Source organism: Stegastes partitus, unplaced genomic scaffold (assembly GCF_000690725.1).
Source record: "Stegastes partitus isolate 25-593 unplaced genomic scaffold, Stegastes_partitus-1.0.2 Scaffold1, whole genome shotgun sequence".
Lineage (NCBI taxonomy): Eukaryota > Metazoa > Chordata > Actinopteri > Pomacentridae > Stegastes > Stegastes partitus.
Window position 1 is genome coordinate 885,790 of NW_007577732.1, and position 72,089 is coordinate 957,878.

Genomic DNA, 72,089 nt, shown 5'->3' on the forward strand with positions numbered 1-72,089 from the left:
GCTTTCTATTAAGCTGTCTTAGAAAGTGTAGACCTGGATCAAAGATAAGGCCGCGTTATCAACCGCTTTTATCTGTCTAAAGGACTTCTGACAGGAACTCCACAGGAATTCAAGTATAACGCTCAGACTGTCTTTCCTTTCCATCCATAAAGAAAACAAGCTGCACATTTGCTGTTTGTTTTGCAAATGTTGACATCTTTCCTGCTTTAAAGATGCTTCAGTCATTTGTCAGACTCTGCCACTGCTTTAACTGTGCTATTATCACGGCCTGCATCACAATGAACCTTCATCTCAGTCTGTATAAAATGTGGTTTATGACTATTTTTGCCAATCTTTTTTAGAAGCACACATTCAAAAAATATTATTTTCATACAAGTGCGTGTGATTTGATGTCTGGAATCCCTTGCACCACTATTTCCTGTCAGTCACAAGCACATCTATCATGTTTATTTCGACAAATGCATTCTGATGTTTCAAGCGTATTGGAAAAAATAATAAAACACATAAAGTGTTAAAAATTAAAGAACTAAAGTCATAGAATCTGGTAAATAACAGCAAGGATTATGCAATTATCATTTATGACTTGTCACGTTTCCATGTTGACTTGTGACCACAACAATCTGAATGTTCCATTTCCCCTGATTGCTGATGACATCAATTCAAAACCAAAATAGTGTGACAAGAAATGATTTTGAGGGCTTTATATTACAGGTGCTTAAATTGCTTCTGCCTGTGGCTATTTCCTGGTAATGAGTATAAATGAATTGAAAAATGTAGATAGACCTGGACCGCCAGTGGAGAAATTGATTCCACAGTGGCTGACATCTCCATGGTAAAAACAGGGGTGGAGTAAAAGAGGCTGAGACGGCTGAGATTCTGGGGGAAGGGCACCTGTTCCACCCTCCATCACCCCGCTGGATATGATCCTCTTTGGATTATAGAATGACTGAGCACCCTTGTTATGGTTTTGTCACTTCTTTAAAACACGCCATTCTTGCATTAGAATTATCCATATACTGTTCATTCAGGAAAGCCGATGACTGAATGACTGCATGATTAATTGCCCCTTTACTTAGACGTATTGCTGATGTTTGTGTTTTTCGTTTCCATCTAATTGCTTATGCGTGATTCGGACATGTGCTGTAAATTGTTTCCATATTTCTTAAGTGCAGATCTGAGCCAGTGGGCCACAATGGACAATAATCTATGCCGCGCTAATCAAAATAAGTAAGGCGCCAGTATTTGTCGCCGGAGTGGAGAGAACCCGCGATGCACGCCTGCTGCAATACCCCACAAGTTAGGCCAAATTGGATGTACTCCCATGAACTACTTACCTCTTTACATTTATTGTCAGTGTACAGTCAATTTTCACCCCCATCTGTGGAGATTTGTCTGGCCTTAATCTGACTCTGCATTTATAGCCTTGTAAGAGCGAGGATTAATTCTGGCAGGCCGCGCACATAAATGCTGCATAATTATTGTCATTCAAATGCTTCATGTTGTACTTCTAAAGGGGAACCAGTGCTCCAACCAGATTGCCCGGCCTTCCAGATACTGAAGGAGAAATTTAAATTAAACAAAAGTGATTAGAATTAACCACAGCATTAGAATAATATTAGTAGTAAACATGTTTTTTTAATTGAAAATTGATGCTGCAGATCCTCAATAGGCCTCAGGGTTTTGTTTTTGTTTTTTTACAGTAATGGTAGAACAGATCCTCATCAGAAACAAATGCCACCTTTGATAACTTTGAATACACTTTTATAAAACATCTTTTGGAGATTTGTGAAAATGCAGCAGAGCGCCTGCTTCACACATATTTAACAAGTGACACAGTCGTCTTGTAACTAGAATGAAATGTGGGATCAGGTGAGCAGCTGATCGATCGATTGATCCCACTGTACATTCACTTTGAAGACATATATTGCCGCTGGAGGCCACAGTAAGAAGAAGAAAATAAAAAGAACCACTGAGTCAGACACCAGGCTGAAACCAAATAACCACCAGCTGCTGGAATCGCATTATAGTAGTCAGTAGTGTGCTGGACAATGTAACCTGCACCCAAATGCAGCACAGCGGACACAGTCAGCAACGTTTAAACGTTTTGTGAGAGTCTCAGAAGAAATGAGGTAGGTTTGGAGGGACCCTTGTTGGTAGGAGCGCGGTGTCAGTCGTGACAAACTCAATCTGGCTAGATTTCCTGGTAGGTCGGAGTGCTGAGTGACGGAGGCTGACTGGCTGAGGGAGCTCCGAGGTCAGTAGGTGGATTACGCGGAGGTCTGGTGACTTGGAGGCTGGAACCTGAGGCACAGGAGGAGGCAACAGTACTAATCTCAAGCAAACTTGCAGAACGGAGGAACACAAACTGGAAGCAGATATAACCACACAAGTTAGCTGAACAAGCTGGCAGAGAATTGAGAGTTGGGTTTATATACTGCGTGTGGCTGAATGGCTGATGAGGCTTTGGTGTGTCCGATGATTGTCAGCGGAGGAGAAGTAGGTCGCCATGCCCAGTCACACAGATATACACACTATGGACGACAGGGGGGAGAGAGGAAGGAGAAGAAACACTGAAGAATGGGACAAAACAAGGGGAACAAAAGGAAAAGGAGTGAGATACTGTCAGGACCATGACATTGTGTTTGCATTGCGTTAAAGATGGTTTTAATTTTATGTTGGGCTTGCAACTCCACGAAACAAATTCCTGATGGTGTGGTATTTTTCAATGACTACAAAGGTCGGAGTGGAATATCCAGTCTTTGTCCAATGTTAAGACTACATGTGACCCATCTGCACGAAATCAGTATTTGGCAGCTCTGTAATATTATGTTACCTACTTGTAGAAAACAACTAAATGGACTGATACAAGTAATTAACCCAAAATCAATATTTTATCATGTGTTAACATAGATATAGCCCCCATTCACAATGCAACTTATTTTGTGCCAATGGGTCACATATGTTGATATTTATTGACAATAATCTTCAATATTCTTCATAATGGGAACAAGTGATAGAAGTTGTTGTCTTTGAAAATAATAAAATTATGCTACAAGATGTAAATATTTTCTTTCGACTGCATATGCACATGTGTAGACTTGTTAGACATAACAAAATAATGTTCCCTTCGGTCTGATTCCACGTCATAAACTGTCCCGATACAGAGAACTAAAGAAATAAAGCATCGCAGTGCATTTTCAACTGCACATCTACTGTCATTGCTGATAAAATTTGAACATAACAATTTCTGCTAATTTTCATCTCGCAGCATCCCTTCAAAACAGTAACACCACATCCAATTATGTAAATACGATACCCTGATTGTGGGCCACGGTTGGCAACCTGATAAAGGTAACATATAATTTCCTCTGATGGCGGTCAAAGAGCTGTGGAGAGGACTCAAGCTCACAGCTGATGTTAATTTGAAGATGCGAATGAATTTGAGCTTGTTCAACTGCCCCTGAGCTGGTTAAGCTGGACTATAGAGGTGGTAGGAAGGAGGAGGCAGGGCACTGAGATGGCAGGTTTTAAATATGCAATCAAAAAGTCCAAAAATATATCGACAAAAAAATAAACAAAAACCTACACGTATCAGAAGATGTGAGAGGATATGTAGACGCAGAATCAGTTTGCTGTTTAATTGTGTGAACTAAAACATTATTACATTACATACACCGGTTTTAATGGCTTTGCTTCCCTCATCCAACACTTAGAGAATTAACAGATGGTGAAGTGCTAAAAGCCACTCTGAAGTTCTGTGATTTAGATACGCGTAATGCACATTTACACTTGGCAAGAGGAGTTGTTCAGAGCAGAGGTGAGCCCATTATGGATCATGCATAACAAGCAGGCCTCTCTCAAGTTTTTGACGTGAAACTTTCAGTCAGTTTATCACACCTCCCTCACTCCAGGGATCACGAGGATGTTTGTGTTCATCTGCCACGATTGCCAAAGTAATTGAACAGCCTTGTAATGCAAAGAGATGTCGCTTTAATTTATAAAACTAAAATAGATGTCAAGTGCGGCGCGCATGTTTAATGGGAAATCTGGGAATTTCAGTATCATAAGTATTATAAGTCAAGAGCAAAAGTGAAACATGCATTTTAATCTGAAGCAGCCAATGCGCAAAGCTATTTTCCAACTTTTTGCTCCAGACAGAGAAACAACAAAAACTCTGAATAAATCTACTCGGTGCTTTCTCTGACTGCCTGTGCACCACATCTCTACGCTCGCTGTCTCAGAGCCAGGATGATGGCAGAGAAGAGGCTTTTTATGCTGACCCCTCTCCAACAACTCAGTCAGTGAAAACAATATGTGAAAGCTGGGGGAGTCCAGCCAGACAAAGAGCCGCCGTCTGCAGGGTGGGGCGCTGAGAATCCTTCCCTTCAGGCCAGTCGATGCAACAAAAGCTACAAAGTGTCAGTGAGGGGCACGGTATCCTGGGGAGACTTGGCTTGAGGACAAACTCCTCGATTCCCCCAGTGAAATACTACATTTGAAGCAAACTCATGAAGCTTCTTTTCAATCATGAAAATGAGTTTCTTTATGGCGTTGCGGGGATGATGACAAAGGAAAATGGTTTTATGTTTTAACTACAGGGCAGAATCGCCTGTGCTCCCCTTCGGCATCATTGTGAGCATTAGAAACTCCAAAATGTAGGGCAGACCTCCTTTACAATTCCACCCTCCCTCCTTTCTGCATCTTTTGGGCTAAAAGGAGGTGTTCAAACACTGCTCTGATGACAGGCTTTTCCTGTGTATCTCCTCCTCCTCCTCTCCTTATGAAGCAGGACTAAATGCTTCTCGCAAAACTCCAACACAGAAAAGCTGAAACAATAGCATCAGTCTCTTGCAAAGAACAGCTTATGCAGAAATTGTATTAGTGACTAATTCTTCTAAATCTCTTGTCAGTCACTGCATATAGGTTAAACACACCTACTCAAAGCAGGTTTCTCCACACAGACTATCTCTCAGTCCAACTGCTCCTCCTCCTTTGTTCCATGTGTATCTATCTCATTTCCCCCTTATCTAGCCAACAGCAAATGCCTCTGGCACGACATAACGGAGAGTGTGATGGGTGGTCAAAATCGCTGCATTGGCTCGGCTTCCATCTCATTTTCAATTCATTTAAATATGCGATGGCGCTGCAGTGTAGCCAAAATACACACTGGTTATGTTTATGGACTCCTCCGAGTGCTCGTGCCTTTGGGTGGCGTCCCTCTGCCTCTCACAGGACTGTGAGTACTGACTGACCCAAATACATAGTTTTGAGTAGCGGTGGCATATTTTCACTGAGAAAGTGATTCATGCATCACGAGTGACTTGCTGCCAAATTAAATAGTTTACTTGTGAAGCTCAATCGGGACAACACTCACGTTTGCCGTATCTTATTGTGAACCTCTCCTGCCGGCTGGAAATGATTCAAAATGTCTGACTTTCGCTTCTTTCTTTTTTTTTTTTTTAAGGTGCACCAGATGCAATTTTCATATCTCACTGCTCACAGTTGACCATGATATACATCTGCCATCAGTAGCTCAGTGGTAACACACTGACAGCTGCTGAGACCTGCTGATTGTAGCTGCTGAGGATTTCAAATCTCACTCCCCAGCCTGCTCTCCATTTTGGAACAAACTCCCTCTCCTGTATTCCCTCTCTCCCTCCCCTCCCTCATTGGAATTACACAACACACATTTCTGGCTTTCCAAACACTCACTGACTACTCTGTTTTGGAACCAAATCTCCCTCTGCCCATTGGAATTTCAAAGCACTCCCAATCTTTGTGCCCCCCCTCCACCACCATCTTGCATCTTCTCCCGCTTAACGATGGAGGATGGTGCTACAGCATGAGCCAGCGAGCACATTTCACTGTCGAGCCAAAAAAGCACATGAAAGAGAAATATTTCTACAGTATTTTGCATAGTGATATATTATCTCTTCGCTGCGTTTCTGTTGCGTTTGTGCCCTAGTTAGTGGTTTCTGATGTGAAAACGTGACTTTATTGTTTTTAAAAGGCTCCAACTAGAGTCTTGATATTGATATATTTTGTATTCCAAAGATCATACACAAAACTAAAGAGAAGCAGAAACACAGTGAGTGTCTAATCATAGCTCACTCAGCATGGCAGATCTGTGAGGGTTATGATTTCTGTACATGTGCATGAAGCTGTGGTTAAAGCAATATTTTGCTTACAAAAAGTTTGGTGTGATGTCTTTGATTTTGCAGCCCTGTAGAAAATCAAAACTATGAGAAGAACCGTGTAAGGAATGAACTGTTTTTATTTTCATAAGCAACAAAAGTTTCGTGAAGTATTAGTTTCAAGGCCGAGGAGCATTTAATGCTGCAACTGCTTTATGCAGCTTGGAAAAGTTCAAATTAAAGTCCTCTTCATAAAAATGACACCCACTGTTTATTTCTGCATTGTGTAAAGGTCTATTAGCAACACTGTCTGCTCTGTTTTACTTTTTACTAGGTTTGGTTTTAATATTAAAGGCGAAACACTGAAAATACAAACGTGCACAGTATGTAAGCCAAGCGGTACACAGGGTGAGGTTACAGAAAAAAACCCCAAAGCACAATAAATGTACTCCTTCATTCATTCAATATTTATTCGCAGGTCCAGTTTATTTGAATAGGTTGCCTGTGCACACAGAACAAAATAAAAGGTACAAATCTGACACAAACATGCAACTGCAAAAAAGGAGATGAGGATTTTTTTTTAAAAAAAGGACTTCAAACCAGCATTAAACACAATCTGAAACACAAGAATATCCCCAGCACTGGGATGAAAACAAATAGTATGAGCTGCATTCGGTGTCACATATAAAAAATAATGGTCGGTCCTATCTCACATTTTTTTCCCCAGGAACGACTGCAGCTGTAATACAAGAGCAGTACTGTTTGTTCTTTGTGGATGTATTAACACAGACCCTTTTTAATGGAATTTTGATCTATTTGGCATAACCAAATGGAAATACTTACAGAAACAGAAAAACTGTACGCCTACAGTGCGTATGAGATGAAAGTCATCTTCCTGTTTCTGAAACACAACCAAAACTACATCATTCTAAACATGGTTTTAAAAAAAGGGTCATTCTTTATCCTAGTCTATATTTAAATAATACCTGATTTATGCAAGGGCTGCATGGTGGATCGGTGGTTAGCACCGTCACCTCGCAGCTAGAAGATTCCCAGTTTGTGTCCCAGTTAGGACATCCGGGATCTTTCTGTGTGTGGTTTGCATGTTCTCCCCATTCAGCATGGGTTCTCTCCGGGTTCTCTGGCTTCCTCCCACAGTCCAAAAACATGCTGAGGATAATTGGTGATTCTAAATTGTCCGTAGGTGTGAATGGGAATGTGCTTGGTTGTCTGTCTCGAAGTGTGGCCCTGTGATAGACTGGTTACTGTCACAATCGAACTAAGACGTGAACCCAAATGCACGACTCAGGAGACAAAGTTCAAATAAAAAATCTTTTAATGACAAAGTTTAAAATGAAAATCGCTCCTACAGAGGAAAACTACACAACTAAAAATCACTCACTGAGAGGAATAACAGCAACAAAAGAAAACACTCTGATGAAAATCTTCTATAACAAAAAATCACCCTTTACAAAAAAGGGCAAGACAAAGTATCAAAATAACATAAGGCAAGACTGTGGTTAACACAAAGAAAAGTATCAAAAGAATACAAAACCTGACTTTGACAAGACAACGTGGCATGGACTGGCATAGGTTCTCTGACTTTCAAAAGACAGAACAAAGGGAGACGCAGACTATATATACCAACACACGGCAATGGGGAACAGGTGGAAACAATCAGGGTAGGGCAGACAATCAGACCAGTGGGAAACACACAAGGGGAAGGAAGCAAGCAAGTTGCCTGAAATGAGAGGGGAGTTAAATGTCAAAGTGAAACAGGAAACCACGACACATTGACACAAGACAAAAACTAAACTTAACACAACTTCTTGGACATGACAGTTACCTGTCCAGGGTGTCCCCTGCCTTCGCCCTAACTCAGCTGGGATAGGATCCAGCCCCCCCGTGACCCTAGTGAGGATTAAGCAGTGTAAAGATAAAGGATGAATGGATGGTTTATGCAAAACATGTGCACATCACTACAAAGCCTCTTCATCTTGTCAACCACACCTGGAATTATTATGGGAGTAAAGCTCTTTTTCACTTTGTGGTGTTACTGGTGTTCCCAAACCTCCCAAAATGTTTCCAAATGACCAAACAGTTCTGCTTTTACTCACTTCTGTGAGACTGGAAAAACATACTGATGCACTTTGACGTCATAAAATCCTTCACCATCGTTCAAGTACTGTTGAGTCGTGCTTCTCTTACTGCTCATTGAGCTCTGTGCGTTGACCTCCATAAGAATGGAACCTTGCATGCCGAAATAGCTTGGCACGAATGCAGCCACACTACTCATGTATAAAAAAGCTTGAAAGGAGAAAATGACCGACTACAGACATGAATAACTGACTTGTTGATAGATAATAACAACCTGTTCTACCACCAGTGAAAGACACATGACAAAGCCAACTGGACTTTCAAAACGGGAGCTCTTACTGTCCTAGATGAGGTGAAAGCTAAACAGAAAAAGATAGAGACACTTTTATTTTGCAGGCAGCAAATGAACAAAAACAAGCATACCCAACAACACTGTAGAGTAGGCAGGGATGGTATTTTTCAAGTGGATAGAAGGTTTTTTCTTATTCGATGAATGGAGTTCGTGGACAGTGAGCAATGGATTTTACATGACAATATTCACAACTTGCAATCATTTTATGAAAATCGACCCCTCATGGACTAAAGGAAAATAAATAATTAAGGATTGGACAAATAATAAAGCTTTATGATGGCTGCAAAGGTCGGGAGTCTTTATTGATTTTCATCTCTGTTGTTTGCCATGATGGTAAATCTGAATGAATTATTCGTTGGTGCTCATGGTTTATGAAGAATGAATTGAACATTTCAATCGCAGAGATTCTAACCTCTCTCACTGTGTGTGGAACATCCATAATGACAAACTTTAAACATGTATGTCTCCACGCACAACACAAAGCTTCTTTGACCTAGCTTGAATGGGGCATTGATGATCCATGAGGAAACCTGGTGCCCTGTCACTTGAATGAAAACAGCTTTTTTCAAGGCTGTTCTTCTGTGCACTGCACACGTGTGTTAGTGTTTCCCCTGCTGTCCCTGTTGTGGTGCTATGTCAAGGTTATATAAATAAACGAACACCTATGGATTGAATAGTAATACGACAGATAAAATAACGCCCAAGCTTGCTTGCATTTAGATGTCTAATGTTAGCGTTTTTACAGATAGAACTAACAATGGTCTAAGAGAGGAAAAAAGTTAGCAGGCTGTAGGGATTTCTGTTGCAATACCACAAGTGACCACTGTGACGTTATGGCAATAAGGCTGAGTGCTGTGTGGCTGATGTTGGCGTGTATCAACTAAAGGAACTCAGTTTGAGAGCTGTTCTGTTGTGAATGGTAGTTTAGGTTACGGCAGTCTGACTCACTGGATGTAGACTTCAGGTAGAAACCATTTTCCTACAACCTCTTAGCAGCACGCTAACTACATGCAGCACCTGTACACTCAAAATGTTAAGTTTTGCTAACAATTTGGATTGACAAGAACACAGGCTTGTTGGTTTTTTCTTTTCTTATTTAGTATTAATTAGCTATCATAATGATGGACCTTGATCCCTTGCATCACGATTTTGCAGTGGCACCATTGCTGCATTCTGGGCTTTGGGCTGCCCAAGACAACTGTGACTGGTTCAAAGAAATACTAACAAGACAGAGCTTTGTTTCCCCTACAGCAGAATAATAATAAGGTGCAGCCAGACCATTCTCCAGCGCTGACACAGCTTAGGGTAAATTAGGGGATTGGCTGTTACGGCTGGGGTTGGATGGGTCAGACAGCAGAGCTAATCCAATCTAACACTGGCCATGTAGTATCCAGCTCTGTTATTACATCTATGTCTTCCATGTGAATCATTACTTAATGAGGATGCTGACATTTAGCCTTTTAGTATAATATCATGTTCATAGCCCTCAAAATCTTTTAACTTGGTTCTTGTTTTAACATTACAAACCTGGAAATGTTGAAAAATCAGTCAACCGTGTTGTATTTCAGCAACTCACAGAGTCTGCTCGCTACAGCTGATAAAATTTGCCACTGACAGATGTCAAATCAGCCACAAATACCTGTGGGTGCTGCTGAACAATGAGAAACCTGCTTTTGTTTAAAATCGGGGACACATTGTCTCTTCTGCTTAAATTCTTGGGTGGTATGTCTGCCACTCTTATCAGTGTTAGCAGCATGGCTTGACAGTTGTAAACCAACAACACAGAGGCCGGGGGTTAGCAAACCATCAATTGTCCTCCCTGCAAAACACTGGTGGGTCAGAATTCTAATCACCTATCTTCTACATATACAATTCATCAGGCCAACTTTGGTCCTGAGCTGCACAGTAAACAGCTGAATCTTCTTCTGCATGTGCTCTGTTTCCAGTGAAGACTTTCACTCAGTAAAACTTGGTATCCTGATTTCTGCATCTCCAGTCAGAGTTGATTTACGATCTCGCTAATGTTCCTCATCTACCTCAGCTCATTACTGCTATGCATAGATTTTGGAATACATATACAATGGTAAAAGCTGTAATGATTATAAAACAAACCCATCCTCCACACACTGAGTGATTAATGGGCTCTGTCAGTCATGGTGCAACATTAGTGCAGCCATTTACCGAGAGCTGCGTCTTCTAAGAGCTCTGGAGACAAGATGGCACATACCGCTAACGTGTTTTGCTCTCAAATAAGGTGTCGTACTGTCAAGCGCTTACACATCAGAAATGTCTTGTATTCCAGTTGTTTAGGTTGCTATGGTGCACACACTAGAGCGGAGACTACCTGCCACATGATGCTTAATGATACTTCCACAACAATAGCAGCATGCAAGATAAAGTTTCCCCCCTGTGGACTCAGCAAACTTTATCTCATCATGTTAAACCTCTATTTTCTCAGCAACCACAACACATACGCACACAAACACACACAACCCTGCCTCATTAAGCTAACTAAGCAGTAGTCCTCATGAAGGAAGGTGAGCCAGGCCTGTACGGTTTCTGCCATTTATAAACGACTTCCCCAAATTAGCCAGCTCCCCTGTGAGGAGAAAGAGGAAACTTGGCTTTTGGATCAAAAATCAAACCAGTTCATCGCTTTGAAAACGGAGGAAACACATTGCTCGAATGATGTGTGGCGCTGCTGACTGTGAAGATAGCATTATATTAGCGCCTTGTACACAGTCGCCCTCAGAACAAATATAATGATGCAAGTCGGAGCGCATCATTTACTTGCATGAAGATTATGTTTGGGGTTTCGTTTTTTCTGTTACTCAGTTCTTAAAAAGTTATCGAATATTTTCCGAACTGCAGGGCTTTCTGCTGTGGGAAATCTCCGCAGTGCACATTTACAAAATGACCTTGACAAAGAAGCAACGCATGTGAGGCCTTCTCTTTTCTTTAATACCGTGGGCAGTTTAACGAATGCCATATGTTTGTGTTTGCACAGGTAACCTTGAGGGAGCATGGAAATATGTTTTGTGGGTAATGGTCACATCACAGTTACTCTGTATTCAATTAATCAGAATGAGAAAACCACAGAGAGGCCTGTGCAAGCAAAAGATTCATCAAAGGCTTCAAGTCTAATAAGCCTGTTGACAAATGACTGTCCTGCACAAAACCTATTTAAACAAACCTCTGTTTGCTTAGTGTATCCTGTTTTTTCTTCATATTTATAACAGTGATTTTTTTCCTTTCTCGGCTACAGAAAATCCGTAAGGGAACCTGTAACCTCATTCATTTTATTGAAAGAGACACAGTCATTTATATTGACTGAGAACCTCCACCGTTTTATTTTCTGTTTCATACATCTGTTTTGCTTTAGTCACTCAATATCACTCTGCGTGTGAGTCCATCAAAATTTATACCATGTTTCAGTGGAGAGTAGACAGGTTAACAAAAAGCCTTTTAGGAAAATGTGCTGCTTAATTAGCTCATCAAAACATAGCATCCCAGAGTGACACTAACTCCACTGCTGCTATCATCTCAGCATTTACAGTAAATAAAGGAAATTGCCAGTGGGAGAAGTCTTCGGTTAAAAAAGAAGCACCCACGGCATTCATAATATTGCAAATTTAGTTGAAGGTTGGATGGAAAACAAATATGAGCCACATGTGTATTTGTCAGGACCCCTTGGTGTCATATTTGAATGTGCTGGGTACCCTTTAGTGTCATATTTCAGGGTGATCTGATAGACCGATAAAACTCCTTGAATGTCACACCAAAACACCACAAGACCAAATCATAGCTGCTGGTTTCTGTTTTTCCTATTCATGCAATGAGAAGTTTGCCTTGTAACTAGAGGGTGTATTTTAACTAGGGGTACAATGGATCACACAGCTCACAGTTCGGATCACATCATGGCTTTTGAGTCCCAGATCAGATCATTTTCAGATCAGCAGAAATAGAGAAAAGAGAAAAAAAAATGATATTGCCTTGACTATCACTGTTGACTGCTTTTAACAGTTCACACACAACTGCTTTGTATCAATGCAGCACTGCATTGAGATTTACTGAATTATTTCCAGTCAAGGAGGGGATATATTTTCAGTGTGTGTCTGTAAACAGGATTATGAAAGAAATATCCAGATCACTGTCTTTAAAATTGTAAGATATGGCGTTGACCTTGGTAGAGGACTGTGCTCCCCAAGTACCTGTTATTTTAAAAAGCAACAACAGTAGTATACTGTAACTGTTTTTCACCCTATTACAGTTCAAATTTGTATTTATATCCAGTGTTTGCATGCTAAATCAGAGGTGTATATCATGGATCAACAATGATCAGTTCGACACTAATTTACCCCAAACCTTGACCTTTTCCTGGATCTAATCAGGTAGTTTTTGTGCCTAAACTTATCCTGGCTCACTTTGTAAATATATTTATACATTTTATTGGTTTTATTTTGTTCTTAAATTTTGCACCACTGGAATCGTCTTTTCATTTCATGGTACTTTGTGCATGATGACAATAAAAGCACTCTATTCTCTTCTCTTCTATAATGAAGTAAAAGAAAATTGGTCCTACTCAGGACATAGCTGAGTGAAAACCCTGTGACTTATGCCACCAAATCTCTTGAAACATTCTTGTGTGACTGTTTTAAACTGGAAAAATGTCTGTCCATGTCTGCAGATGCCAAAAGGACACCTTGAGATTGCAGCTGGTTTGACAAGATGGCAGTTTTTGATGGCCTGGGAATAAGAATGGGTTGAAAATACATGTATTTACGAAAATATCTACACTGCACCGAGGGCTGTTCACTAACAACAGATAACCACAGTCATCTCAAAAGGTGCACTCGCTTGCCAGGTCTGCTTTCACAGACTGTATATATAAGACAGCAGTGTTGGACAAAGGGTCTGAAAAGTGAAGCCAAGGCTGAAATGTGTTTAACATGTAGAATTTCTAATGACCAGCAGGGAATCAGTCCTCTAGCTGCAATAGGAATTCTGATTGTATAAAAGTCTATGAGAAAATTAGGCTATTTCTCACGTGATTTGTTAGCTCATTAAACATTTTCCTAATAGTTTTATGGTTTCAATTGTTAGTTTCAAGACTTTCTACATCCAGCATGTTGTTCCTTCTGTAAATTGTGGTCCCATATAGTGTAAAATGGATGATAAAGCAGGATATGTTTTAGAGCTATCTTGTGATTTCCATGTTGCTGCTCAGTGTGATCTTTATCTCATCTGTCTCGTCTGGTTTTAAAAGAGCAAGATGGCAATGGCCAAATGCCAAACTCAAAGCTTCTAAAGGCAAGTCCATAAACTAAAACATGGTAGCTATAGTCTATGTTTGTGACCCAAATCTCACTGCCCATTAGGATTTCCATTCTCACCTCATCCCTCCACGCGCCTTCTTGCACTTTCAGCAGTGAGTCAGTGAGTGGCAGCTCTAAACAGTTTGTTCTCCAAATGACAAAGCATCCTTAACACCTTATTATTACTTTGGATTGCAACACACCAGGTACTCACTGGTGTATTTTGGTTGGACCTTGCCTCTAATTAGCTCACTTACTTGTTTCTGCTGTTTTAATGTGAGAATGTGACTGATTGTTGTGTCACTTAAAGGCCACCATGAAGTTTGTCATTATTAGGGAAGGATACATTTTAATGCTGTCGTCGCAGCCGTCAGCAGATTTTATTTTTTTTTACTAAATACTTGACCACTGCCAAAGATAAAGCACCTACTCTCCTGCTGCATGGATAAATGTCTGAGGAAGTTGTTTGTTATTTTCCTTTTTAATAGAAAGCATTATGTGATTGCTGATACAAACTGTTAAGGGAATATATGCTTTCTACGAACTTGACAAAAAATCCTCCAACGTCTCATTCATTATTAATGTCAACTGAGCCTGTCTCTTTTTCTCTTTGTCTGAGGGCGTTTGTGCTGGTCAGGCCACAGCGGGAAATATTATTTACATGCGTTTCATCTTGCATGTCCAAAGCTGTTTCACACTAAAAGCCATTATGAGCCACGAATGATGATGCATTGTAGTGCCATGCACACAGACACACACACCTGTTCTCACACCGAGGTGGGCTCAAATATGAATTTGCACTCACAAGCCGTGATGATAAGCTCCGTCGCTCCCTGTGTTTTCTGTGTAAGGCATCACTCGGAGAGATGTGAGCACCGCCTCGTTATATTGTGTAACATCGCTTCAACTTTGGGCTCGATTCTTTAAAGGGGATGTGTTTAAAAAAATTTTTGCAAATGATTCTTAGTTTTGCTCCGCGGTAAAGTGGACGTGTTCATTAAATCGAGGTTGTCGGATGCATTAATCTGTGTTAAAATGTCTCCCCGGTTGATTTCCTGATTGTGGTAATAATGTGGCAATCATTCTCTTCCTCGCAGTTGCACAGCCCACCCACATGGGACTCTGAACAAGATCAATCAAATGCAAATACTGTTGGATCCAGGTCTGCTTTGTAGTCATCAATCCTTTGTGAAAACAGTCTACTCCCATTAGTCTCAGATTTGACCTGATGTCATGTCAGAAATGGCAGCGATACCGACATGCATTTCTGCACCTTCCTTGTTAACAGCAGTTAAATATTACAGCTACAGTGGCCGGAAATGGCCTGCACCTCCTCCGGCATGGAGCAGTGAGGGGGCGGAGGGCAATCTGACCCCCCCTCACCCCCATCCTTCCCCCTCCTGGTTTAATTGCCCTACAGGGAGCTCCTTAGCCCATCCACTTCATGATTCCCCTTTGGTGGTTAGAACCCTGATGGGGATGTTTAAAGATGGGAAGCCTTAACGCCCCCATTTGTTTTCCTGTTGGTAATCGATGGCAGACTCAGGGTTACAGCTAATGTGATTTATGTGTCCTATTTCCACTGTTATGCTTCATGTACAAATTGTCTTTGGTGATGTAAATTCCCCCATCTTTTCACAACTTGCTGACACTGAATCCTGGCTGCCAAACCCCAGCGATTAATCCATGTTTGTGTCCAGGGCTTTTTTTTTTTTTCCTCCCCCCACTTACAACACCTGCAAATCATGACATGTTGAACTGAAACTTAATTTTGCTGCTTAACACCCACTCCCTACGTGTAACGACATCAAATCTGGAGACAAAGATGGAAGCGTTCCACCTGCATTTTCTTGTCAAAACACAGCGATAAGTCTCATGATAGCTCTAATGGGCAGGTATTTCTGTTTGGATTTCATGTGGCGTAGCACAGTGAAATTAATCATGCTCCACTCTTGACTCTTAAGTAAATCATCTGCAGTCTAAACACAAAGCAAATCAAATCAGCCTATTCATTCAGTGATGCATACCTTTGTAATTATGCCAACCTGCAGCACTTAGGTGCGCATTAATATCTCCTCTCAGGGCTTCTCTACGGGAACATTGAGGCAATAAACATAGATTGTGTCAGAAAGCTGCGCATTGTGTTTGAATGCTGCACCAGAAAAGTGATAAGTAGCAGCTGACAAATGAGATCCTTTGATAAATGCCATGTAGATATTTGATTTCTTGCAAAGATATAAAAATTGCCTGTTGACAGTAAAGACAGAAACAGTGAAAATATGCAGTGAAGAAGGGGCTATAAACAGAAGAATGGGCTCCTGATTGACTAGCAATTGCAATCAGCCAAAAGGAGAAACTGTGACTGATAGCTCAGTCTTACTACAATGTTAAAGTGCATTTTGGTTTTACTCTAACTACGCTGTTTGGAAACCATATTTCACATTTAAGCTAAGTTCAAGGGGCAGCTTGCAGGGTTGAATTCCTCCCATGATATTTTTTCTGACAAGATGAGAAAACATGTTTTTCTGGCTACTGCACTCGGTTGTCAATCGAGGATTTTCTGAAAATGTGGGAGTGTTGTGCTCTATGAAAGCAAGTTGAAAAGATTTCCATAAAGGAAAGTATCACATTTAAAGGCAAAGACATTGAACTGAGTATTTTATTTTTATTTTTTTTCAAAACAGAGGCACTTAAGTAGCAGCTCTGAAAGCCAGGATGAGGTAGTTACAGTGCAGCCGCGCCATGGTTTCCCTTATTTTGAGTTCTTTGATTCCTCTCTGCCTCAGATGCGACATGATGTTAAAGAGAATGTGGCTGCTGTTTTATCGTCTGCTATCTGTTGTGTGTTAGCTCGCCTGGAGCTGAACAGTGATGATGCAGTGTCCCTGTCCAAGAGCCAAGGACGGTCCTCTGTAGGAGGCTGAGCAGAGCCTGATGGACCAAGGAGAGAGGGCACCAGAGGACAGACAAGACTCCTGCTTGTACTTTTGCTGTCTAAAAATCTCATAAATCCTAAAATACAGCATTGTATTAGTACAACATTATAATTACATTAATCAGCACTGAGGAAGTTGACACCAGCTGACTGTAAAAAAAAACATAAAAGCGTGCATAAATCAGTTTTAAAACAGACAATAGCCTTAAAAGACAGTGACGGGGTTTCGTCTGCTCTCATGAATTATAAACACAGTGGGAGAAGACAAAAGAGGAAATGCTGAGCATGTGCAAATGAAGATATTCAGCAGATGTGATCCAAAGTCCGAATCCAGGTTAACTGCCTTTTTTAATGGAGAGATTAACGCAGTCCTGCACTCCATTGTATATCACAAAATGGATGTAAATGAAGATATAAATTATAGATTAGTGGACGAGATGTGGGAGGAATAACAAAGTAGATAATAGAGGTGCTGTATCAATCTGCCATACTGATTTTAGGGGGGGGGAGTGAAACTATTAAGATCGCAGGGCTGTTCCCTTGTGGAAGAGACAAGCCATCAGCTGGTTTACATTCACAATTTAGAGGTTAGCTGATGCTGTTGCCCGGAGTGACTCTGAGTGAAGGAGTAAGAAGGTAACAGTTCAGCGTCTGCCTCAAGGACACAAGGCTGTTAATGGGAGCGCTGCCTGTCACAGGGATCAGACCTGTGACCTCTGATTACACAACGATCTTCTAAGCACCTCCTTGAACAATCTGTTAAATGCGTTGCTGTAACATTACAGCTCCAGTCGGTATTAAATTGAAGTCTGCCATGTGTTTAATAACGACTGTTAAAAAATGTTGTTGAAGGAACGCCAATTTTACAATTTGCAAAGAAGGATATAATTCATCACCGTACTTGTCATGGCTCAATTATGGTCGATAAATCCAGAGGAAATAGTCAATAAGCAAGCAGCTGAAAGGCCAACGGCTGCTTCACTTGACTTCATTTTCCAGACATGAAGCCTTCATATGCTGCCACGATAAAGGCATGATAGGAGCCGTAAACAGCCATGATGGCAGCTGTCAGCTGATCCGCAGCTGGTAAATTTGTAACCACATCCATTCATGTTTGCAAAAAAAAAAAAAAAAAAAAAGATGCCATGATTGATTGCAATTATGTTCAGTTGTCGTCGCGCATTTGGATGAAAAGTGCAACCAAGACCGCCAATACTTTTGACTCTTCAATAACTGCAATTCATGAAGTGAGCAGTAAATGGCTTCATACTGTAGTAATGAAAGCAGTTTGGTTCCTCCGAGGAAGGATTATCCCTAATTGGCCCAGCTGGATAAACACTGCTAGTGGTGTTAGCATACTGCATGGCAAAGCAAACACATCAACCTTTTCCTACCTTTATCATTTTTGCCTATCTCCCAGCCCAGGCATTATCACATCTCAGAGGATAAAAATGTTCCCCTGACATTTAGTCACCCAGCACATCTTCTTGTGTCTTATTTTTTTTTTTCTCTTCTCATCACATCACATCACTCTGCCTCCTCATCTTGTCTTCTTCCCTCCTTCTCATTCGCTTGCTCCACATCTGTACCTCCCCGTCTCCCCTTTACCCCCCCATCTCTTTTGGTCTCTGGTCCCCATGTCAGTCTCCTGATTCACTGCTCTGTCGGTAGATCAATAGAAAGGCTCTCTGTCAGGAGGAGCCGCTGCACGCTTCACCCACTCCCCCCCCCTCCATGTCTCCCCAGACTGCAGACACACAGCCTTCTGGGAAGCTGGCTTCCTACATCCAACACTGGAGAGCATCTCCTCTGCTTTCTGGATCACTTTTCATCTCGGCACCTCGAAAAACTCGAGAGAAATAACTGCGTGGCGGCGTAATGGGCTTCTCAAAGGAGAAGGAAGCTGACGCTTTCTCTGGGAGCTGAGGAGACGAAAAAGAGAAAATAGGATATCAGCACAAGGCACAATGTGAAGAGAAGAGAAGGAAGTGGGGGGGGGGGAGGAAACAGGGTGAGAGAGAGAAGTTGTGCATTCAGCTAAGCTGCAAAACACTGGCTCAACCCCACCACCACCATCACCACCTCCCACCCCGCCTTTCTCCACCCCCTGGAAAAGTGTCTCTCCCTCTCTCTCGCTACCTCTTTTCTCTCTCCTTCTCTCTGCAGCTGTGGTCTGCTGAGCGTCACCTCCACACAGCAAGTGCCTTTACTTGAGCAGAAGAGGGAGAAGGCAGAGGAGGGGAGCTCTGAGAGAGAGAGAGGGAGAGGGAGAGAGAAAAATCTCAGGAGTGCATCTGAACGCACCAAAGGAGCATCTCTCTGACTTCGCAGAGAGGACTGAGGAGCGCACAGAGGCAGACGGGCAGAGGCAGGCGGCGGTGGAGTATCACAGCGCTGGTGGTGCTGGCAGAGCGAGCTTAGTGGAGACGGGGGAATCCACTGGCGCTGTTGATCCTGGTGTCCCTGGCAAAAAAAAAAAAAAAAAAAAGGAAAAAGAAATAGCTGCTTGACCAGGAGACAGAAAACGGAGCAGCAGCCAGGATCTCACCAGGGGGGCTGCATTTTACAGCGACAACGAAGCGTGGAGACAGCTGAAACCTGCACACACACACACTGGAACACACACGGGAAAACACACATGCAAACAGCTGAGCGGGGGAAGGACAGTGAGACACACGCTGCATTTCAAAGATCCACTACAACCCAACAGACACAAAATGTTTCAGCTTCTTGTCCGTGGATGGAGGATGATGAAGGGGAAAACTTCTGGAGAGGAAATTCTCTTTTAAGAAGGACTTAATGCAGAGATTTTGAATTTTTTTCCCCCCAACTTTAACACTTTTTCATCTTTTTTGGAGTTGGGCCTTTAAACCCTCTTTCTAAGCACAACACAGAATCACCTCTATTCTTAGTTGCAGAAATTGAGAGCTGTCTTGGTGACCAGTAAGATGCCTCCTACTGATTCAGTCATAGCAGTAAGTGGATTATGACGGCAACATTTTGGGATTTCTCTTTCACTTAAGAAAAAAAAAAAAAGAGAGAGAAAGAAAGAAAGCGACCTATCCATGACTGGTGGATTTATGTCTGTCAGAGGAGGAGAGGATCCCCTGCATTTTCTCCTCTCTTCTCCTGTGGATTACAGATGGGCTTTGTGATCTCCCAGTGCAGTCTCATGGATGATCGCTCGCTGCCAGTCATTAGGATAAAGTACAAAGAGGGACACAAGTGAGTATTCAGCTGGATTTTTATCTCTGAAGCTTAAGCTTGCATGAAAACAAGGGTGTTGAGAGTGGATCTGTAATGAGAGCACATTGCAGCAGCTTTTTTTTTTTCTTCTGTCTTTTTATAACAGAAATTGTAACTCACTGATTGAACTGTTGTGTTCAATGAATCATTGTAAAAGGTAGGCACGTCCTGAGATTTAATAACTTTCAGACAAGTGAACCTGTATGTTTACAGACCATTTACCAATGAACATAATTTACTAAATGAGGGGTACTGTCTACCCGGCAGGTGGCTTGGGCACAAGCGGAGATTGATTGAAGTGATCTGTGTGAATCCTATTAATGCATCCTGGATTCTGGCCAAGACAGAAGCAATGGAGGGGAACACCACTGTCTAGCAGCACTATCTGATCTGCCTCCTCACTGGACAAACTGAGGACCCTCTGCACTCCCTGTTCAACAGCACTCCTCCTCCTCCTCTTCCTCTCATCCAGGCAAGGATGGTACCCCCACCCCCCACCAACAAGCCCCACGTGTGCCTGTCCACCATTCTGATCATGAGCAGCATGGCACTGATTGATGCCTACCTGGTGGAGCAGAACCATGGACCTCGCAAGATTGGCATCTGCATCATGGTGATGGTGGGAGACATCTGCTTCCTAATCGTCCTGCGATACGTGGCAGTGTGGGTGGGCGCCGAGGTTCGCACGGCCAAGCGAGGCTACGCCATGATCCTTTGGTTCCTCTACATCTTTGTGCTGGAGATCAAGGTCTACTTTGTGTACCAAAACTACAAAGCGGACAGGAAGAGCTTGGACGCTCTTGCGAGGAAAGCGTTGACGTTGCTGCTGTCCATTTGCATCCCAGTGCTGTTTGTGGTGCTGGTGGCCATCGACCACATGGAGTATGTCCGCGCCTTCAAGAAGCGTGAGGAGATCCGGAATCGTCTCTTCTGGGTGGTGGTGGACTTGCTGGACATATTGGACATCCAGGCGAACCTGTGGGAGCCTCAAAAGAAGGGGCTTCCTCTGTGGGCTGAGGGGCTCATGTTCTTCTACTGCTACATCCTGCTGCTCGTGCTGCCCTGCGTGTCCTTGAGCGAGATCAGCATGCAGGGCATCAACATCGTGCCCCACAAGATGCTCCTGTACCCCATCCTCAGCCTGGTGACCATCAACATCATCACGCTCTTCATCCGCGGGGGGAACATGATTCTATACAGGGACGCCAGGGTGTCTGGGATCCTGATAGGAAAGAACATCCTGGCCATCATCCTAAAGACCTGCAGCTTTGTGCAGTACAGGAGACAGTTGCAGAACGCTCCTCCTGCCTTCGGGGTGGAGCTGCAGAAGAACTCGGTGGCTCACGCCCGCCCTGCTCCCACCCCTCCTCAAGTGGTCATGCAGGACCAGACACCCCTCCCTGAAGTGACGACGTGCGAGCACACATGACAGAACGGCGAGGTGAATCCTGGAAATGTCAATATGAGTATATACGACCCTCAGGATGCTGGCGGGGCACAGAGTTCCTCACCTTTTCGGGTGTGTGAGCACTCATGTGAACACACGCGAGATGCTTAATGGCACACAGGACACTGCAGACGCTTAGCGAGGACGGAGCTGTGCTGTATCCAAAGCCGTCATGGTGCAAAATACAGTATTACTTGTGACTTTGTTGAAGCATTTCCCCCCAGTGAATCTAGTTAACTGTGTATTTTTTCTAACTGTACGAAAAGAAAAAAAAAAAACAAGAAAAAGGCAACTACTGCAAGATTAGAGGATATATTTTTGAATTGTGTGTGTTGCATTCTAATCTTAAATTTAAGGGTCTGTGTGCTGTGGTGTGTATTTCTGTTGCTCGAATGTTCTTAGTAGTCGAGGGCTTTAACGCGTCAAAGTCAGATGGAGCCACCACTGAGGACGAAAATAACAGTTAAAGCTTTCTCTTGGAAGAAGTGTGTTTTTATATGTGATTCTTTGATAAAGTATTGTGTACAAGATAAAGGCTTTCTTGCTCTCTCACTCGCTGTACAGGGGGTTTCAGTTTAAAGTTATTGAGTATATTTCACTTTTTAATTAAAATTCAGCAAATGTCCTTTAATTAACTTGAGTTATTAAGGAAAAGAGACAATGATTTTCTTTTTCTAAGCTCTGGTTCAATCTACAATTAGAGACTACTTAATTGCTGAAGTGGTGCCTTTGCAATGTCGTTCATCTTGAGTGTGATCGTTACATTCCAGGCTGCTTATTATGAGCAAGGAGGGGAACATCTGAAATAAATTCTGTTATGAACAGTTTGATCACTGCATAGGTTGACTCTGGCGCCATAGACACGGGGTAAAATACACAGCCAAGGCGTGACGCTGCAGATGGATAAATGATTCCCAAATAAGAAAACCTGTTTAATATCCTCCTCAGGCTCACAGTGACGATCTGTTCTTATGCTTAGTGGCAGTAGCAGTTGTAAGCACTGTCATTTTGTTCCTCACACAAAAGGACAAAATGGATACTTTGGTCCAGTGATGTGAATCCACACTACAGCCAAGAAAACATCATGTCTTCTTAGAAATGACAAATCTCTTTCTGTCTCGAGCTTTTTTCTCTCTCCCTCTCCCCCTTACTACTACTTGAGCCAGAGCTGGAGTTTGGGTTACATTTTAATATTTTCCTAAAAAACTCAATAAGATAGTCAAAAGCAGAAGAAAAACTCTATTTTTTACTGTGCCTTTGCTAACACAGTCAAAGATGTAAAACTGAACAATAGGCCGGGTGGTATTGTGTTATACAGTGCAGAAAAACAAACCAAAAAAAGACAGAAAAACATGGCAAACTTTATTGCTCAATAGGTCTGTCCTTGTTCTTTCTTTTGCATAATCTTTCTCCCACCACTGACTACATGCATAATCTAAAGCACACTGTTTGTTAAAGCCCTTAGAGTGCAGGAGCTGGTCCAACATTTTCATCTATGCAAGGCTCAGCAACAGTAAGGTGGCAACGTTCAGTGGCACAAACCAGGCTATCACATTAAGATTGCTGTAGCCAGCATTATTTGTCTGTGTTGTTGGCTTGTAAAGTTACAGCATCAGCAATTTAGTCACTATAATACACTATTGGATTGCATTGTTTTTACAGAATCGTAGCAATGAAAGGAAAACATTCGTTCTTTACAGCCATAACAGTGCATTAAACAATGAGGAAATGCTGAAATTGGCAGCTTTACAGCCTCGGTTATATGGGTGACAATACAGAGATTGACAAAAACAACGTCATTCTAGTGTGCTGTGAGTACAGTAGAAAATTTTTGCAAACAATACTGTACAAAATACAGCACTGCAATCAGTATAAAGTGAATTTAGTGTTTCTAATCTTCCAGAAATCTAATCTTTGTCTTCACATCTTAAAACGTTCTGTGTGTACTAATAACTAAAAAGCTTAAATTTCTGAAGGCTTTGAGAGATCCCACAAGGCCATTTTCTCTTAAAAATGAAAAAAATCTTCTCAACTTCATAAAGCAGAGACTACAGAAGGCACTCCATTGATCACATTTATAAAGTTTCTGGTAAAAACAAAAAAAAATGTAAATGAGAAGATAGCCTCTCTAATTTCCTTTCATCCAGAAACACAGGATATATTTATAACTGTTGCTGCCTAATTACAAAGCCACGGTGGCCCAGAAGTGTCACAACAAAACAAAAGCCACAACACAACACAATAAGCCACAACGCTACAAAATTAACCACAACACTACAAAATTAACCACAACGCTACAAAATTAACCACAACACTACAAAATTAGCCGCAACACTACAAAATTAGCCGCAACACTACAAAATTAACCACAACACTACAAAATTAACCACAACACAACCAAATTAACCACAACACTACAAAATAAGCCGCAACACAACACAACGGCTGCAACGGACGTTGTGTTTTTTAACCCGGAAGTTATACTGTGAAGTGCGCAACGCCACACGAAGTGGCCAGAAGCCGGAGATTGTTGGAAACAACTCAAAAGTAAGTTAACAACAGCAGTCATAGCGCATACCGAAATGATTAAACATTATTTACTATCAGTATTTTACTTGCTTTCGAGTTGTTTCCAACAATCTCCGGCTTCTGCCCACTTCGTGTAGCATTGCGCACTTCACAGTATAACTTCCGGGTTAAAAAACACAACTTCCGTTGCAGCCGTTGTGCTGTGTTGCGGCTAATTTTTTAGTGTTGTGGTTAATTTGGTTGTGTTGTAGTTAACTGTGTAGTGTTGTGGTTAATTTTGTAGCGTTGTGGCTTTTGTTTTGTTGTGAGACTTCTGGGCCACCGTACAAAGCACATTCACAGACTCCCGTTCAGGATTAAAAAAAAAACGGCTCCCCTTTTGTCGTATGCATCGGGCAGAAAATCAACCTGGAGAAGTCAGGAGACCACTGTAAATCACACACACGAATCAGTGTTGCACAACCTCCAGTTCATGTGACCTGTATGTTGTTTGACTGTGTGAGGACAAAGCAGTATCCACGGGAAACAACTGTGCAGGAGAACATTATGCAAACTAATGCCAACATTCGAACGCAGGTCCTTTTCGCCGTGAACCTCTTTGACATCCTGCAAAACACTCTAGAACTCTCATTCCCTCCAGCTGAACATCATGTGCAATTTAAATATTGCATGTGCAAGCACAGTTGTGCTACTTTACACAAGTACACTGTTGAAGTACATGGTTTTCGTATCTGAAATGATGCGTTTCCTTGATGGTAGGTTGCCATAAGTGCCACCAGATGATGCACTACAGTCACATAGCAAAAGCAGCTGGATGAAGAAGTGATGACAGGCTCATTTTGGCTCACTCCAAAAGCCTTATTGTGCTTATAGAATTTAGTCTGTTAAATTAAACATTAGCAGAACATCAGGCACTGCACTGTATCTGTTTCTCTGTTATGATTGTATCTGATAGATACTGGACAAGCTATAAAAACCTTCTTAAAATCCGCTTTTGCTTAAAGGCACCCTCCTGTGAAAATCAAGTTATTTACCTTGCTACCTTGTCCATATGGTGTTTTTATATGCTGGAAGACATCGTGAAGGAAACAAGTAGTCAGCACCATGAAGCTGCAGGCTTCCGGGGTTTCATATGTACAAACCTTAAAGAAACAATCCTGTCAACCATAAGGTTCCAACATTAATTTCTCCAATGTTACAACTGGATATTGTTAATCACAGAGTAGCTTTATAGTGTTTGAGCAGAGTCGTAGGTGAGCTGGGGTTCACAGGTTGTAGCGCTTGGGGAGAGGTGTGTGTAGAGAGAGGCAGGGACTTCATAGATCCATGCAATCTAGGATTCTAGAGGAAGCATGTTAAGACAGAAAGTAGAGGACTGTTTTCTTAATCCCGCTTCCATCCGCTCCCACATTTAACATGTCCATTCCTAACTGCATCCGCAAACATTTACGTCCACACAATAGAGTTCCATTGATTTTGTGTCCCACGTGGAAAATGATTTTACAGTGTAATATTCATAAAGAGATGAGAAGCTATCAGTGATATTCTAGGAAAATTCCGATTACATGTATAAGACATAACAGTCATATTTTGTTACTCTTGGACAGTAAGTACACATTCTATCCATTTCTCAATAGCATCTTGTTTAAATCTGCAAGAACAAGTGATTCATGTTTAAAGCAGAGCTTACTTTGACCAGGTAGAACGGAGCAGGTGATGGCTCAATCCAGAGGTGGCAGATCTTTGTTGTAAATCAACACTTTACATATTAAATCTGTACAGCAAAGACCAGTTCTTTGTAATGTCTGTCAGGAACAACAAGGAAATACATCCACATGCTGGACGTGCTGTGTTATTCGCATTGTAAAAGAAATTTTTGACTCCATTCTTTTGGTTGCAGTAAATTTTGGGACCTGCAGTTGATTTTTTTGACCGCTTGCAGAAAAATTAAAGCCACCTATACTCTTGCAAAATTTTCACTAGATCCTGCAGGACTCACTGGATCCCAATCCCAATACCCTCTTCTTGTACAAAGGGATCATATCAATGGGGAAAAAAAACAACTTCTAAATATGAAACTTTGATAACTAGCAATTAGTTTTCAGGCTTGAAATCAATTACCTGTCATAGATTTTAAAATCATCAAAACACTGTATATCATTACCACAGGACTAGTGTCCACTCTGTGTGCTTCTATTATGTAAAAATGGTTGCAAAAACAAAAGATGACATACACTTTGTAAGCTACAAGTGTGTCTTTAGGCACTCACCCAAGCCAATCAGCCCTACCATCTCACTGCACATCACCCTTCTCGCCCTGCCAGATCCTGAATGAATGTTGCATTCATCCAGATGACCATGCTTTTTTCTTCTTTTTTTTTCTTTGCGCTCGCAAATGTTAATAAACTGGGAAGGCTGCACCTCCACACTTACCACATTAACACTGACAAAGCGCCCTCTGCCAAGCAAGCAAGACAAACGGTTGCAGTAAATTCACAGCTCGACCTTCGGCAGTCTTGGATGGCAACAGAGTCGGGTAACAAATGTATTTTTCATGGAAGGCATGTTTGAGAACGAGGAGAACAAACCAGCGCAGAAAATTAATGCTCATCAAGTATTGATTTGCTTGTCTGGAGAGTAACTGATAAAATGTTTAAAAAGACCACTTCCTTAAAACAAATAACAGTTTTTTAAGCTGCGGCTGAAGGATGTGTGTGATGCAGCTACACTGTGTGTATTTAAAGCTAATTTGTAAATCTGTAACTTTAAACCTCTGCATCCTCCAAACAGTGGTGCAGTCAGGTCACGTGATTATGGCAGTTTTAATCTAAAACTCAGATACTGTGCACACGTGCAAAGAAAGGTCATAGAGTTACTTTGCAGAGTTCTAGCTCCATCTAATTCCTCCTAAACATAGTGTGTGTATATATAGAGAGATTTTCTAAGCACTTGCACATGAGCTCTGGGCAAAATCCTTGAACAGTTTTGCTGAACAGCCGCAATTATCTGTTCCTCAGTCAAAACACTTGTGCGACTTATCTTTTTTTCAGCGCACTCAATCACCAAATTACAGCCAGTGTAATTACAAAACTGTTTCCTCACACATCCCCTCAGACACGCATACATGCTTTTTACGAGGGGAGAGCCAAGTGCAAAGTTGCTATTCGCGACGCCCCCTGCAACAGGGAAGGTTTCACTATCTTGCTCATGCACAGTTCAGAGAGGATTAACGACAGCTGTGAAGTGTGAACCCGATGGAGGATCAAGCCTGTGACTCGCAGCTATAGCATGATCTTTCTAATAATCAGGTCACTCTGCTGGACTGCCAGCAACTTGCAGTCGACCCAACAGGGAACCCAGGTGTCGAAATTTGAGAGCCGCTTGCTCCAAGCTCTGTGAAGTGTTGAATGTAAATGTGAATTATGGAGAGGTGTTTCAATATTTAAACTTGTTGGCAGTTCCTTGAGATTTATCTTTTAAATCCAAGCAATTCTGCAAGTTTCCTCTCAGGCGTTGTTGACCTATAAAAGATTCAGATGGTTTATCATTCTCGCTGTTGCTTACAGGGCTTTTCTCAGGTACCCATTTATATGTAAAGGTCTCAGATCTAAAAGAATATTTGCTCTGTGTAATACATATTGTTAAAGAAAAAAAAACTCAGCACTCCACAAATCTGTAACTGTGATTTCATTTATAATGGAAAGCATTTGTTGTTTGCCTGGACTGAAAAGGTGAATACACTGCATCATGGCGCTGAAGAGGATTTTTATACCTTGTTTACCTTGGTGCTTTGTTAAAGCTACAGGATCAAGCATCTCACCTTGTGGCATGAACCATATTGTCAGTTTCCACCCCTCTGCAGTTGGTAAAGTCCGCTCTGTCAATCATTTTGATAAGCTGTCTACCTTGAAACGGCATCTCGCCCAAGGCTGAGGAGAATGACATCAAAAAAGTCACCACAGGCATTAATGAAACAGATGGTGAATGCAGGCAAGTTTTAAGAGTAGCAGCAATGATTTACCTCTGTCGACCATAGTTGCTGTGACCTCCCTGTGCTACATGGCCACAAAACAGCTCACGGCAAACGGATTTCAGCACAATATGCCTGGGGTTTTATTAAAAAAGACTGTTTCAGGCAGTAAGGTTAGCTGGGATGGTAGTTCGCATGTGATACATGGTAACCCGTAGCATTTGAATTGATATTGACAGTATTTTCATATCTCATATCTGCAATATGTTGCTAGTTCTTACTTGATAGTATTTAATGCTGTGGTTGTATCAGTGCTGCAGGGATTTTCATTTCTGTGATTCAAATCAAACATTCTAATTCTTCCACAGCACATCACTGGAATGACAGTGGCTCCAACCAGGCAGTTATGACTAAGCATTTATTGTTGTTTTAGAGCAGTTGGGTCCTGAACGACTGAATGAAGCCACACAGAAGAGGTGGGTTATCCCTAATAAAACATTTTTACAGGATGACTGAAGATGCGATCTGTATTATTTGCCTGAAATCTTTCACAAGTGTGATTTAACAGATGTTAGAGAATGGGCAAGAAAAGGTTAAAAGTTTCAGTGGCGTCAAATGTCAATCACTTGTGCATCTCAGATGTTTGAGTCAGCATGTGTGCTGGCTGACTTGTTAATGGATTGTTCTCTTGCAGACACAGAAACATTTCTGAGCTGCTGTTGGTTTAAAAATGTCCTGATTTGACTTGTTTTGTTTCTGTAAATACACAAAATGCCAATGCATGAATAATAATTATGAGAAAAAAAATCTCTTTTTATGTGCCACCTTTCAGAACAATATCACATTGTGCTTTACAAAGGAAAACTCAATTTTCCACCACCATTAAAAAGGACGTAGCGGATGGAGCACTTACTGTAATGTCAAACATCTGACCTGTTTCTTTAAGGTAGAATGAAAACCTAATATCACACATTAACGCCCTGGATAAAGCTCCATCTAATAACCCTGCTGTCATTAAAGAACGTCAGCAAATATTTTGCTGACAGATAGGTTTCTCGAAATGTGTGGCACATCAGCGTGTCACAACATGAGCATGGTTTGCATGGAAATGACTGTATACTGATGTAAACACATATTTTTAGACCAGTCTCTGTGTCAAATAAATATCTCTGGCTTGTTTAAAAGGATAAAACTGTAAATACCAGCTAGACATTCGAGGAAAAAAGAAACAAGCAGCACATTTTTCACTGAAGACATTCTGACATCTCACAGTAGGAAAGAAACGGTGTAAGTAGTGAAATTAATGGTGGCTGAATTGCATTTAGTTACTTTGGTTTCAGGATCCTATATTGTATTTTTAATATGATGAGTGACACCTGCGATTCTTCTACCATCACATGTAAAATGCTTGCTTTGATAAAAGCTTACTGTGTATTTTATCAGACAGAACATTCTTATTGAACATGTGTCCAAAAGGGTTAACGTTGCCATTTTTATTTGTATTCCTTAAAGTCCACCAGCGGCAAGCAATGAGACCTACTGCTTTAAAAAATATTTCACAGTTTTAGTGTTGATTCTGTTACTGCTTTTATTGTAAAATTGCATGTATGTGGGCCAGAAAAGCTAGATAGAGGCATAGCAATAGTAACTAACAGGATTTAATGAGTGGCCAGTTAGAGTATGTCCTAAACCCAGTAGCTTTACTCTTAAGTCTTCAGTGGTGTCCTGCCTTATTCAAACCACCTCTTAACATCGTCATTATGAAGCCATGGCTATAGAAACCATCAGTATTAAACAGAAAGGCAGCATAGCAGGACGTTGCATCACAGACAGGTATCTCATGTAGAGAGAATGAATGCCATCACTAAAGCAAGAAACCCAGTTAAACAATTCATATAGTCTCCATTAACCGCAGCCACAGCTGCACCTTATACATCACATCTAACAGGAGTATCAATATCAGCCCCAAAAATGACACAAATATATATTTTACTCACCAAAACCTGTGATTATTTGAACACAAACTTAATCCTCCTTTCCTTCATCATAAACAGTTTAATCACTCTGTTGAGCAGGTAATCCGTGTGTTTCACTTCCAACAATAAGTCCTGTTTTATTGCCATGGAGGCTAATGCTGAAAGTCGGGTCTGTCCAGTCGCGTTTCTGCCATAAGTTTTAATTCACTTTAAGGCTGAGAATGTCTTCTTGGTTAACTTAAAAAAAAAATACTTTTATGATAAGGTTTTAACTTGTGCATATCGCTACAGATACAAATTGCTAGCTTTGGCTCAGCTCTCTGACCATCCAGTCAGAGGACGTGAAAGTGCTGACGTTATCGTAGGGCAGCTAGCTGGCCCTGGGACCACCAACTCTAAATCTGATTGGTTACAGCAACAGTTTAATTGCAATGCATTTTAAGCTACAGACGCCTGCACTTCTTAATTCTGAAGGCCTCAGGGCAGATTTCTTTGACCCTGGCAACACATGACGGCTGAAATATGATTGGATTTTTTTTTTTTAAAAAAGGTAAAATATAAACATACACTGCTGGAAGCATCACAGCCCAGAGACACTATGAAATGAAGAGAATAGACTATTGGGATAATGTAAAAAGATTAATGGGAAAATATTGCAGCGTAAGTCGATGGTTCTGATAGAGTTTAGTCCAGCAGAGAAGGCCTTGTTGGCCCTGACGACACACCACTGCCTAAAAACAGTTCCTATTAAGCAGTAACCTCGAGGGCTAAAACATGAAGCCAAGGCCTGCAGTTCCTCAAATGTCCACTTGAGGCTGGTTCTAAAAGCGCGTCAATCCCCATTGGACCCACATGTTAAAATGTCCAACTTTACAGCGGAAAGAAACATGTTTACAGTCTAGTAAAAAAGAAAAGTTGTGGTCTCTAGAACTAATTTCCCATTTATGAGAAGTTTATAGTCATGAACTGTAATGTAACTCACCTGTTCAAATTGCATTAAGGCATAAAGGTAATGCAAATTTAAGAGCAAGACAGTCCATGCCCCAGAGATGCTTAAAAGGGCCATCTCAGCTCCAGCAAAATGGACAAACCCTTCATGTGGCGGCTCCAGCTGTTGCTACCTTGGCAGTGGCTCTTTACTCCCAGCTTATCCAAAAAATTTGAAAAGAACTGGAACGTAAGTGTAGCTGAGGTGGGCCATGGACTGTGACACTATGACAGGATCCACCTGTCAGCCTTAATTACACATGACTTCAAGCCTTAATACAGTTTATATTGAGACCAAAATCCTTTTTTGTTCCAAGACATAAACATGTCAATTTTGCAGTTAGCGTCAAGTGGCCATTTGGACAACTGTATTTTTTAAAAATTTAATGTCAATTTTAACGTTGGCGTCGTTTTTTAGCTCAGGAATTTGAAACTTGTTTTCTTTTTTCTTTTTTTTTTTCTTTTTTGCTGCTGCTGCTCTTAACATGCACCATTTCCCATGAGCCCTAAACGTTACCTAGCTAAACATCACAGCTCAATAGAGAAGGCAAGTCCGTGAGCAAGTCAAGGAGTCGTGGCTAGCTCAGACACATATCTATTATTAGCAGGACAGCAAGAAACAAACACTGCAGAAGTCGTCAGAGTTTCAGAGATTGCAACCAGAAAGTGTTGCCGTGGTTAATGTAAACTGTAGGTTTTCCTGTGCTTACAGATTCATTGTTGTGTAACGCAGCTTCAGTAAGACCAATGAAAGAAATGCTATAATGAGAGGCGGCATTGAGTTACTTAAGCCAGTGGAATAGAGACTTTTATATTCTGGATGCATACATGTATTAACTGTATAACGCCCTCAGAAACACAATGGAAAGAAAAAAAGCAGTGTGCTTGGCTCTTAACTAACAATGACACAATGCTAGATTCAACAGTTACAGATGTACAGCTCTATAGTGTGATTATAATTGGAATCAAACATCTCAATTTATTAATGAACATTGAGTTAAGGATTGAGCGCACATGACGGAGGGAGTAATGTGATTTTACACAGTCCTGTGCTTATCCAGCTATGACATGTCAAAATACCTGCTGTCTACAGACCCCTATATTTGAACTCGTGAACCACGTTGAAGACCAAAACAGAAGTAAAAGGTCAGTGAATATTGGACTGCACCCCAGCCTCCGTGCCCTTAGTTTTCATCGCATTACATGAACTATGAAAAGACCATTTCTCATTTTTAAAGTGTACAGAACCCCCCCCAGAATTACCCACACTGAAATATTGCAAGAATAAATACAGTTTGACTGTTTGAGCTTTGTGCTTCTGTTCAAGCAATAATTGTTAAAAACTTATTCAGACTCTCACTGGGCCAATCCTCCCCACCAATTAATCCACAATTATGTGGTGATGCCTCTTCTGCCCTGGAGCCTGTGAATGGAGAAGCGGATTTATAAAATAATAGAGCAAATGAAAATGGGTGTTTTGTGGGATTCTGTTGTGAAATTCATTTTAATAGCATATAATGGCTGTAGGATAACAAGACAATGACTGTAAAAATTGGTTTGTTGTTTGTGCACCGTGTTTATTCTCTTCGTGTGTAGCTTTGGTTTGGTGTGTAATGTTTAGGACAAGGTTAAGTCACTCTTTGTGTCCAGAACAGGTCCAGATCCTCCGCAGTCCTGCTGCTTCTGCTCATTTATTAAAAAAAATAATCGCATCATTCAAGACTAGTTTAATCTAAAAGCAGATGTAAGAGAACGCTTTGTTTCTATCACTCTATTCAAATGGGACTCGTATTACCTGAGGACCTCATGTGATTTAGAAATTACCCCCTATATCTGCGTTTCATGTGGCACATTCGCATAAGTGAAGTCTGTGCTTTACTGAAATTTTCTGACATTATCTGTGGATATGATATTAATAGGCTGCCACATAATCACTGTTGAGCCTATTGAAAGACGGCAAAATGTTCCTTACCACAGGCTGCCATGCATGGCATCCATCTAATCATCCTTTGAGATTTCACTCTTGTGATGGATTTGCTCTTTCCGTGAATGGGTCTTCATGCTGCACAGCAACATTAGCCTCTGAATTTGGGCATTGTACCCACCATAATTCTCAATTGGGAGAGAAGTAAAAGAAAAGAAAAAAAAGTAAAATAACTCCAAATTCCGGGATTCACATGGGACTAATATTATCACAGGATCTCTGTATTTGGTGAAATATGGCAGCTAATTTGTGGAGTAATTTTTACTTTGGAAATTACAGACATGAAAGATTAACATGGAATTAAGATGACAGATGACTTCCACAATTATTAGAAGTTTCGAAAGGTTCCGAGATTATATTAGTCTTGCGCGAACAGGGCTTAACTAGGTTTTTGTAGATTAGGTTAGCTGTCTTTTAGTCAGAAAAAAAATGGTTAGCACGCCTTTATCCGTGACAGCAAACGTATTTACTCTGTAAATCTAATACCCTGTGCTCTAATTTGAGCAAAAATCATTATCCAAATGATGTTCCATCCCTCCATCCATTAGTTATACTCATTTTATCTTTTAGAGAATCGTGGGGGGCTGGAGCCCAGCTCACACTGACTGATAGGTGATTTACATTTTGGACAGGTCAAAGTTCATCCCATGTTGCTATGAATGTTTTCTGTCTAATCATCCTTCAAGATCGTGCTTCTCTGAAGGATTTCAGTGTTTTATGGACAAGCTATGGTGTGTAAGCGCATGAGCCTCTTGAATTTGCACCCAAAATGGGCAAGCAGTAACACAAACAGACCTAAACCATGGAGACAGTAACACTTATGGCCAATTTAGACTCACTAATGAATCTATCATGCACGTCTTCCCACGGTGTGAGGAGACCAGAACACCACGTCGGCACAAATTCAATACAGAAAAGCCACCAAGCAGATTCAAACCAAGAACCTTCCTGCAATGAGGTGAGTGTGAACCACTGCACCACCTTGCCACCTCCAAAACAAAAATTAATATTTAGTTTTTTTTTTATTCGCTTAATGCATTCATTGTCTGTGCATTAACCAGAATGTTGTTGGATTGTTCTCATTATAGATGCAGAACTTTAAAAGCAATTTCTATCACGTTGTACGATGTCTTGCTCAACAAATAATACTGAAACAAGAAAAGTGTGCCACTAACACCCGTTTCCACGCTACATGTCTAATTAACTGTAGAAAATGAAACATCCTGAACATGTACCTGCAAATGTCAGCGTCGGTCTATTTAGAACTAAATTGTCCTTTTTCTTCAAAAGCCCTGTTCACATAACTCTTGTCTGCAATTAGATTTCAAGTTACTTTGTAATTACCTCTGCAAGTTTCTTTTCTTTGCCACAGCATGCTCTCTTACAGGCTGGAGAAATGAGGAGTATATGTAACACATTCTGAAATACTTTAATGGTGTTTAAAATAATCTAACAGCACATTTAGAAATCTCCTGGACATCATTTTTGACAGCAAGACAGGAAGACAGATTGTGCTTTGGTATCTGTTGGACCTTCATTAATGACAACTTAACTTGTTCACAAAACCATCAGAGCCCAGTCTTGTCATAATTAAGATGTTTTCTTGAACATTTTTATGAGGAAATATTCGCCACTCAGCAGCAGATCTTCAGGACAGGGCACCAGCCACTCTATGTGAGATGAGGAAGAAGTTACTCACCTTGACTTCTGATGAATCCTGTCATGTGAAAACCACATTATTCATGTTCTGTTTTTCAACTTTTATTATCGCGTGATCACAGTTGTTCTTTTTCGACTGTGATACCTCCACAAAGGCCTCACCAAATATTTTAGTTTCGAAGTATCGTAGTACAATACTGATCATGTAGGTACGTGTGGAGTGAGCCTCCCTCAGTCTCAAATGAGTAATTTGGTCCAACTGAGATGCACACAAAAGTTTAAGGCACTAAAAGTAAAGAAAGGATGCTTTAATAGATTATACCAGAAGAAGTCGATCAATATTTGGCCTTTAAAACAGCACCATTTCTCCTCAGTACACTTGCACACAGTTTTTCTTTACAGCTAGGTTGTTTCAAGCATCTCTGAGAACTTGCAATGATTCTTATGTCATTTCATACAGACCGTCTCCATGATGCTGACATCGGGGTTCTGTGGTGCCCACGCTTTGTGTCGCAGGACTCCTTGTTCTTCTTGTTGCTACTAGATAGGCGTCTGGGTTGTTGTCATGCTGCAGAATGCACTTTACTGGACTGATCAGATCCTTACATGCATGACCTTATCATCTAAGGCTGCATTTCTTTTATATTATGTATTAATTAATTCATCCATCCATCCATTTTCTATACACCGCTTAATCCTCACTAGGGTCGCGGAGGGCTGGAGTCTATCCCAGCTGACTTAGGGCGAAGGCAGGGGACATCCTGGACAGGTCACCAGTCTATCACAGGGCTACACTTAGAGACAGATCCACGCTCACATTCACAATTTAGAATCACCTCAACATGTTTTTGGACTGTGGGAGGAAGCCGGAGAACCCGGACATGCAAACTCCATGCAGAAAGATCAGGGGTGTCCTCACCGGGACGTGAACCGGCTACCTTCTAGCTGCAAGGCAATGATGCTAATCATCCAGCCACCTTGCAGCCCCATTAATTAATACGTTGTAAACTGAATGTAGGATAAAGAACAGGATAAAAATCATACACAAGTGAGTCCAGCAGAGATTCTTCAGGCAGACTGTTCATCTTTATGTGCAAAATACTGCAGAATAAATATAAATTCTTGTCAAAATCTAAACAAATATATGACAAGTAATAACACTTTAAAGCATTGTATAATGTTTGATTTTATTTGTGCAGCACCACTACCACTCTAACAGCCCTTTAAGCTGACATCATACAATAACTACATAGCGTACAGTCTGCACTTGACAGCCATGTTGTTTACAGTAGTGCAAACATCTGTAAACTATAAACAGACTCGGGGGACTTGGCCTTTTGATGATGCACACAGTTTTTGACCCCTCGTTAAAGAGGTGTGACAGGAGGCTGCTGATCACTAAAGCAACTTTATTAATGTGAAGTGAAACGGTCAAAGGTGTATCAGCTGGTTGTAAATGGCTATAATATATACTGCCAGACTGCCAGGGTGGTACAGATAAAGTGTTCTCTGGAGAGAGCTGGGACAGCTTGGGGAGAGATAGAGGAAGACGAGCAGCTTGCATTGCGGTGGGGGATGAGGGGAGGAGAAGGAACGGTGGGGTTGCTGGTGTTCACAGAAGGGCAGACCAAAGAACTTTTCTAACTGGAAGCAGCAAGGTGAGCTTCACTCAGGTGAGAACAGAAATGAGGATGAGTCACAAGCTGCCCAAACACGAATGACCCGCCTCTTCCTGAGATATCTCCTGGGAAAATGCTTAGCCAAGATAGTGAAGGGGCAGGAGCCTTTCGCCCGCCGTCACTGAACCTGCCTCAGTATCGATGGCTGTGTAGTGACATTCCCTAACCTTCTTTGTGTCTGTGGACACAGAGGGGATTATTTATAAGCTTATTAAACCGTAAATTCTGAAACAGTGTTGGACAATGAGTAGGAGGCATATATTATGCTGCCAAGTTGCCAAGCTGATAAAATAGTGTAGATAAAAGCAGGCAATCATGCACCTCATGCTTTGATGAGCAGTATATATTCCAGATCACAGCAGGGGGGGTAGGTGAAGCTTTAGCATCCAGTACACTGTTGCGTTTTCTCTAGAAACCAGTCACTTCTAGCCTTGACACCGACACGACCTTGTAGAATTTAATCACTCAGTTTGACAACTCCTCCTTGAACCTACAGTTGTGTAACCTAATTAGCGACAGGAAAGTAGAAAATCAAGATAAAGCGAGGGGCAGTGAGCGGAGACGACATGATGCGATAGAGACAAGGTCAGAAACCAAAACCTCAGAACTGAAATGTAAAGACAAAGACACAGATGAGTGAGTACATTGTATGCAAATGATTCAGAATTTCTGTTAATGGCCTTTCTTTGTTTGTCATTGAAGCACAGGAATGTTTATTGTTAATTTTGACTTTATCAAGTGAAAGGCAGTTCCTACGCACTCATCATCAGGTTGTAGGTTTCTATACCAACTTTATATATTTGAAGGTGTAGATAGAAAAATGTGCCACGTAGAAAGGCTTCAACACCGCCCGGCTCTGTGTGGTTAGTCAACACTAAGTCCACACTGGGACTTTCAATCAAAGGATACACTCAACCATCATGATCAACCTTTAAGGATGTGGATCTCCAACTGGGTCAATCTTAATTTATTTTAAAATCTATAATTGACAGGCTAAAACACAACACAAAATCCAAATGAAATGCTTAAGGAAGACACTACTGCCAGAACTACAAAAGGCCCATGAATAACTAGCTACAATGACCAGAAATAACTTAAACAGAAAAAATCATTTAAAATAGAGAGACTATTAACCCACCGAAAGGGGAACAACTGCCAATTTTAGAGCTGGGAGCCACGTTCTAAGAGTCACAATCACACACTGCAAAATACTATAATGCTAAAATACACAAAAAGCACATTTCAAAGTAAGGGAGTTCCACAACTGTAGTTAATATCACCTGATTAATAGTCCTCCTAAAAAAATCCAAATCATTGACACTCAATAGAAATAAAACCTTATTAGGCCACCTTAGTTTTTGTTGTTGTTGTTGTTGTTGTTGCTATGGCGCCGTGAGAGTGGCAGCCAGTTGCAGCAGCTCCTACCTACTTTCTGTGTTTTTGGCTATTAACTTTGGTTTTCCTTCTGTCTTTTTGATGTTTTAATTTCACACAGCTGTTCCACATTTGTGCGAGAACAGTGGAGATGCAGATGGCATTTCTGTTGGTCTGTTCTTTCCTTTTTTTGCGAGTTTTTGAGGTCCACGTCTGGCGAGCCGTTGAGTCGTTGAGCCATGGTTCCATTGTTTTACACTCGTGAATAGCTGTTGGCGCTGAGGCAGGCCAAGACACCATCGTGGGAGAGACTGGACATGTCCAATGAGCTCCTCAGGAGGAAGAGGGGATGCAGGGCAGGAGTGAAGCGTTGGGAGAAGAGGAGACGCTACAAGTCGTCCGTCCATCATCATGGGAAACGTGAGGTCCCTCCCTAACGGGCTGGAAGAGCTAACAGCTAACAGCTAACAGCTAACAGCTAACAGCGCTGAGCCGGCTGCAGTGGGAGTATCAGGAATGCAGCCTTATGTTGTTCACGGAGTCATGGCTGAACGAACTCACTCCGGACTCGCTCGTAACTTAGGACGGATTTCACCTGGTCAGAGCGGACCGGAGCTTGAAGGAGAGTGGTAAGAAGAAAGGCGGGGAACTCGCTATGTATGTGAATAAGAGATGGTGTAATGCTGGCACGTCAGCGTTAAAGAGCGGTGCAGCATGAAAGATGTTGAAGTGCTGGCGGTTGGTTTGTGTTTACCTGCCGAGGGAGTTTTCACACGTCCTGGCGATTACAGTTTACATCCCCCCCTCGGCTGATGCTGCTGCAGCCTGTGAACTCATCCATAGTTCAGTGTCCCAGCTGCAAACATCACACCCTCAGTCTCTGATCGTCATCTCAGGAGACTTTAATCATACATCGTTCTCTACCACTCTCCCCACATTCAGCCAGTATGTGGACTGCCCAACCAGAGACGGTGGGGCCTTGGACCTGCTGTGTGCGGACATCGGGGATACATATTACTTAATTATTGCTATTTTCTTGTCCTTTCTATATTTTGGGATGCTGCTGTGGCGTGTAAATTTCCCCCAATGGGGGCTCAGTAAAGTATTCTATTCTAAAATCAGTAGCAGTAATCATACAATAACTATATAACCATAAAAGTACAATTAAAACGAGGCTACTCACGCCAAGTAGCTCAGCGAGTTCCAACAGACACAAGGTGTACTACCACAGGTAATAACCTCCAGGGAGGTTAGCGTGTGAACTCACAAGTTGGTGTGACAGAGGCAGACTGGACGTTTGGTGAAAATCTGGTGATCTGTAGATTAAATACAAGGCTACAGCCAGCGTCCAGTTAGCTCAGGTGCGACTAAAAACTTGGGGGAGAGATTGCCTGGCCCTGTCCAAAGGAAACAAAATCTGCCTATTAGCACCTCTAACACTCACCAATTAACACATTATATATTGTTGTGTAATACATGAAAAAAAAAAAAAAGTGTGAAACTGTGTGCCTTACTATTTATTGGCTTTCAGCAGTTGCCAGGTAACCAGCGGAGACCAGTAATTGAACCTGAAATAGTTCGGCACACAACACCCTATAACACTGCAATGTGTCATTTTTACACCTTGGTGTTTGAAAAAATTGCATAAATGAAATATGTGTGAATTAAAAGTCTCTCTCTCTTTATATCTTTATACATATATGCATGACCATAACTAGCTTAGTATGATATATATATACACACACACACACCTCTATTTCCAGTTTTCATACTAAGCTAAGCATACTTATTAAATGCACATGACAGTATCTAACTCTGCCAGAAAGAAAATAACCCACCACCTACAACGCTAAACTACTCCTTTAAGTCGGTAATTGAAGAAGTCAAGCAGCTGCAACCCTAAGAGCGATGATATATTTAAAGAAGTTCCACCCCACAATAACCGTAATGAATATTTACACATAAATATCCTGCGTGTGTCATTTGCTGTACCGGTACAGGTAGCTGCCACTGTAAGTAAAATCTATTAAGCATTACACTGTCACTCAACGCTGACACGGAATTATTTAGGAAACATACAGCCGCAAGAAAGGAGGCCTTTCGCACTAATAAGATTAAGCACAGACAAGTCGCAAGCAGCAGCCTCAGTTCAGCTGCCAGCAGGTGCTTCATGCCAGCCATGCAGCACATAAGGTAATAAGCCACTCTGACACTAAGCTTGCATTAAAAAAGGGTTTGCTGCAACATTTCAGATATAAGAAACGAGCCTCGATGTGACAGATCATTGTCCGGACTGAGACTTGTGTCAGATATAATTTTTCAGTCCATGTCAAAGGCCAGAACATTTAGGATACGGAACTAAATGATTGCACGCTGGCAGAGGAGATGCAGCGCTATGTTTGGATGTAAACATCGGATCTTGCACCGGGACCTCTTTTCCCCCCTTGGTTCCTTGTGCTCAGCTGCTGCTGATTATGTGTGTAAAGTGAGCTCTGAGTCATCTCAATAGGATATCTGGTAAAGAAGGGCATTTTCATGGCTTTGTAATGTGGAAGGGAAGCTTTGTTGTTTCAGTGATGACAGCCTCAGTACGGAACGCTGGCAAGAAAACAAGTGTGTGCCACGGTTGGGAATTTCAATGGGAGGTTGAGCTCTTTTTCTGTTTATGCTGCTACCCTATAGATGACCTATTTCTTACTGAGGTGCAGCAGTTGATCATACAACATGTTTTAATGATGAAGTCAACGCTCAGGAATGGTGGCGTGATCACACATACATAAACAAACGGTTTTTATGAAGTAAGTTTCATAAAATTTAATTATAGCATGAGAAAATCAGATAAGAACAGGGCAAGTTCTGCTTAAAAATTCTGCACTGCTGCCCAAAGATTAAAGGACAATAATTATGCGGTTATAAATAAGGTCACACTGAAAAGCAATTCCACATTAAATGCCCTCGAGATGTTGCAAATGCAACTTAACAATTGTGAAGACTTATGATAATTGTGACTGTAATGGTCCATTTTATGTACGAGAGCCAGGAAAGTTCTTCTCTTTCAACTCCACGCCTTTGAAAAATTCAAAGGGCATGTGTAGTCATGATAATTCAGTCGGAAAACCTCTGGCCAGGAGACTCGATCTTGCTTTTTTTGCTGTTTTTAGACTTTGGAAGCTATTGTTGGTTTCTAAATTTGAATAAAGTAAAAATAAGTGAAAAGCTAATCTTGTGCTGTTTGGCGGTGTGCACGGTGTAATTAATGGGTCGTGTGTTCTATGCCAAATTGCAATTTAATGAGTTGAGTCACCCTGACTGTTTTGTGTGTACAAGTCATTATCACTGACATTGATGTGCTTGTTAACTGCTTGATTATTGTCTACTGCAGTGTCCGGAATCTTTATTGTGTGGCCAAAGTCTCTCTTTGATGTCTCCAGCACTTAAAATGTGAAGAACTTACTGAACAAATTGAAATAATACGTGTCTGCTGTGTTAAAAGGGTCTGCGTAGCTTCAACAATGCCCACAAATTGTGGAAGTATTGCCAGATGAGTAAACACTTTGAGTTTGCAATGTAATGCAATTTTGTTAAATGACTGTCTTCTGTGAAAATCTACTGTTTTGAAGCTTTTTACAGGGACCAGGCTGCAAGCTCTGTCCAAACACACACAAAAGCAAAGAGCAGATGCATTCAAACAAATAATTGTTTTCCCACACTGAAAGAAAAGCATCCTTTCTCTTCAGGGAGATGACTGCAGAGAGTCTTTGTGCTTTCAGTCATGGTGACTTATCCGTCCCACCACAAACAATGACCACCTGACCAGCAGCTGCTTCTGAACCTCGCCGCTTTCTTTTTTTTTTCTGTCACCAATTCTCTCCTCTCTTTCTGAGGTTGTCTCCAATATCCTCTCGAGCAATCCTGGGCTGGAAATCATCTGTTGGCAGTTGTTGCACAGCATCCACCATTGTCAACAGCAGGCTGGGGTTGGGATTCTGCGCTGGGCTGTGTGTTATAGCTGCCATAAGGTTCCGAATCTGGTGGAGCTCCTGCATGGACATAGATCTGTGTCTGAGGCGGGGTGGTGGGCAGCGCCGGCAGCCAGCTGTCTGTGTGATTTAACAGTGTGTGTAAATCAAGAGCGAGTCTCTGCTCGACCAGCCAGCCTCATTTCAATCTCTCTACAAATCACACCACGCAGGCAGCGCGAAGGGGGAGAGCTATAAAGGCGCCCCAAAATAATCATCCTCCGCAACTCTCTTTCTTATGCTTTCATTTATTAAGTAGATGAGGCGAAATCTGACATCCATCATAAGAGACACTGAAAATATGGTTCGGTCCAGCCAGATAACATTAAGGTTTAGCTTGGTTAGTCATGTGTGCTTTGGTGTCACACATTGTCCTTCAAATCTCATGCAGAAATGGTGGAGCAATATTTGAGATAGATGTTTGCGAAATCGGAGAAACCATCTTACAGAATGGCTGTAAAGTTTCAACAAATCCATGCTTGGAAGAGACTTTTATTTATGATGTGTAAAAAAGGGTATTGAATTAGCATATCTCTTGCCGTCAGGCAACCCATGTTGAACTAGATATTAGAGTGAACCAATGCCAGGGAGTGGGCAACACGGTGATTCACTACCAACAGATTAATTCACTGCTCTGTAGAGGGAGTCACACGAGCACCCAGGGAGGAAACAGGCTATGAAGGCCACACACATTTCTGACAGCTCTCACAGCGGTATAAAAGATGTTTGGAAGCAATTAACGCCTCTAGAGCTGCTACACCAAAATGGGGGTCGGTACTAGTGTAGGGTTTAAAAAATAATACAGGTAGTATTTCACAAGCTTTCCACCAGACTGGTGATAAAGTTTCACAACACTGAAAGCTGTTTCACTGCAGTTTATCAGTGAACAAAAGAGGCAAGTTGCTCGAAAACACACAGAAAGATACATTTATTAGGAATGAACACATTTTCAGCAGGCTGCTGGTGAAGAATTCCAACATCCCAACAATAAATGTATCTGTGCTTTTTCTGTGGCCACTGGCAAAGTCCAAACATCAAGTCAGAGTTCATCAGTATTCTTAAGGAACAGCCCCTGGAATTAATGAATGCAGGCAAGCATCCACTTTGTCAAATGGCTTTAATAGAGGGCTTCCCATTTTCATGAATGGTCGGTTATGGATTTATTCAGATGGGATGGAGATGGAGTTACTATGGTACTGCAAATCATCTGCACTGTGATCCTAAGATTGCTCTCTGCTTGTCTTCTAAATGGTTTTTGGGGGCACTTAAGCTACACCAGATCTGATGGTATTTACTTCTCTACGATCATTGTATCGTGTCCATCTATGGTTTTATAGGCACTTCAGAGGAACAAGTGCACAAAGTAATTAAGTCTGTGTAAAGAATAAAGTACACTCAAGTGCATTGAAGTGGTGCACTTATTAAAGAAGATATTCTGAATCAGAACAAGGCAATCTTATTAAGAATGAATAAAAAAAAAAAAAAACAGAAAAAAGCTTTAGAGAAGGATGTTCTGCATGACAGCTATTAACAGCAAGCAGAGCGGTCATTATCCACACAAGCGCGCCAAAGAATCAATTACAAATTGAATTAATAATGCATCTGTAGGTTCAGTTTTAACAAGATCAGGTTGCTGAATCTTTTTACGCACAGAGAGGTAATTCAATACTTCAACCTACTGGAAATAATCCAAGACCATTTATATTCAGGCATGGCTATACATACCCATACATGGCAGAACAGAAGTGCAATATACATTAGCAAAGTCTGTGCCCATGACGAGGACACTACAATGACCTTTGCGAAAACTGCTGAGATGTGCTGCAGTGTAACAGCCTTACCGTATGTCAACTCATCAGATATCAGTCTTAATCCATTTCTAGACATGCGAAACATAGTTTTGCTGACTGCACCATTTCCCTAAAGTGACGACGTTCTGTCATTCAGACAGTTGCGACATTTGTCATTCACGCGATGTTAAACAAGTAACGTCTAATGCAACAACAAACAAAAAGGCTGAACTAATCGCAGCTTATCAAACCGTCCAAATAACTCATAGGCTAGTTTCTGTAGTTGCTGCTGTTGCTCCAAGCGTTAATGTGGACAACTTCCTTGCTTTGGAGACGCTCAGGTGGCTCCTGCTGCTGTGCTCTGCAGGTATTTAAGAAACTCAGAGGAAAACTCCTGGAAAACAGCTGGAAGCCAAAAACTGAACTGCATCTCTGTGTGCGATGGCTCACCTGCCTGATGTGAAGAAAAGTACACAGTATGATTTGCTGTTAGATCCTGACCTGGACTGATCCGCTCTCCGTGGGATAATTTATATTTATAAGAATTAAATGAAGTTATCAGTGATGTAGTTCCACATGCACGAATACGCACAGCTCTCTTGTTTTAGAGACAAACATATGGATCCTGCTGCTGCCAATGCTACAGGTACGTTGAACTCAGGGGCAAAACTACATTCAGCTGTAGGCAACAAACTAAACTAAGCTCCTGTCAATGTCCTATAGGAGGGGAAAAAAATCCTGGATTTCATTCATTATTAGCGAGTGTTGCTAATCTAAGCTGTTAGTGTCTGTTTTTCACAGTTTTATTATGGACATTTCAATTTGTAGCCTAATAGATTTGAAATTTGAGAGCAAAACAAAGGAGAGAGGTGTGTTGTGAATGTGTGTTTGGTGCACAAACTGCCTGCTGTGCTCTCTGTGATGTTTTTTTGGATAAGTATTAGGACTGAAATGTGAATGAAGTCTTTTCCAAATCACTTCATACAATTCAAAGCACCGTTGCTTGCGCGTGACTATCCGTAAATGTGACTGCATGTAGTTCAGACTTGTGCTGTGTCCAAAGTAATATGGAAACATGTTCAGATGCTGTCAGATTCACAGATCGCAGTTCATGTCTAAGAGAGGCTTTACAGCGTCAACAACAGCGCCAACAAAAAATTGCTGTCTGTTCAACATTCCATTTGGTTGCAAGGCAGTCTGGTAATGGATGTATAAAAACAGTGAATGGTGTGCTGTATTTGTGGAGTTACTGTTACCTCACGGGTGTCCCTATTGTTATATTTGCCCTTTGTTGTACTTCACAAGTCTCCAAACATTTTTGGACCATTGAGAGGCAATTAAAACAAGTTTGATCACCTCATTGATATGGCCAATTTATTGTCTAGCAGCTACTTATTTACAATCAAAGCAGACACAACGCAACATTTCGTTTGTGTTTCAGGCACCCTGCTGAATACAAGGTCAACATTCATGTTTCTTTCAACTCAGTTTTGTTCTCCACCAACTCCTAACTGCAATGTCTGATCCTTTACCTGCTAAATTCCACCAGCTAGTTGCTAGTTGTGTCTACCTGCCAGGATGGCATGGGAAGGTGGAGTGCAATCTTTTTTTTATAAGCTGTTTTTCAGAACAACTGCTTGTTTCAGATGAAAAAAAAACATGCTACTGAGAGTCATGAGGTTAAACCAAAGAATACATTTTTCGGGTTGTATAAACTGATGCTGACAAAACTGAGCTGAAAAGATGAAAATGCTTTCTGGACTTATTTCAATCATATGAAAATGTTGGAAACTTGGGTAACGCTTTAGATTACAGCCTGCAGAGATGCAATGTAATCTTTGGAATACCAGTGCAGCATGTACAAGCATATGTAAGTACTGAGGAACAAGTGATGAAGCTATGGAACAATTGCATAACAATTCACAATCTTTCAAAGAAGTTATGCTGTAATTAATATTTAACCACTGTGTACCTATTCTGTTATTACAAGGTGAGTTTACTGATGAGATAAACAGCTAAGGCAGTCGTCAGGAGACTCACACTGTCCCCTGGTACATCATTAGTACCGGTGATCACACAGTAACTCCAGAGTGATTGTGGATTGTCATCTGAGGCGCTACCACAAATTGTAGTTACACAAAGCATTGGCATGACCACTACTAAAGGTGATCACATTTTGCTTTTGAATGTATAAAAATGTTTGTGACATAAAGGAGCTCCTCAGTGCAGGAAAGACTAAAAACTTGGTATTAAAATGCAGATTTTTATCACAGTACTTGACTCTGTGGTTCTCAAGAAAAACTCCTTATTTAATGAGTGGTTCCAGTGGAAACGAGGAATCTCAGTTTCCCAGGAGCTCTGTCATAATTAATTTATTCGCTAACACCAAAACAACAACATTAATTAGAAGTCTGCGACTCTATTTGGGAAAAAAAAAAAGAAAAAAGATTTAGGCACCGTTTTAGCAAAATGTTATAAAATCATGTTTTATTCATTTGCATACTCACTAAATAGACAGTAAAGAGGTGGCAGGGGTAAAACTTCCTGCCACAAGGAGACTATGATTACAGCCACTTAAGAACAAACTCACCATTATTACACAGGAATCGCAATAATTGGCCAACCTGCTTGCCTCTTCTCAGCCACTTTCTAAAGCAGAAGTTCTCCCTCTGCACAGACACAATTAGACTGCAGATTAAGATTCATGGATTGTTCTCGGTGACTACTTCTGAAAATAAAATGCCAGAACAATGGTGCACTGGAGTCCAGCATAAACAGCCCAGAAGTACAGCTGGGACACCTGACTCACTCTGTCTGCTCCATTTTACAGGACAAATTAGTATCATATGCTGAGTTATTATGGAGGTAGTTTTGGGGTAGTGACAGACGGAGCAATGACTGAAGTCTTAGGCAGAAAATAAGTGGTTACATTTTGACTTTGTCATTGCATGTAGGGGACATGTCCTAGGCTTTTTAAGTGTTTGGAGACATAAGCACATTACAGCTCATTACATAACCAATATGTAAGTAATTCCCACCCAGTTTGAGCACACTGAGTATTAAGAACAATAATCATGTTACTTTTTCAGTCCTGACGTGGCTTTCACTGCCAAGAAGACAAGACGTTTTAATCCCAGTGTGCCTTTTACATGGCTGAATTAAGGTGAAATAAATAAAGAAATCACAGCGCAATTGATTGTGATGAATGGCGCCGCACCACCTGCAGCCTGACACTGAAGACTACATCAGTTTATGGCCTCCAGTTGATGTAAGTCAGAACATTTGCATGACACCAGAACACTTTTTTTTTTTTTCGGGTGAGAACAGTGGAATCCCTTCAAGCCACACACCAGCACTGTTGCACACAAATCCGTCTGAAAGGAGGTGAACTCTGGTTGACAAGTGACAGCCATGTCATGAATAAAACATTGTGTGTGAATAGAAAATAAATTCAGAGAAATCTGAGACGACGTATCATCTGTCTGGAGAGTGTGATGCAACGTGGAGGAATTCTTGGTGGTGTCCTAATCTTTCATTCCCAGATCTCCCAGAAACACAGTGAAAGACGTGGCCATGGGTATCCTTCAGTGTCCACTGCTTTTAGGCTCCATAGAAAAATGTAACACTGATAAAAGAAATTCTGTTTATTTATAAAGCTAATCCGCTCTGTCTCAAGTCAAAACCTGCTATTTGGTTCGACACGTAAGAGTGAGCACAGCCGAAGGCCTCCGGAGCTTTAAGTGAGGCCCTGTGATGTAAGACAGCAGCTGACTGGAGGTAAATGAGCCTGTTCTCGCCCTGCTGACATGGCTGGATCCTCTCCAGATAGCACAGCCTTGCACACAACTCCCTCTAACCTGGCCCTGACAGAGACTGATGCGGCAACATTAAGCGCCCCTGCACCACTTTACATTTGACCATAACCTTGCTTTGTTTTCTCCCCTCGCTGATACGGTCTTACATTAGCGCGCGTCTCTTCGAAAACGAGCCGCAAGAAGGATGGACACATCTGCTGCTTTCATATTCATTGGCTGTAAATATTTCAGGAGTCAGACCAAAGTAAACACTGGTCAATTCAACAGGGCACAGTCACACATTTGTCAGTGCTTCCGGTGTAATTACAGTTGAGGCTTTGCAGCCAAATTGAGCATTAAGAAAATGCATGAGACTGGGTTTTGTTTTTTTGGTAAGCAGAAGCAAAGGCAAGATTTGTTTAAGAGTGTGTCAGACATAAAAAAGGAGGACACAAGTGTTTATTTGGCTTCTTATGCTTTTCCTAATAATGATGTTTGTGCAGAGAGTATGGAGTATGGAGACAATCCCTTAAAATAATGCAGCTAGGGAGACTCTTGGAAGGAATTTGGCATTTACAGATTCTGAATGTGTTATATGATGTTTATCAACCAACCCCCCTGCATCGGCTCATAAAAAAACAAATTGTAATGGCACCGAAACATGAAGCTAAAAATGCTGAACCGAAAAACTTAAACTTCAACGGCTTTAATTCCACAAGAGAAATGAAAGTTTAATCAGTTGTTTGCCAAGAGAATTAATCAGCATTTTAACAAGAAGCACATACATCTGTTTTGATACAATTTGTGTATCACTACTGCAACAAATTGGAATTTAAGGATTGCTGTAGTGGAACACATCATCCTGATGATAAGCCCGCCCCCCCCCAACAAAAAAAAAAAAAAACTGTCTCCATCATGTTCGGTGAAGGGAAGCAATTCCACCACAGGAAACTTGCACAATATGAAAATAATCTCATTATTGCTTGGAAGATTTTATGTCAGTCAAGAAACTTGTATTACCACAGTTCCATATATGCACACAATTTCACTGCACTGAGTCTAGATGGATTTGCTCTGAGGTTACTTTCAAAGTCCAATTTTTAGCTCGTGCTGTAATCAGCCAGCGAGAGAGGAGAGCCGATTAGGTTACTAGTTACACACATTCATATTTGATCAAGAGCGGACTGTACTTTCCAAAAGGCCAAAGCATCTGAATATTTTAGACACCGGTTTGTTACATACAGGAGCCTTTACAGTCTGGTACATGTCACTGCAGTTACTGTTCCTGCTGTGGATTAGTTGGCTTTTTAATGTCGTTGCATGGTAAACAAATTAAGTCGACAGCTCGACGGGTTAACAGAAACAGAAGTTTAGCGTATTAGCTCAGCAGTCGGTCGGTAATGTTTCGGGGTTCAGCTGACGTGAAGTATTAGGTAAACGGCAATTTCACTATGAACTAAAATGGTTTTAGAGGATTAAGAGAGCAAGTTTTGATGAGATGATTTCGAGAGGTTTATTTCTCTCTTTCATCGAAGCTCAGTCAAGGCTTTTTGCTCTTCAGCTCTGTGCCCGATTCTGGCTTGTTTCATTGACTTACAGTAATACAGTTGTGTTTTAGAAAACAGAAGAAAACAGATACAGACAGAGAGTAACAGATACAAATTAGCAATATTTTTCCTTTTATCTGTTGCTGATCCAAAGAAATAAGAACTTGATTCTTGTAGGTTTGCAGTGTTTTTCTTTATTTCAGTTTCTACACCTACAGACTATCATTAAGCACAAATACACAAGTGGTTTCATCTTTACGGCTGCATGTACACAGTATTTACATCATTATTCTGTGTGTACAGGCTACACCATTAAAACCACCTGCCTAACTCTGTGTTGGTTCTCCTCAGACTGTTAAAACAGCTCTGACCTTTTGGGTCATTGACATGGGCTGTTCTGTGGATGTTGGCAGCAGATCCTTTGGGTCCTGTGAGTTGTGCTGTGGGGGCTCTGTGCATCAGGCTTGATCTGGGAAGTTTGGAGGATGGATCAGTGTTGCTGGAGCTGCTCCTGAAAACTTTTTGCAGTGTGGCAGGGTGCGTTGAGGAGGTGTGCTCGGTCTGGAACAATGTTTCAGTATGTGTCAAAATAAGACCCAGAAGAATGCCAGGGTTCCCAGCAGAACATTCAGTCAGAGTCAGAGGTCTTAATGTTGAAGCTGATTATATGTCATGGTACAGAATGCGATCTGGTAGAATCAGAGTTTCTACCGGTAGAGACGCCAATTGCAGTTTCCACCAGTAGAGTGTAGGATATGGACAGACACGGATGCCAAGAGGATTCAAGAGACTTCATTCGAACTTTCTAGCTCACAGTCACATGTCATAAAAGACAGAACTATCCTGCAGGTCACAGGGTCATGTAAATCACCTTTGCAGACTCGGGGAAGCCAAAGCCAGGACAAGCAGAGCCCACTTTTATCACACTTATCAGAGCTGCAAAGGATCGTAGCACAAAGAAGCTTTTGGGGAAAGACAAGGAAAACATTCAACCACTGCGGACCTTAACCGATGGCCGGGTGTAATGTATTGCTCCGGGCTTAACGTATTGCTCCGCTGACCCCTCATTTCCTGTGGCATGCAACAACTGAACTTATGAATGAACAGTGAAGACACAGTACCAGGGGATGTGCCTCATTATCTTATGTTAAGTTTAGTTGTTAAATGTTATGGTATATCATGTCCTGATAAATACTCCAAAACTTAATTACAATTACATTAACCCTTCTTTAATTCATCAGCTTGGTATATAATCCTATATCCTAAGCATTGTATTATTTCTGTACCCGTAATAGATAACAAGCTCGTGTAAGACACCTCGTGATGCACTGGATGTGACACATTTTCATTTCCAACAAGCTTACCTTTGTATAATTACAAGTACATATAGTTCTATAGTAACATTGTTGCTTTCAGAACATAACAAAACTCCTGACCATGTCATGACTACTTCCTGACCCCCCCCCCTGTGACATAGGGGTGTCATATCTAACAGTCCCTCTGGGAGGGGAGCCCTCTGGGATTGGCCTGTTATTTCACTATTACGGGCCTCTTCACCCGAAAAGCGGCGGCATTCTCTAACTGAAGTAGAACTGCTCAGTTGGTTTTTCATGTTCTCAACTTCAACTGCAACACCCTGATCTTCCCGCTCTGGAGCTGAAGGCCTCGACTCTCCATTAGACATCAGACGTCACTGCATCCGCATCCAAATCCAAGGACGCTGCAAGTATTGAGCTTTCATCTCTGAACGGGTGTTTCATAATTACAATTGGCCTTTCGACCAATATTCCAAATTTAACAGATTATCTGCTGCTTCGGGTGAAAAGTCTTTCAAGTCTCCAAGCCACCACTCTGCTCCACATTCGGTTTTTCACACTCATATTCTCAACCAGCATTTTCATCATTGTTTGTATTTTATATTTAATGTTTGTTGTTGTTATTTATTTGTTTGTTTTAGTTAGTAATAAATGTTGTGTGTTTATACAGTTGTCTCCTGTGTTTTCTATAGCTTACTTTCAGTCACTTTTCGCATCCGATCTTTAGTTACCTAAGCTCTAAGTTGATTCCCTTCACTTTATGAAACACTCTTGACTGATCACCAAGAGTAAACAATTTATTCGAACTATTGTGCTGACTCTGAGATTATATCACTGGACAAGTAATTCAAAGGTTGGTTTTAATCATTTTAATTTATGCAATCACTTGCTTTGGTGTGGAATTAAGTATATTTTATTTTCTACCCTACAAGAGTTTCCAATTCTACTAGTAGAGATTACAATCAGAGTTTCTACTGGTAGAGACTATGATTCTGAAGATTGGTAGAGATTGCGGTTGGTATTGCAAACCTGGTTTACATGAAAAAAACACAAGGATTATTGTATATATATATATGTAATAAAATACATGTACAGATGTTATTTCAGTACATGTTAACCACAATGTTAATCTACATAGGAATTAGAATAAATACACATTCTAAAAGTTATTGACCATTTTATTCAAGTATCATATATTTAGTTTTTTCACAAATCAATCAACTAAATCAACAATCAAGGTAGACTTGCAGTGTTTTACAGTTTATTTACTTTATTGACATAATTCCTTATTTACAAATTGTTTTCTTTTCTTGTTTTTTACCCATCAATCAACAACTAAATCTTCAGTCATGGTAGACTTATGGTGTTCCAATAACTGTTCCACTTTTATCACTTTAATAACTTTTTTCAAATTGTTATTGATTAATTTGTTCATATTTTTGATCAACAATTTCATTTTCAGTTATCCTGGGAGGATCGGAGATTCTACCGGTAGAAACTCTGATTCTACCAGATCGCAGTCTTTACCATGACATATATATGAGCTACAATGTGTCCAGTCATTGGAGTGGAGTGGAGGAAGATTGAACGACATTGTGAATAACAATACAAACTTGATGTACACCCTCAACGGAACAACAGAGACTTCAAACAAGTGCATAATATGTAATCTTTGCAACAGAAACCATGACGTTCTGAATGAAAAATAAGAGCAAATTCTTTCCCTTTATCTGCAGACCAAAACATTAATCTGTCTTGAAGAGTAATCAAGTGTTAGATGTTTGCAGCAGAGGAAAAAAACGATTCTGACTTAATGGACTAACTGGCTTTTTTCTTCTTCTTCTTTTTTTTTTTTTAGTTCTTCCATCCAAATGTATTTAACTTTATGATAACAGCTCTGAAGCAGAAAATGTGTGGTTATCACCAGAAATTCACCCTGGGTTCTGCCCTCGGTGTCCCATTATCTGCTGAAGAGCTGCAGAGAGTCCCTTTTGATGGTGTTGCAGACTGCCGGGTTTGAGCTTCATTGTCCAAGAGGTTTGGTCTATCACATGAGTTCTGAGGGACACATTTACCCTTTGAAAAAAAAAAAAAAAACTAAACATTTTATGATTAAAAAAAGCATCCTTGCAAAAGGCCTAAAACACTGTGTATGCACCAGGCTAAGAGGTAAGACGGCGCAGGGACACCTTTGAAACGTCGTCTTCTCCTTCTATTTTAGCCTCATGTTTCATCCAGGCAGTGGGATTACAAGGGTTACAAGTTGTGCTCTCTTTTTGATACCGAGTATCTTTTTCATTATATGATGCTATTGACCAATAAATAATTGAAAATGCTCTCCACCTGTACCATAAAGCACTGTTCCAGTTATTTATTGCCCTGCTCCTCTCTCTCTCTCAGTTCCCTTTAAACTGAGCCTCAGAAAGAAAACCATGCATTCAAAGATGCTAGATACGTGAGCCTGAGCTTTCCTTGATGATTACATATTTGTAGACATTTTCATAAATATTCATAACAAGTGGCTGAACCTCAGTGGTGACATTGCAATCATGTAAATTGTTCCTATATCATGTATATATGTATATCAATATATGGATGATTTACAAGCATTTATGAATGGAATTACCTTTAGTAATATTCTAAATGTCATGCAACAAGTGTCTGAAAAAGTCTTTATCCTTTTGTGGTTGCAGGGTTGTCTTTTTTATCCATTTTGCAAATAGCTGTTTTTTTCCCCGTTTTTTTTTTTCTTTTTTCTTTTTTTTTTTTTTAAATGAATGTCATTTGTGAGTTGTAAACAGGCTTTCATTCCATTCACCTTCAAACCACAAAGGGAAGAGGAAGAAGTAAATGTTCTATGTCTTTCTAATTTGATAGAATTAACAGATTTTCTCGATGACATTTGTTTTTGTTTCTGTTTGTTTCTGGGGTTTTTCTCTGTTTTCCCTTCAACTCCCGTATGTAAATGCAGCATATAAATGACAGGTGCATCCCAGGATATCAAACATGTCTGACTAATTCTGAATAATTTCCTGAGCTGGGTGACAAATTCTGCCTTCCTCCTGCACTATGCATAGCCGGCGAGCACAGACATGCATACAAAGTAGGGTGGAGATTTAGCTTGGCTTGCTGTAGCGTGGCTCCCCACCTCCCTTGCAAACCTCCCCACACTTCCCTCCATGCCTTCCTCTCACTCCAGCCCCAGCTCTCTCTGGCATAAAAAGGGCATGTCCTCTGAGGTTCCTGTCTGCCCCTCTGTGTCTGTTGAGGCTACATGTCCCTAAGTGACACAGAAATAAAAAATAATTTTAAAAAAAGCATAACAAAAATGTTAAGTGTCTGCTGGTATGGAAGAGGCAGCATTGGATTACTAATCCTCCCACATTTCTATAAACATCCAAGTGAGTCAACTTTTTAAATTTCACAAAAGTTTGGAAAGAAAATTAAGCTGCACTGCTCATGGTCAAGGTAGAAAAAAAAGTAATAACTTATGTTGGTAGCTACAACAGAGAGCCCAGCTCCTTACTCATTACCCCACTTGGCCTTTCCTTGAATTCAGCTGCCAGAGATTTAGGGGAATCGCAAGCCTTACCTGAATAATTGATATAAAAAGTCAGCTGGGAAAGAAAGTTCTGAGCTGGCAATCTGCAGCCCCTTATTGATAAGTTTGTGCACAAGTCTCGTGCCAGGTTCTGAATCAGTGCTTAGGGCCAAACAGAGGTCATGACTCACACTGGAGCTCCACGCTCTTTACTCAGAACAGTCAGGGTTTGCTCCAAGGCTTCCAAAGTGTTGTGAGAGTAACTTTGCAATGATAACGATAAGGTAATGTGCTGTAAAAACATTCATAAGCCAAAGCAGTGCAGGCAGTCAATCAATGGAGGAATTTACATAAAATGAGTAAAGGATTCTTAATGTTTTACTAAAACCAGGCAGCAGGGACTGAATGGCGGCATAAGATTTGTGCATTTCTAAGAAATATAATTGCCGAGTCATAAATAGTACACTGAGGCAGTCTGTTTGCATTGTAGCTCTATTAAAACAACATTGAAAAACAATAAAACGGCTACAAATTACTTAATTGATGAGTAATTTCCATTAAAAACTAATTTTACACTTAAACAAAAAACAACATTACATGAACATAATGCATGATTTATAAACGTAAAATAAAGAATAGAAGTGGTTTGCACAGGATTATAAGACATACTGACAGACATTGTGCCGAATTTTAAATCTGCATCTTTGGTTCTTCTATTTGTTCTTCTTTAGTGCGTCTGATGTCTGTTGTGACTTTGTGTGCAGCTTAGGCTTCAGTAAATTATTAACAGTAAGTATCTTTTCATGTGTTTCACAATAGATTTATCTGTTGTACCTGTAGGATTCAGACTGCAGACATTAAAAACTTTCCTTTGGCTGACTACATGAAGCAACAGGCCCAAAGCACTGTCAAGAAAAAAAACAAAATGATAAAGTTTTGAAATACGTTGTGGTGATGGTTTCTACATTTTATCATAATCTCCATGGTGACGGTTACAAATCTAATGTTCAGATCAGTGGTGTTATTGTTTTAAAATGTGTGCATGCCGTCTTTGTGGACTGAATGTTTTCCCCCAGAATGTGACAACATTTATGCCTGCAAAGGCGCTCAGGAAAACACAGCGAGTCCTCAGCAGCTTGCAGACACACTATTCAAAACTCCCTTACCTCTGATCCTCCGAGGAGACTGACAGATGGTAGCTTCGGAGTTGGATAAAGCCTCACTACATATAGCATATAGGGAGCAAGGATCTGTTCACACAGAAATCATGATATGTGTGTTTTCTGGAGGTTAAAATTTAGCCCACTGCACCAAAAAACACTCCTAAAGCAGTTGCAGCTTCGTTTGAAAGCATCACTAAATGATTAAAGGACAAACCACAATCTGGACTGATGCTCATATTGATTTTCTGATGTGCTCTTTACCGGTATACACACCAGAGAGAACACTTATCCATCATGCTTAACTGGAATTAAATTTAGTTTAAATTCTCCACAATGCAAGACATCTAACCTGGCAGACAAGTTGTCTTTCTGGTAAACAAACCAACTGAAAATTTCAGGCGTGAGCCCAATCAAAGACAAAACATCTAACAATTATTATACTTCATAAAGAGATTACACTGTGCATACTTTATCAAGTTTCTGTTTTCCATTTCCTCTTTAATCACGGTTTAATCACGATTAAGATTTCATTACTTCCTCACAAACTATGTCATAGTTCAACATTGTGTATACTCAGTGAGATATGTGAGATTTTTACATAAACATAGCAATAATATGGCAGCAAACAGCTACCTCCTCTGTAGTTACAGTAGAGGTATTGCATCCTCAGCAGAGAATGAAGTCATAGTCCTTATTTTTTATATGTTTTGGCAGCCGAATTGGCAGCACGTGCATGTTAGTGCATGTGAGTCCCTCCCTTTGAAACTGTTGGTCCTCCCGGCATTAATCAACAGACCCAGATTGACCTACAACAAGGCACTGTAAAAAAGAAAGTCCAGTCAAGAGCATTTGGTTATGCTGAGTCTGTATGTTCACATAGAATAAATGAACAGAATCAGGTGTAAAATCTCCTGATTTCTACACAGTGTACTTCAGTTCTATATGAAACATCCTTTTAACACAAAGACTCAACACTGGCTTTGATTGACAGCAAGTGTGGATGAGAAATGTAATGGCTACATTTGAAAAACAGGGGGAAAAGAGGCACCATGGGAAATGGAACAAACAAGAAATGGAGGATGGTGATACAAGGGCAAATCTGTGATGTATTTGACCTGAGCACTGAGAGATTGAAGAAATCATATGCTGGAGCTCAACGTTGGGCCTGTTGTGAGGTCCACGGATGCATCAAATGCTCTGCCATGCTTCGGCTACAGCAGAAATTGATGCTGTCTCGATGTATTTCATCCCGAACTCCTCAGATATCGTTTGCTTTTTAAAGAAAACAAATGCATGGGTGTCAAAGCGGTTCTCATGTAAAGTCAAATTAAAATTCATCTTTGCCTAGGAAGCTGCACAAGTATATCCTATCCGTGTTAGTTGTTTGTTGCTGTATTGTTTCCATTGCTTATCCCCATCTATGATTTGAGAACTGCCCTTGTTACTATTATTCCTTACAATACTGTCCCGGCTAGAACCACAGAACCCCTTGTGAGGTGAGTTTTGACAGTCTGTTCATTTGCAATTCCAACTACTAGACCCATGACAGAGACAGCTAATGCCAGACACATCTTTATAAAATACACGACACTGAGTATGCAGGAGTGGCTAATGACTCAACATGTGTTAAAATGACATATGTGGGAGTCCTTGCTGATGTTAGCAAGGTAAGCTTACTACAGATGGGTGACTAATTAAAGGAATCAAGCCATCAGAACAGCTTCAGTGTTCCTTGGCATCGAATCTATGAGTCTCTGCTAGAGGGATGAACACTTCCTCCTCATTTGCTATTTTGATGATGATGGTGGAGAGCACTGTCTAGCATGTTGCTCCAAAATCTCCCATAGGTTTTCACCTAGGTTGACATTCACATAATTTTCCTCAAACCTGGTGTCCTATGGATAGAGGTGAATGGCAAATGGTCCGCACTTATTATAGCACCTTTCTACCTACACATTCATACATCATTGGCGACAGAGCTGCAATGCAAAGCGCTGCCTGCCATTGGGAGCAACTTCTGGTTCAATGTCTTGCCCAAGGACACTTCGACATGTGGGGGGCGGGGGATCAAACGGCCAACCTTGCAATCAGTGGACAAACTGCTCTACCACCTGAGCCACAGCCGCCCAGATCATCATCTAAGAGGATCATCAGGATAGAAATGTTTCATTACAGAATGCGGATGATCAGTCAGAAGAACTTTCTGTTGATTCGCAGGGACCCTTCCCTCTAACAGGATAACTGGACCACAATCACTTTCACAAAATGCCCCAGACAGCATAACAGAGCCTCCAGGCACCCTCACTGTAGGGTTCAAGGGTTCAGGTTTTTCCTTTAATTTGTCACCTATCTGTCGCTTCAAGTTGTAAGTCGCTGAGAAAGCAAAAGCCAGGTATCCTAGCCCACTACAATGAAATGCAAACTTAAAAGGGGGTGTTGTGTGTCATGTTTTTATTGTTTTTGACACACAAAATATGAGAAAAAAAAGATGCCTCGATTCTTTCCCGTCTCTATAGACCAGAGAATGTGTCTTTGAATGAGCTCTTCAGGTTCGCAGCCTGTTGTGATGTCACACCAGGATAAGCACTGCCCTCGGCCGGCTCCTCCTCCTCCTCCGGGCTCCTCTCTGGTGCTCACCAAACAGAGGAGACGCAGATGGAGATGTGCCTGTGGCCGTCTTCCTGAAAAGGCAGCGAACAGCAGCAGCTCAGTTGGATTTAAAACCACAGACTCTGAAACAGCGGGGCGGAATGAACAATCTGTGCCGTATTTTAACATGAAACTTAAAATCACATTCTGGAGGACATGTGAGCCTTACATTAACTTGTTAAACAGGGGATTAATGTGGGACAAAATGTTGAATGTTGTGCTTGTTAAAAAAAAATGGGGAGAAAATGTATTTTCATAGAATATATGAATATAACATGCTCCATTAAGCAATGCAGTATTGATATTAAAAAATAGTGCCAATAACCACTGTTCTAAATGCAGTCAGCCACCCACTCAGACTGTGCAAATATGTTGGAAAATTGTAGTTAGAAACTCGGAGAAGCATTTACAATAGCTGTTGACTTAATATTACTCATCATTAGTCAGTATAGTACTATATTTCCTTACTAGCACTGAGGTAATCCCATTACATTTGTCTGTAAACTAAAATATTACAGCTTTAGTATTATACTCACTAATCAGTTAAAGTTAACTAAATTTTTTATTTTATTTATTTACTTTTTGTGGCAGGACAACCAGCTGCCAGTGCTACATTGAGTCTATTAGACCTTCAACTGAGCCTTGTTATCACATTTTTCCTGTGAAGTGCTCTTTGGGCTGCTTTTCTTCTTTTATTTTGCTGTTGGCTTTGTGATAACGGTTTATTAAAGAGCACAAAATAAAGATCTTGTGTATTTTCTCCTTATCAGGATTAGAGTTTGTGCTGGTATCTGACTGCACATGAGGTTTAACATACAGTAATAATATTAACTGGCAATTATGTGACAAGGCATCCTATCCAAGGGTGCAATGCAAACGTAATGAAACTAGATGTGTAATGAATGCATTACTTCATTACTTCACGACTGCATCGCTTGCATTGCTCCCTACACAAAAAGGTGAGAAGCGTTCCAATTTCTGTTCCACTTTGATTAAAAAGATTGATGAAAAAGTCTTCAGTGCCAAAGTGAATTGTCTGTATTTGTCTTTATTTTCAGTTAAATCTCAGACTGGTGATTAGATGCATCAGCTTGTGCCCTGACAAGAAGTGAAAGAATTGGAAAACGGTGTTATGACTACCATGCTAAAAACGAACTTGGCTTTTACAAGTATCATTTCAAAGCAGACTGCAGAGATGAACTCATTAGAGGATGAAAACAGAACGTCTTAAATGTTAATTGATGTTACAACAAAGGCTTCCTCTACAGCGTGTGCAGGCTGGAGACACATGAGTAGCGCTACACCACTGTAACCATGGTGATGTACATTACCTGACAAGGTTAGTTGTGTTTGACAGGGCGGTGGGTGTTGCATTATGCAGATGAGAGGTTTTGGCGTTCTGCTGACAGCTGTGTTGAGGGCAGTGACAGTGACTGGTTGTGGATGCCCTGACTTCTTTGTACGAGAACGCTATCTGTTACACACTCTGCTCAGGTGAACTTTTCGTGGCATGGATTTGTAAATGCTGATGCATGCTGCATAGTGCAAACGTTACAGTGCATAAAGTGAAAGCAGACGTGAGATTGGACACTTTAACGATCTGGCGCTACATGTGATTACATTGGATCAGCAGTGCCGAAAGTCTTAAACATCTGTCCCCTGGGGAATGATAAAGTATCGCTGAGCAAAACACAAATCGAGTCAATAATTTGGAGTACAGCAGCAGCACAATGAAAAAAACTTTGTGATTGGATTTGGAAGATTTGGCACGTTTATGTAACCCTACCAGTAAGTTGCATCTAATTTATCAACATAGAACATGACCCAGACTAATTTTAAACAATCATCCCTTTTATTTTTTGGAGTTTCTTGCTGAAGTTTGCTGCCTGCTCTGATAGTGTTCTAGTGACGGGTGTTCATATTTATACTTTAATAGGGCTCTAAAGGACTTAAAGTAGAGATAACCATGATTAATTGATGTTTTGTGTAATAAAAATGGATGATTTACTTGTTTTAATGGGTTTGTCAAAGGCAGTGGGAAAAAAACAACCGGCCCTAAGTGTCATGTGGGTTGCTGGGAGTTATTTTAGTGCTTCCATTAATTTAAAGACAATTTGGGGGCTTTCTCACAGATAATGTATTGCCTTTGATATTATTGCACTGAGTCCCCACAAAGCTTCACTTGCTTTATTCAGCTTGCCAATAAGCTGTTAAATGGGATGTGGCTGCCCTTTTCTTCCTTAATTGATGTTAAAGGATTATTAGCATCACTGCTGACTTTACAGCTAATTAAAAGAGGCTTTTATATTAGTGTAAAAACATCCTATACTGTAATTTCTTATCGACAGCACAGTTTTCGAACATGCGAGAGTTGTTTTTTTGCCGTTGTAGATTTTAAAACTTTCCTTATTGCTTTCTAAAACACATTGGACATTTCAATCCGTCGTAAAGCACCATGGCTGTTCTCTCGTCTGCTGGGTAATCCAAACATTCAGACTGCATGTCAAAACAGGATCAGATATGTCCATGTTACAGATATTCTAAATCCAGACGACACATGCAATCTTGTAAACACACAAGGCCGCAGCCAGCAATATTGCACACCGTGACTTATGGCTGTACAATAAACCATCCTTTAAAAAGAGGAATTTCAAGCAGACAGGCAGGGGATGTATGATAGATTAGTTGTGTCAGGTTTTATATCAGCCATTTAAGTTGTCACCCTCCACAGCAAACAGCCTCGAAGGCAGACAAACCTCAGCAGATTTCTGCACAGTGAGTACTCTTCTTCTTCTTCTTCCTCTTCTTCTTCTTCGTCTGCAATAAACCCGGTGAATATGATTGGGAGATTATGGATGTATGACAAAAGCAAAACCTTGTGAAAAGACTGCACATCGCAAACGCCACATCATCGGCTTCTACAAACATCATGTCCATTCCAATGGACTCTTATGTGTTTGTCTTGTTCCCACTAGATATTCATCAGTATCAGCCATTCTTAATAAACCCATTCTGGATTTCTCATTGTCTCTCATTTGAGCCTTTTCCTCTGTCGGCCCACCCAGCTGCATCCCCCTGCCACTCTAATGGTATTTTCTCATATCAACCAGCTTATCAAATCCAAATTCCAATGATGGATAAATCTGCCTGAGCTGATGCGCTGGAGTGCCGCCTGCTGCTATCAATCAACGTGTTGCCAGGTGATTGTGTCCTGCTGGGATGTATGGCGTTTATGAGGTCCATTTGGAGGCCCAGCTGAGTAGCGGTGGCGCCAATCGCTCAAAGTCAATTTTCGGCATTGGTCACCTTTTTGTCATGTTTGTCTCTCCTGCAAAAGCACAGTTTATCCCTCCTTGGGTCTCCCATGCATGTTGTGTTCTCCGCAAAGTGTGGAGCCACTTTCGCCTCTCATCCCTCAGGATGCGCTGTTCACTTTCCCTGGTTGGTACTTCAAGTGAGCGTGAGTAGCATGGCTGCATGTCGAAAACAGCACGTTTGCACGCATGCATCCATTTTTTCAAGTGACTACTGAAGAAAGGTAATCTGAATAAAAGTGACCACCAATTTCCTCTGAGTGGAGACAGATTTCTGCACGATGCTGCTGCCTGTTTTCAAAGTATAACAGCCGTCTCAACATCCGATGGAGCATCACAGCAACCTTTTTATTTTTTGCAAAGTGCAAAATAAAAAACAAATGTGCTCCAAGGATGTGAAAAAGTAATTTAAAAAAATAAATCAAAAAGCTGACATACATACAAAACATCAATATTGGATACAGTGCAAAATATTGTCAAAAGGCAATAACATATTACTGCTATAACAAAATAAAAGACTGTTCTTCATAAACAAAGCTGAAGAAGAACAATCAACAAGTTTGAAATAAATTCATTCAGGCAAGCTGCACCAGTAAGATACACCTTCACAGGCCTCCAGTGTATTTTAGAAATCTAATCTTTCCATTAGGAATCCTCGCTTTGTGAGTTTAAAAAAGCAATCTTGAACCGTTGTAATTACATTGCTTTCCTCAAAGCCATTTGTCCATTCAAAATCTCAGTGCCAGACAAGAATAGGCAGTAGCTATTTGGATATCATCAATTAAGGATATAAAATTGATATTTAGAAATTGAACCTTCAAGCAGAGCTTACAGGCGACATTCAATTACTCACTGCACCATTTACTACACTCACATCACAGCCACTACAGCTTAATATACATTCATTATCGCTCTCTGTTTGCCCTTTATGAGTATCAGAACGTGAAAGGATTTTTAGGAATTAATTCCACGTTGGATTAATTATTCCGTTTGTGCTGATCATGTCACTTGATTTTTTTCTTTTTCCTTCCCTGCAATCACATTGTTGGCAAAGTAGCACCTTGAGATGTTGATGTTAATCCCCTCATTTATTTATGTTCTTCCACTTTCCAAAACATTCCTCAACCCAGTCACTACAAAGTCTAATCCAACATGATAAAGAAAGCTTAATGATTACATTTTTTTTCTCCATACACTCTGTAGCGATATTTAAATCAGCACGAGGCTCCATTAACCGATTAAATGCAGGGGATGCTGGTGAGTTAGAGACACTAGGTGATATCTCAGGCCCTGATTAAGTTTGGTATGAAATCCATGACTGAGAAACTCAAATTAAATTATTGTGCTTACATGATGCAGCTCCAAGACTAATGTGATTAATAACTGGACCGCACAGACATGAGATTTCACATTCAATTGCATTTAACCATTGCTACTGCCGGTACTAAACCACATCTTAGGTTCAGATTCAAGAGCGAGTCATTTATGTAGAGCCTCGAGTAAATTCCCTCCTGCAACGTATATTCCTGACTTCACAGTGGATGAAACCTATTTGAAACGACTCAGAAAGTGACAAGGTAAGGCTTAAAGGTCATAGCTGAAATTGCCTGGGTGCCTGCACTAAATAGTAACATTCAGGAACATAAACACAGAAGAAAATGGGTTATTTATGACCCCTACCGCCAGCACAATGAGCAGAGCACACACTGTAAGCCCATGAATATCTCAGGGAAGATAAACCCCCAGCATTTCATGCATAACGAAATCACTCTGTCCTTTTGATTAAGTTAAGGACCTTAAGTTGTGTGTTAGAGTTGCAGCTGAAAGAGATTCTGAGTCATGCAATCGATTCCCTTTGGTTTCTGAGGTCGGGAAAATGAAGCCATTTTGCCGGCGTGAGGAGCACGTAGAGAGCGATATGGAGAAGGCTTTGGAGAGGGATGTAAATAAACAGCGAGACAGAGAGAAGGTTGAAGAGAAAGAGAAGAAAAGGAAGAGGACACGTTTTCTCCTTTGAGAAAGATAAGACTTAAGTGGTGGTGAAAAATTGAGTCTAGCCTGTGTTGTAAACGAGTTAGACACAGTGCATCAAAAGCACATTGTATGCTTTTGCGTTCACTGGTTTTCCAAATTGCTGTTTATTATTGCAAATACATTTTCTTTATTGCTCTTTTGTGAAGGATTTTCTTTTTCTTTTTCTTTCACATTACCGGACCGGATGTAGAAAAGAATAGCCTGCATTTAATCACGGTTTAAACAGCAGAATCAATCTTTAATGTTTTTAGGAAATACTTATTGGCTATTTTAAAAGTAGTTCAGCATTTTACCAAACACACATTCTCCTTTGTAGACAAAAAGATTGATCCCATTTTCATGTTTCTATATAACACGTGGTGATGGAGCTGGGGCATTTGCCAGCCATCAGCCTATTTACCACGAAGGCCAAATGCAGGAGAGACAACGAGCTCAGTTTAAGAAATGTGGCAACCAACTCATCTGTAGCTCATTTATTGACATGATAGAGCTTTTTTTTTTTGAGATGCGCTAAGGTCAATACAAGTGATTTACTGACAGTTGTGTGCTGTAACCATTTCAGAGTGAAAAACAGTTTAGAGAGGGCAAGAGTACCAGCTGTTGCATTGAAAACATAAATAGGTTTTTTGTATTGATTAGACATGGCCAGTATCAAGATTTTATGGTATTCAAGGGTATTTGGAAATCCCAAAGGCATGATTTTCAATATCATCAAAGGCATTAAGATGGGCAAACCCTTTGTGGCATCGCCCACAGTTTTCCTGAACAGTGATTTTGAAGCTAAGTGTGGTGGTTTCAGCTTTTTTTAACGTCTCTGCACCATGAACGGAACTCAGAGCAGGCAAGCTGTTAACTATACATTATGTAAAACTTTAATATGAGTGACATTAAAATCCAACCTCGTACAGTTGTCATGAACAGGAAACTAGCTAAAGAGACCAAAACTATTTTTTGTGCCACGCTGTAAACATATTTATTCCTGCTTTAAAGGTGGACATTTTAACATGGGTGTCTATGGGGATTGACTGTCTTTTGGTGCAGCCTCAAGTGGCCACTCGGGGAACTGCAGACACTTCTCATTCCCACCCTGAAGTTGCTGTTTGATAAGGACATGCTGTATTGAGGAGGTGTTTTGAAGTGCACACCACACACCAAGTATGCCTGGAAAAAAAAAGAAAATATATAAAACAAGAAAATGGAATCATGGCCAACCACCACGTCAGTGTTATGCATGCAACACGTATCACATGTGACGGGTCGTGCACGGTGACTGTGAGGGCAGATCCACACGAAGGGGAAGACCAGGGAAAGGTTTAGTAAAAAAGGTTTTATTTTACATGAGGGAGAGAGGAGTAACCCAGTGAGGGGATCCGGTGGAGCGGGAGGAGTGGAGCCTTCGGTGCCGGGGTCTGAGGAAGAGGGTCCCAGAGGTGGTGTACGAGGAGCCGGTGCCCGGGAGTGCCAGAATCCGCGGGGTCTTCCTGGTGTGGAGAGGGAGCCGTGAAGGAGGAAACCAGGGTGGTGCGCAGGGGGTCCGGTGCTCAGGGTTCGGTGCTCGTAGGAGGTGCTCTCGTGTGTGGGTCTCCCGAATAAGGTGCCCGTGGTTGTGAGGTCCCGTGTGTGTGAAGCGCTGGAGTGCCCAGAGGAGTGCTGAATGCTGGAGCCGAGGAGGAACACTGGAAGCAGGCAAAACAAACATACAATTAACTCGAGACTAGAGAATACTAGAGAATACTAGAAATGCTCAACGAGGTGAAGCAACTAGTGGCCTGACAATACCACAAGGTAGGTATCACAATCATCTGCCGTCGATCTTCTGTGGAACGCCAGTATTTAACCAGGGCGAGGCTGATGAGCCGATGAGCCACAGCTGCCAGTCCACCTGTGTCCCTCCAGCTCGGCTCCGCCCAGCCTGCAGCAAACAAAGACACACCCACCACAAGACAAAGACAAGAAACAATCCCAAAAACACAACATAGAAAACACAGCCCTCACATCACATTTTCCTTCACAAGAACTCTATATTCTTAAGAGAGCATCATATACATCTATAACTGCTACAACCTAATGTAACATCAGTCATTAGAACAGCTCCCACAATTAAACTGAATAGATGTTCCACATTTGTTAAATGCAAATAATTATTTTTTAGCAACTTGTAGGCAGTAAAGCAGGAACCATTATAATAAACCTACATACTGTCTGAAAAAAGACAAGTTTAAAGGAAACAATTATTTTCCAGAGAAAAAACAGTGCTTGACTTTCCCAAATGGCTCCAACATGTAACAGTATTAATGGCTTGCTTTCCTCCAATTATATTTAACACTAAATGTACCAAATCTGAACAGAGGTTGAGCACACATGCCAATACAATAAGGCACTTTGATGCAGGAACTTGAACACAAACATCCTTGCACGCCTTTGTCCTTGTGCTTGCCATGAAAGTGCAGCAGTACTCCATAGTAACAGATCACTGGTAGAGTCTGTTGTTGAGTACTTGGGCCTTCTTCGATAGCATGTTGCCATCCAGCTCCATAACAACTTTCTGGAGCACTTCAAAAGTGAACTTCAGCTCAGGAGGATAGTTCAGGTTCATTGCGACCATTAGGCCAAACAACATAGCAGCAGCTCATCCAACGCTGTCCAGATCATGAAGAACCTGCCTTCAAAGACAATTCCTCCAGATGACTGGTGGCCTCATGTTTGATGACAAATATTCCCGTTGTGGTCTCATCAAGTGATGCTCTGATGGTGGCTTCGTCTTCTGCCTGCAGAGGGCACAGTCACAAAAGGAACTGAGTGAGATTGAACAAATAAACATACAAACAAACAACACGTGTCAATGACATTTCAATAACTACATATTTTACTGCTCAAAAAGATAAAATAATAATACTTACCACAAACTCTCTTACTAGATTTGCTGGGGACTCACTGAGATACACATACCACCCCTTCAGAACACCGTCCCACCCTACATCAACAACTTCATCCTAAGCCAAAGAGGTAGGGAGAGAAGACACTTATGTCCTCATACAAATTTGTCCACCACTATATAAATATTTTATTTCCCCAAAATTCATTCTTACTTGACTCATGTGTGTCATAATGCTCTGCAGACGCTTCAGATAGCTTCAGAAGTCTGTCAGATAGCACATCCAGCCGTGAGGGAAATCTGGATTACAGGAGCACAGTGGTGATGGCTTATATTCTGCATTTATCTGAAAAGAAGATCACATTTAAAAAAAGATATTGATCCCTGACTTTTCAAATAGTGTCATGATTGTAGTTATCTGGTATACAATTGATCCCATTCAATATTTTGCGTTGCTGTAATTAGCGGGACCTACACAGCATGATCAAAATATCTACACGTTCAAACCAGACTTAGCAGCTAACTAACTAACGAGCTAGCAGCACTAGTGCTGATCATCACTTCACCCGCCACAAATACAGTCAGTCTAAAATATTTCAACTCTACAGTGCCCGGCTTTCTAGAATTAAATTAGCATTACATCCCCTCTTCGTTACTATAGGCTCTACCTTACATGTGATGTGATCTGACCGGACTAAAACCTGCTGTGGATGAGGTAGCCGCTGTCTGTCGCTCGCTCCAACTCACTCTGGCACACGCACACTGAACATGTCTGTGCATTATTGCCCCCCTAACGATAAACTCCATAGTTCCTAAAACTGGAAAACAACATCTACCGAACTAATGCTGCAAAGAATGTAGCACTATAAAACACATGCTATATGTACACGTTTCCAAAAGTATGAAGACAGCTTTAGCCTAGCTAACGCCAGCAAATGTTGTTAGCTAAACTTTCAACAATTTCACTTATTCATGTTGCTCAATGTTACTACCAAATTAAAACATCAGCTTTGTGAAACAATGCGCCTGATATGACGACATCTGACTATGACAAACATTTAGTAAGATTAAATTACTTGTACCTTGTAGGCAGCTCCTCTGATCTGCATGGATTGCCTGACTCCAGTGAAAAGATGGCGGACTGTAAGGTCTGTCTGCTGAGATGTGGGCGGAGTTTCCAGACAAAACATAACTTTTCTCTTAATTCTTTACATGACTGGGATATAAAGATTTAACATCCCTCAAGATTATGATAGTTTTACATGTTTCTCATATATGTTTAGATGTGGAACATAAAACAATCATGTCTTGCATACAAATTGCATATTTAAAAATTTAACAACCCCACGTTTCCCTTTTTTTCAGTGTAGATCTCAGTCCTGGATCATAAAGATTGAAGACACTGTTATCTGGGATTTTTATTTATGGTATATGTCGACAATTCACAGCAGTGCTGATGCATTTTAATAGAAGAAAATGCTGTAATTTACAGATAAGTACAGTTAAAGGTGATTACAAAGGCAATACTCTATAGATAATGACACGGCATTGAAAAGTTTAGTTACAGTCATTAACAGTAAACCTAATATTCTACTGTAGAGTTCTGTAGTCTGTTATACAGTCATTAACTGCTAAAGTAAAATACAATTGTAAAACTGTAAAAATACAGTAAAATTCTGGTGACTACAGCTGCCAGTATTTTCCTTTAATTGTACAAGAAGTCTTGTTATAGTGCGTGAGATCCAGATGCATCGTCCAGCTGATCAACCCCACGAACCCAAACTACAACTGTTGTAGGAAACCTTGACGATAACTGGGATAATTCTACAATTCCATATTATTTAATATCTATTGACAACTAGCGCATATTACAACCTTCTTGTGTGCATGTGTTGAGAGAGGAAGTGAGACAGAGAAAGGAGAAGAACAGCTGGAAGGTGAAATGCACCAAGATTCTGAAAAGTTTTTTATGACTTCGTCAAAAGGCTGACTTGTCACTTCTTGAACCATGTGCCCCAAGAAAGCTGTGGCTAAAGAGGGTAACACCTCCACCGTCCATTTACACCTCAGAATGCATCACCCTGAGAGAGGCCATCTTCACAGAGTACCTCAGCTGCACTCGCTCCACAGCCGTCATGACCAGACTCCATCAGCCAACGGTATTTCTGAAAAATCAACAAAATAGGATAGCTAAAAATGGAAAACATGCACGGAGGCACCATTTTTCAGCAAGAATCTAAGGAGGCTGGGCAAACATTCTACAATGACTTCTGTATGTTATTTTTTTAAAATTTTAAACAAACACCATTATATAGCCTGGCAAGATGTCAGGATCATGTGAAAATATGAAAAACAAGCTGCTGGCTAATTAGAATTATTTGTCTCTGAGTTTCTAAGATCCAACTCATTAAAATTGCCTTGAAATAAAACTGACTTTTGTGTTCTAATAGTTTTTCTTCAGTTGCCTTGCGCTGATGTCATTATTATAAGATGTCTTTTTTTTTTTTTTCTTAAATTCCACTCTGGATGGTTGTACCATTCAGTCAAACTCAAGTATGGTGAGGGTCATTCCAAGCTGTTAATAGCAGTAGACGAAACTACGCAGCATCTAATTTAAAATTCAATTGGAACCAACACCAGTAATAGAAGTTCAGTCTAAGGGGAGTTTATCACCTTCTGTTCAGTCTTCATTAGTGTGCCGTTCATTCTCGCTTTGACTGAAATGCCCTCTCATGGTCTACGCTTTGAGTCTGGTGCGCCGCCGTATCAGAGGAAGAGCTGCCGGTGTGGAAATAACAGCTTCAACCACCGTACCCTCTTTGTTACACAAATCGCTTTTTTTTTTTTCTTTTTTTTTTTTGTCACACAAAAGCGTTCTTAAATTTTTTATTTTTTTTTTCAGAAACAATCATTCACTTGAATTTCATCACTCGACTTCGAATGTTGTGAGTGCCGAGCCTCAGGTGATAATTTTCCCAGTTTCCAAAGTCCATTTGTTCTCCCTAAGACGGATATGTCAGACACTGAATTCTCAATTATTTCTGTAGCAGGGGTTAGCTGTAGGTGGATGTGTAGGTGGATGTCATACAAAGTAAGTATTAGAGGATCATTTTGATGCAGCTGACTTGGGTCATACTTTTGAAGTCTTGGCCACTTTTTCTTTCTTTTGCCGACAGGCAGCAAATACATGATGGAATACGAGGTGTGTCAGAAAAGTTTCAGGACTGTTGTCACAAAAGATATATAATGGTGTTTGTTAAAATATATTTCAAATCCAAACTACAAAGTACGAGTTTTCCCCTTCGAAGTAATCCCCCTGGAGTCTAACACACTTTCCCAGTCGTCTTCCAATGCACTCCTGGAAGGAATCTTCCGGGATCCTCCACCGCTCTGTCGTCACAGCCATCTTGATGTTGTCCACGTCTTCAAAACGGGTTCCCTTGATGACCCCCTTGAGCTTGGGGAAGAGGAAAGAATCACAAGGAGCCAGGTGGGGTGAGTAGGGAGGTTGCTCCAGCACGGCGATGCTCTTCTCAGCCAGGAACTGTCGGATGCTCAGGGCATTGTGAGCAGGCGTGTTGTTGTGGTGAAGCAGCCACGAATTGTCCTGCCACAAGTCTCGCCTCTTCTCACACACTGAACGAAGCAAACGCCGCAGGATCTCTTTGCAGACATGCTGGTTGATTGTCTGAAGGGGAAAACTAGTAGTTTGTAGTTTGGGTTTGAAATATATCTTTTGTGACACCAGTCCTGGAACTTTTCTGACGCAGCTTGCAAGCTACTACAGCAATGTGACTAATTTAACAACAAGTAGTGTAAAGATAATCAATAATTAGATTACATTATGTAAGTAATGCAGTGCCACTGTGATGTTTTCGGTGGTTCTGTTGGATTGGCACTCTGGATGGATGTGTGAGCTTAAGCAGTGACTGGAGTCTGGAAGAGGCACAAGAGATATTGAAAGGCACCTTGAATATATTTGGGTAACAGAAGTGAGTAATGTAACTAATTACTTTGGTTGTTAAGTAATAAATCATTTACTGGAATTGCTTTGACAGCAAGACATTAGTAAATTATAATTGATTACATTTCTCCAGTAACTTCCCGTACACTGATGACAACAGAGTACTTACCAACTCGTAGGCTGTTACTGCTCAGATCTGGGAACTCACTGTGAGATGGTGATGAGAACTGGCACTATATAAATAAAAGTGAACTTAATTGAACATTGCAACAATCTGGCACAGCGCAAATGCTGTTGCCACCTGTTATAAACAAGTTTAGTCTGATTATTTTACCCATTATATTTAGAGGTATGCTCAAAAGTGCTCTCATCTGCTTTTGTTTTCTCTTGTAAATAAGTTCAGCTCATTTTGTAGGATTTTTAGAAGTCACTGGACTGCATGTTGTTTCCAGATCTGTGAAAGCAGTGTTATTATTATGTGTTGCTATGTTGGCATAAGCTTGAGTAATACCTCATCTTACTGAAATCACTGGTAACTAAAAAACTGGAAAAATATGTTAACACCCACAGTTGATTTATTCACTCATGAATTTCTTTGTTAATTCATTAAGTACAGAGAAATCCTCAGTAGACTGTGTTAGGTCTGCCTCCATCCACATGCAGCACCTAATAAGGGAATGTTTCAAAGGCTTCATTTGTTCCAAAGTTTTTTAATTTACACATGCAGTCAGTTTCTCTCGGCCTGGCTGAGTCACTTCTACTCGTTAGTGGTTTCTTGCTGCCGCTCACTTTTCAGCCCTCTAAGAACAGCTGGAACTTGCTGCATACAACTGTGACTTATATGAGCAGGTGGGGAGAGCAATTATTATTGTTCCCTGATTTGATCCATATTCTTCTGTCATTTCATTTAAAATGTCAAGGAATTCTGAATTTATTTAGCCAATTCTGTGTAAGAAACAAGTTTAACATAAACTACACACTTAAAGATACTTTCACAATAGAGAATGGGGAACATGTAGCAGCCAGGCACTTTCATTTAGCTTCAGAATCATTAAAAATCAATCGCCGTTCAATTGTATTTCAGTCACAGCTGTAAATGGATTAAGTTCATGTCCATTCCCTGTGGCTTTTCCAAAGGCATGCTGGGAGAGACCAACACTAATTGAATTGAACTGGTCAAAGAAAGTTTAACGAAAGTGAGTTCATGCAAACAAAAAATTTAAAATTAAACAATAAGAGATAATTACAACAACTCATCTCAAAATAACTCCTGATTAGCATGAAGACTGACAAGATGTGACTCTGTTCGAGTAAGCTAATGAGAATTCTTAGAAGAACTGTTTAGGTTCAGTGCATGTGCTGTCTTTGTTATTATTCTTATTTTTTGAGTTTTCTCTGGTTCAGATAATTCTTATCAGTGGCTCTTGAGCTGATTCAGCTCATTGAATTGGTGTCAGAGGCAGTCGATGAGAGAGATGTCTCTGACTTGCTGTGTGTCCCGTCAAACCAGCATCTACCATTAAGCAAAGAAAAACTCTGCAGTGCCAGCTGCCAGTTATTGGACATATTCTTGGTTTGTATTCAAAGACTACAACAGGACTGTTCCCAGTAGATTCCTAGTGGCTTGATGATGGCGTCGCGATTGTTTTTTCCTTTGTCTTCTCTACAGTCCTCTTCTGGTTTTCCTTTGTGATTACAAAAAAAACCCAAAACAACAACTGGCTCAATAATTCCTCAAAGGTACAGAGTGGACTGCACATTGATATTTATGCTTGAAAAATGAAAATATTTGACAGAGCATTGTGGCCCGTGCGGTCCCTTTTGGTTTTGGGCCTTATTAACAACAATAACCTTGATTTCAGATAATGTTGACATTATCAGGCATAGCAGCAGTTCAATAATACCTTCTGTGTGCAGCACAACTGTTTGATTTATTTCTCCACAAGGCAGGCCAGAAAAAATCAATTTGAAAAGTACATATTTCAAACACTAGATAAAAGCCCATTCCAAATGAATTGTCAAATGATATTTAGTTGGTGGTCGGCCTGAGATGAAAAGACTACATTCAGCGCACGGGGAAAAGTCATTTTGAACATACTGTATTTGTTTCTGTTAAGAAACTCCTCAAAACCTTTTGAGTTTACCAAGAGGTAGCAAATGAGACTGTCACCTATGGTCACAATTTATGCAGACTCTTTCGGTTAGTGAGTAAAATAAGGTCAAATCAGCGCTGAATATACTTTTAATGAACCATGACAGAGAGGTTGTAAGAGTCTGCAAGAGCCTGTAATGTGAAGTTAGCAGAAGCTGCAGGCAGTGTCCTCGGCACACTTCATCTATGATTCAAAACATATGACCACACATCAGATTAAAACTGGTCATACATAATTGATATCTAA

The 72,089-nt window shown here is 40.8% G+C and overlaps 1 protein-coding gene across 1 annotated transcript; it reads left to right on the top strand.

The window, feature by feature from the left end:
- The first annotated feature begins 20,557 nt into the window (after positions 1-20,557).
- Positions 20,558-22,047, top strand: LOC103371311 (transmembrane protein 121). The gene has a single exon (XM_008300623.1). The coding sequence runs from the start codon at positions 20,558-20,560 to the stop codon at positions 21,506-21,508; it is 951 nt and encodes a 316-aa protein (XP_008298845.1). The 3' UTR covers positions 21,509-22,047.
- The last annotated feature ends 50,042 nt before the right edge of the window (positions 22,048-72,089 follow it).

Coding starts and splice junctions, on each gene's coding strand:
- LOC103371311 (XM_008300623.1), top strand. CDS start 20,558: ATGGTACCCCCACCCCCCACCAACAAGCCCCACGTGTGCCTGTCCACC.